The 72,089-nt window shown below is 36.2% G+C and overlaps 2 protein-coding genes and 1 long non-coding RNA gene across 8 annotated transcripts; 1 reads left to right on the forward strand and 2 right to left on the reverse strand.

Moving 5' to 3' along the window:
* Positions 1–1,840: 1,840 nt before the first annotated feature.
* Positions 1,841–15,987, reverse strand: LOC104886804 (ABC transporter G family member 24). 3 transcript variants are annotated; one of them, XM_010671324.4, is made up of 15 exons: positions 15,019–15,984; positions 12,873–12,946; positions 10,969–11,223; positions 9,963–10,026; positions 9,681–9,824; positions 9,516–9,550; positions 9,261–9,334; positions 8,533–8,704; positions 7,800–8,412; positions 6,340–6,636; positions 5,404–5,883; positions 4,765–4,913; positions 4,148–4,437; positions 3,928–4,061; positions 1,841–2,522 (listed from the first exon to the last, which is right to left on the reverse strand). In XM_010671324.4, the coding sequence occupies exons 1-15, from the start codon at positions 15,246–15,248 to the stop codon at positions 2,366–2,368; spliced, it is 3,168 nt and encodes a 1,055-aa protein (XP_010669626.1). In that variant the 5' UTR covers positions 15,249–15,984; the 3' UTR covers positions 1,841–2,365. The 3 variants fall into 3 exon arrangements, with proteins under 3 accessions (XP_010669626.1, XP_010669625.1, XP_048494941.1); XM_010671323.4 differs by having other exon boundaries at positions 7,800–8,704; positions 15,019–15,987; XM_048638984.2 differs by having other exon boundaries at positions 7,800–8,704; positions 12,868–12,946; positions 15,019–15,036.
* A 6,406-nt stretch (positions 15,988–22,393) lies between these two features.
* Positions 22,394–39,331, forward strand: LOC104886802 (uncharacterized). Of its 4 annotated transcripts, none has more exons than XM_010671322.4 (15): positions 22,394–22,540; positions 24,273–24,794; positions 24,940–25,038; positions 25,196–25,248; positions 26,746–26,803; positions 27,997–28,079; positions 28,736–28,813; positions 31,572–31,651; positions 32,111–32,298; positions 33,241–33,315; positions 34,714–34,754; positions 35,840–35,945; positions 36,979–37,061; positions 38,762–38,835; positions 38,995–39,331. In XM_010671322.4, exons 1-15 carry the CDS (start codon positions 22,427–22,429, stop codon positions 39,105–39,107), a joined length of 1,767 nt encoding a protein of 588 aa, XP_010669624.1. In that variant the 5' UTR covers positions 22,394–22,426; the 3' UTR covers positions 39,108–39,331. The 4 variants fall into 4 exon arrangements, with proteins under 4 accessions (XP_010669624.1, XP_048494943.1, XP_048494942.1 ...); XM_010671321.4 differs by having other exon boundaries at positions 22,447–22,829; XM_048638986.2 differs by lacking the exons at positions 35,840–35,945; positions 36,979–37,061; positions 38,762–38,835; positions 38,995–39,331 and adding exons at positions 35,362–35,395; positions 35,485–35,817 and having other exon boundaries at positions 22,437–22,829.
* Positions 39,332–65,708: 26,377 nt separating this feature from the next.
* On the reverse strand, positions 65,709–67,180 carry LOC125495196 (uncharacterized). Its single transcript, XR_007271886.2, has 3 exons — positions 66,717–67,180; positions 66,449–66,625; positions 65,709–66,021 (listed from the first exon to the last, which is right to left on the reverse strand). It is a non-coding gene; the product is annotated as an uncharacterized LOC125495196 (long non-coding RNA).
* Between the last annotated feature and the right edge of the window lie 4,909 nt (positions 67,181–72,089).

Raw genomic sequence — 72,089 nt, forward strand, 5'->3', positions numbered from 1 at the left:
AGAAGATAAGGGATGTGTGTGGTGAAAATGGGGATGGGTAATCCGTTTTTATAGAGAGTTATCGCTAACTGTGCAGTTCATCTACAGTTTAAAATATACATTGTAATAAATTTTAAGAACTCTCAATTGACAAATGTATATTAGATCAATTTATAGGTACTAAACCAGTATTTTGGCCCGGGTGATGCCTCGGATCAGTTACAATCATCAAATATATTATTATCCATAACTTTCATGATTAATTTTATTAGTTATTCGTAAATTTCTACCTAGTGGAAAATTGGATAAGGGACGTTATATAAATTGTTTTTTAAAAGAACTTCTAAGGAAGTGGAAGATAAAAACAACAATTTCAATGTAATTTTAATACTTTATTATGTTTTATTTTGAAACATTAAACATTGATTTTGTAGTGGATTGATAGTTAAACTCTCACATTCCATTTCAAAGGTCATGAGTTTGATTCCTAGTAGGTACCATGTGGCACATATGTTGAAGAGTGTCATGTGGCACCGTTCCTTTGATAGAAACGCTAATTAATATATTTGTATAGATTGGTTCTACTATTGTACATGTCAGTGAAATGGTTAGAGACAGTAATATATAATAGTGCTATGTATGCTTGTTTCCTACATACATATAACATTATTGCACATATAAGAGATAATAATTTTATAACTTCACTAGACTGTCATGTCCATATAGGCGGTTCAAGAGTAAAAAAAAATGTAAAATCAAATGTCATTGCTCTCCATGAAGGTGGCAGTATTATCAAATTATATATTTTCTAGGTTAGTGGCATGCTGATATTTGCTACTAGTTCCTTCATGTTCATCCCTATTTCTTTTATTACTTTGTGGAAGTTGATCTTCAGTTGGTTGTATATGAGGGTTATTATTGGTGTTGGGAACAAGGGTTTGTGGGTTTTCTCCGGTATGAGCATTTGTATTTTCATTGAGGTTACTAGGTTGGGGCTGTTTTACAGTTCCCCTCGATGAGTTGTAGTGAATGAAACGTTGTTTCGCTCTATCCAAAAATAAATATCCGAGACAGAGACATTGTGTAAAACAATGTTGATCCAATTACTTTGTTTGATCTATATTAGGATAGTAAAGTGTTGGGATTGAAGAGAAAAAATAGAATTTGAGACAAAATAGATGAAAACATTTAAAAGTACCTTTAGTTTTTTTTTTTTTCGATAGCAAACTCGTGCTAATAACGTGTTGTGAGAAATATATAATAGAGAGAAAACACTTACGGAAATATATTAGTAGAATGTATTCTACTTGAATGCACCAAATCACTTATTACAATGACAGTATATATAAGCAAAAAATTTACTATTTACATTTGCACAAATTCAACAAATAAGATGAATGGAAGAAATTTTCCCAACATACATTAAATACAAGGTGAAAGTCAATGCGATGGACTTCACTATTATCTCAACCCTAAAGATATTTTTTTAGAAAAACCATGCAAAGCATTTGGTTGAATTAATTGACCAGAGAATTTATATTACAAATTCTCATTTCAGATAATTATCATGAGCACACGTACACGGTACACATATTTTGAGCCGATTTCCTTTTATTTAAAAATGGTTTGCCAAGTTGGCCACGTTTGGTGTCTTTGTATGACTAAGAGTGCTCTTTAAAAGCTTTCCAATCAAGGCTGGTGGTAGGACAAAAACATTCCAATAGCCATGATTGGCCTCATATCTTAATCGATATACTTGCTCTTCATTGCTAAAGATTTTACTTCTATGAGATAATAACAAACATACCCTACAATTTTGAGTTTCTTGTAACTTTGATATCTATAAACTATAAAGAATACATTATACAAATATAATTTATATATACATATCACAAACTAATCGAAACAACTTACCTTACATGTACAAAAAATTTGTATAATTTGAATATGATACAAGTAACCTAAGATAAAGAGCAGCAGGTGATAACCTAGTGGTATTGGCATCACCTCCGATTCCAGAGGTCAAGGGATCGAGTCTCATCCCTTGCAAGGAGGGATTCCCAATTTCCCCCCTTTCTTACAAGGGACTTTATCTTACCTTAAAAAAAAAAATAATAATAACCTAAGGTAAAAAAGAATCAAAAAAGAAAGAATTGTAATCCAAAGAGCCAGGATCAGCAAGCAAGTCCACTTCAACTCTAACCTGTAGGCGACATCTGACATGCTGTGCAGAACCAATTGAATGGTCATGAAGATCAATGTAGCCGGCTAATATTAAGAGGAATGATCAAAATTAAAGGGACAGAAATTTTTCTATATTTGCTCTTTTAGCAAATGATCTTAAGTAAGCACTGAAAGATGGTTCATCTTTACAGTGAAAACAGGATTACTTCTTTCTAATCATCAGCAGACTGATGAAAGCTATCACACGGCTAACCAAACCGAATGCAATGAGGATCAAAACACAATTTTTCCAAGCATGGAGATTATATCCCAGTTTGTCAAGAACGCCGCAACGATTTATTAACCATACTCCATAATACCTGTTAGGATATATAAGAAAAGAGACAGAAAAGGAACCCTTCAGTTTACAGATCTTACTACAGATAATGCCAAGTCTAAAATCAACAATAATTGTCCGACACTTGATTTTGAGTGGCTAGAACAAGATAAACACTTTACTAGGCTCATAACTCGCAAGAATTTAAATCAAAAGCTGGTGACAGAAAAGTCACTTGTGTTCCTAGAGGCTACAAGCAACATATGGAGTAAGCTTGCCATTAATCCCACCAAGGCATGCATCAAAGATATACAGGTCTTAAAATCTTCCATTGCCCTCAATGGAAGAATATTGCTATGCACTCTTTCCAAAAAAAAATGTTCTGCACAATAAAAGCCGTTATCTCTATAAGTAATGTTACAGTACAGGCTAGTTTGCACGATGGTGCTACTGCTGCTGCCGTTATTCTAGAACCACTAACCACTCTCGCGTTGGGTCAGGGGTATGGAGGTCACTAGAACACGACTTCACCTCAAATCAGCTTGATATTGGGAGGAAGGTCGCTGTTTTTAACTTAATAATCATAGATCAAGCAAACCATGCATTTAAAGGCACCACAAAAGCAAGCTGTTTAACTGTGTGTTGCATTGTTGTGCAGAAGTTCCTTTAAAGACAACACACATCAAAAGGGTAATGGTGGTATAGTATGACAACTAGTATTGTCAGTTACACTGCTGTTAGGCTGAAGTTGACCAAGAGGCATTGGTTCAACAGTATGGTACAGTATGACAGATAGTAGATTTCTTAATCTAGAACATCTGGGTTGTCTTGTAACATCAGGACAATAATGGTGCTATATTTTGAAAATTATGCTATAGGCATTAAGGATGCCCTAGACAAGAGGGAAACACTAAGTACTTAAGTTGGTAGGATCTAGAAAAGGTAGTGTCGGGTGCAAACATATGTTGTAGAAAAGTTATTATGTTGCAACATAACACGCAATAGCGTGACAAGAGACTACTGATCAGGAAGTTGAATGAGTGATCTAGGGAATATGCACAAGCTATTTTACTGGCAAGAGATGAGATACAGGTGCATTTTTTGTAGTTGAAAGTACCCTTGTTATTAAATTTGGTGTTGACACATTTTCTGCTCCTTTTCCTTGATACTATTAACACCTTTGATCTACCTCTTATTTGCTTCAATGCTCATGCTTATTCTAATTGTTCTTCGGAGAATATCTGATGAATCAGATATGATCAAGGGCAAGTTAGAATAACTGCAATACCTAGTTACATTTATTTTCCTCCAAAAGAGTTTTCCTGACCTAGTAAACAACTCTGCACCCGGAAGAAACGCCACATATATTGGTGTTGACACCTTTATCTTGTCCCCTTGACATAACAAAAAATCTTAAAAACCTTGCGAACACCACATATTTTTCATACCTCTTCGCGTTTGCAATCACTAATGCTTCCATAGCCCACTTTGGGTAGCATACGTTAGCTATGCCTTTTAATCCATCATTTCTCAATGACTGGCTCGCAATCAGGGTCATACAAACAGGGAGAAGCACTGAAAACTGCAGGAAAAAAATCCAACTTTAGCAGGAAGGTAAAGGACAAACAAGAATATCACAAATAATATCCATATGACTGAGTTACTTACCAGTTGGGCAGGACCAGGGTTCAGGAAGATGGCAAAGGCATAACCCATTCCCGTCACACAATAGACAAGACCAATCAGCACAATATAATGGTCAAGGAAGGTAGATCTTGGATTCGTGAAGAAGTAAAACATAGAAAGAAACACAACAGGCTTGATCAATGTATTAAAATGGTCCACGGTATCCTTTGCAAGGAAATGTGCCAAGCTGCTAATGCCAGAAGCACTCTCTCGCAAGTATTGTAACTTGTCCAGAGAAAAGGTTCTCAGTGCAGCAATTTGACATAAGAGAGCTGAAACAATGACGAAATTGTTAGACCATTATAAGAGATAGATCAACCATGAGAGAGGGGGGGGGGGGACAGAAAGTATGTACATCTAAGGTGCATTACTGCATTCAGATTGCACAATATGCTTGTACCCCACTGCTTCATTTCATAGGGTGCAATGCGAGTCATGGAAGTGTAAGCTGACAAGCAAATCTGCTGCCGCTTTTCTAAAATTTGGCATCATAAAAGTGATGCTATACTTGCTATTACCCCGAAGGCCTCTACCAAATAGAGAGCTACAGTGACATGTGATACCTATATTATTTACTCAGGAGTTGCATTTTTACTTACATATAGCAATGATGGTGTATGTGTATCCAGTTGCCCCGAAATCTGTGTCACTGATTTTGGTAATAGCACCTAGGCAAGCTCCAGCAAGTAACAGTATAAGATAATCTGTTGCCTGTAATTTGGCTTCTCGAAGTCGCTGTTTGGTTATTCTGCAAGAATTACCATATATTTTAACAAATCATATATGGTTGGAAAAGTGTTAGCTGAATCCTGGATAATCGAATTGAACAATATCCAACATGGATATCTAAAGAAAGCAAAACAAATTAGGAGACAAGCATAAGTAACTGGAACAATTTTAGTAATTGATAAATTCTTCATCAAGAATAGATAAAGTGCATGGATTCAGAAATATATCTGAAGTGCAGAATAACAGGACTTTGGTGAATTCCTGTATCATACAGTTTCAGTTATTACAGGTGTTCTTACAGCATTTATAAATGGGTATTAGGTATTAGAGGCAGTTTAATAAAACATTAGACCTAGTCATAACCGGTTTCAGCGCTGGTTCTTAGAATTTCGGACCTATCACCCACTGGTTTCCCACAGGACTCAAACCGGTTCCGGAAAAAAAATTGAACTCTTAGCCAGGTCTCGCTAACCACAGTTATAACAAGTTAACAGAAGATTAAACTTCACCTGCCAAGGAAGTACTTATACTGGAGGATTATGCCTGGGGTTCTTCGATTAGCCAAATCCTTCTGCTTGAAGAAATAGTGGTGTATATGGTCACGCCGTCTCTCTACAGTACCCCTTACATCCTGCCACATTTCTGCTGTAAAAGATTGGAGTTCGCTACCAGAACCAGTAGATTCACCTCCAGTTCCCTGAGGATTTCCAAGTTCAGCAGCTCTGGATTGCATATCCTCTGGTATCGAATACCCTTTATGAAGCATCCATCTTAGAGGAAGATCTTTATAGTTAATGCTGCAACTCTGGCTTGGCTCCACCAAGCCCTCCAGAATATCAATATAATAATCTGGAGGGTTCACTCGTTCTGGGACATTAATTCCAAGCCCTCCAAAGTACTCCTCTACGTGTCTTACTGATCCATGATAAACCATCAGACCTCCTTTTGCAAGAAGTATCAAATCATCAAACATCTTGAACAGTGCATAGCTGAAAAGAAAACATGTAGTAATGAGTGCAATGTCTTATTAACAGAGCTCAGATCAACAAACGTCTTGATTAACATGCAGATGAAATACTAAACATATGACAAGGGTACAGGTTATGGAAAGGAATTGTTGACAGCATTATAGTAAAATGTGTTTCAGCTAGAAATTTGAGGTAACCATTGACATTTTAAGAGTAAAGAAGTAAAAGAACCCATCTCGTTCCAAGAGCAAGCAAACAAGATTTAGCGTCTAAAGTCCTATTCAATGCCTCCACTTACCACTACCACTTCTATGCATGCTGATTTCAGCAGTGCTTGTCTTCATAATCAGAAGAATGACAGATATATGGTACGCCTTTAAATATTTATTAAATTTTGAACATCATGTAGCTTATATTAGGTCCAAACAGTATAAACTTCAACTCTCTTCAAGAAAGACTCCTATCAGGAAAGCTTACCTGGGCTGATGAACTACCATGCAAATGTTCACTCCTGCAAGGGCCTCATGTTTAAGTGCTTTTAGGAGTAATCGTGATGATGAACTGTCCAAACCAGAGGTTGGTTCATCCAAAAACAAAAGAGAAGGCTCAATGACCATCTCCAGGCCCACATTTACACGCTTTCTCTGGCCTCCAGAAATTCCTCGCTTCTCAACAGTTCCTACCAAAGAATCCCGCACCTCCTGAAGCCCCAAGTTCATTAGAACCCTTTCAACAATTAGAACTTTCTCTGCTCTTGGCATTTTAGTGGAGAGTCTTCAATCAGAAAATGAAAAATAATCATCAATACAGAGAATAATACACCAACAAGAGTTGCACTAACAAAAAATTACAGAGATAGAATGTAGCTTTCCTGATATCTATCAGTAATAATATTACAAAATGAAACACACAGATCTCTGACAAGATAATATGAAAAACTCAATAAGGATAAAACTCACAAGCAAACTCATTTAAGTACATGATATTCACCAGTCAAGTTTACTTTTTTATAAATGCCTTCAAAAATATCCACCTCCAATGCTTTTTATAGTCTCCAATACTCTTTGGAAGGCTAAAGATAAAAAGATTTTTCTTCGGACAGTTTCTCTATATATAATCAACAGAAATGATAACTTGCATATCTAAAGGCCTTATATGGCTATCTTTCCTACTGTCCCCATGACATGTTTTAAGGGAGAGGAGATGGAGAGACATTAATTTTTATGATGTGAAATTGCATCTTACTGGAGATGTACAAAATTTTGTATTGGATGAATAAATATATACAATAACATTGCTGATGTGGTGGTGTGGTACTTTTCAAATATCAACCAACAGAATTGATCATTATGGAGGTGCTAAGAACATAATTCTAGAATATAAAGCTCCCTCTATAGTGCATTATAAGCTTATATTCTACCCCCATCACGAATTTATCATCTATTCTTTTTTTTTTCCGTGTACTGATCATTTTCGGAGGAATGAAGCTGACAGATAAGTTACAATAAACTTTGTTAGAGCCAAAATTCTTAGTAACTGGTAATGTAAAGAGGAAAACCCCACACATGGAAGAAGAAGGAGATGGGAACAAAGTGTATCATACTCTTCTCTAACGTGAACTCGAGTGTAGGCCCTTGGAATGGCCCTAAAGTTTCTCGAGCAAAGAATCCATACTTGAATGACTCCGTATGCAAACTAAAAGTGTGTTAATTTTAGTATCACACAACTTTTTTCTGTTCTTATCTCTAGCAAGCAATCTTAGGAATGAGCTTACAAGAATTAGGTTATCATTTCTTTCCTTTTCAACGTGAAGGGTTTAGATTCTGTTATTATATGCGTTCACATCACTGACAGTAATGGAATAAAACATACCGACAACAAGCTTAGCACCATGCCATTATACTTAATAGTCTCTGAGGGAACAAAATGTGACATACCTGCACCATGCACTGAATCGAAGGTTCTCCTCTACTGTCAAGTTTCCATGTACAACATCATCTTGTGGCACAAAACCAACTATCTTCTTGTATGAGTGGACTGACTCAGGCTTGCCATTTATAAGAACTAAACCACTCTTCCTGCAACCAGTTTCTTTTCCCGCTAAAGCGGTCATAAATGTTGTTTTCCCAGCACCTGATGGACCCATGACGGCGGTTATACGGCCAGGCATGATTTTGCCAGTAAGACATTGTAAAAGACATCTTTTCTGGCCTTTCAATGTCAAAGTTAGATCTTTAAAACCAACCTCGATGAAAGGTCTTCTGTTCATTTCATCTCCGGTAGCCATTGAGACCACCCCAGAAAAAGTAAGATTCTCATAGTGCCTTTCTTGAGATTTTTCTTTCTCAATTTGAGCATATGCATACTTAAAAATCTGACTGTCTGTGCGGATATGTTTTTCTTTAAGTACTTTTTCCTTTGAGTTTTTACCTTCAATCTCAAGACCCAATTTACCAATATGTTGAGGTCCATCTTCAGATACATGTGGTCTTGCTGGATCTTTTGAACCCTCTGAACCCATGAGTGATGACTGCACCTCACTTGAGTTACCTGCATAATTAGTTGACAGTGGAGAAGTATCTTCTTGGATGTCAAGGTCATGCAAAATCTTGAAATTTTCTGAGTGATTTCTCTGTGAAAATCTTCGTGATAGAGTAGCATGTAACTTGCCTGCTTGTTTTGTGGCAACATCTTTGGCAAGTTTCCATCTCGCTCGCACACGTTCCGTCTGTTGCACACTTCTAGCAGCTCTTTCTCTGTTTCTCGCTCGTCTTCTTTCCCGTATGGAAAGAACTTGATCAGAGAAGTTGTAAATGATGAGTAGAAGAGCAATTAAAGCAATCTGCATCAGCAATTGGAACATTTCAGTTCTCATCATTAGTTCTTGAACATGTAGCATAGACACAGGAGATGTACACAGTTCTGTGAATTGCTGCCAAGAACTTACAGGATTTGTCATTTATTATTATTCTAATTCAGGTATTGTTGGGAAATTAGTTTCATTCACTAATCATTAGTGCTTTGTAAAGATGGATTTGTAAGTGGAGAGTAGTGGAGGTCTTCACAATAGATATTTGGGTATTACGAATGCATTAATGTTGGTTTCACAAAAGAGAAAACCCTTAATGCCACTCATGGGCAGAGGCATGTCATTAATAATCAATGCTAATTTTGATAATCTAGCAAAGATGAGATTTTTCAAAAAAAAAAAAAAAAGTTGATTGAATATGATGGAGTTACTTGTTTCACCCCTTAAAATTTAGTCATAGAATGAAGAGACTTATAGGACTATTCAGGTAATGTCTTTATGTAGGAAGTGGATAAGGGAACAAACCAAAACAATGGTATGTATACACCAATTATCAAACTTTCCTCAAGTTGGAAGTAAGGAAACGTACTATGAGCATTATTCCATAAGTGTGGATGTTCTGTTCCGCTGCATTTCCCTTGCATGAGATCAACTTGGAGCATCCTGCATATATCATCAGAGTCAGATTTCTCTATAACCTGAAGGCATAAACTTTGATTACAAGCCGGAATGCCCCAAAAGGGAAAAATTCTTTCAAGGCATGCATTATGAAGTGTGCCATTCATTTTCTCTCGAAACTACATAAATTACAATAGGCATCAGCTAAGCTTAATAAGAAACTCACGCGTTTGTGATGTGGAGCCTGTCATGCAGTAATGCCTGAAATTTCATGAGATAAGCATTAACATATTGAAACATGTGTCTACTATTAGGAAAGACCGATATTCTGTGACTTGTATCATCAACAAGACATAAAAACCCCTTTTAAGCATTGGATATAGGAGAGTACCCATTATCACATGGCAATCTTTCAGTGGTTGTGGGACAGTATGATCCCGCAGGGCAGAAAACCTGTCTACTGCTCTGGATATCAGCCCATATATTTGCTCCACCACATGTATGGTTTCGTCCAGGGGGGAGTTCATAATTGTATCTGTCAAATGTGAAATCCCCATCACGAACTGTAAGTACAAGGGCGGCAAAGAAGAATAAAGAAAGGAACATTAAGGCAGATAAATGGAGGGAGAAGACAGAAATATATAGAGAGAATTCAAACAAGAACTTGACTTACGGTTCACACAAGGCAGTTGTTCTATTAAATGTTGCCAGCGGACAGTATGAACCCAAAGGGCAAGCTTCAAGATAGAAAAACACAAGTAAAGGTGAAGGAAAGCCAACTAAACTTGATACTAACTCATGAAAGATAGTAAGTAAATACTTATGTTAAATTGCTTATTTATGTATACCTTAGTTGTGTAAATATTCCTCGTGTATTCCTTATGTACACTGTCTAAGTGTCTATATGATGTGCAATACAACATTGCTAAGTTTTGAAATAAAAGGAGTAAGGATACTCTTATTTAAGCTATTCATTCTTAATCACATAATTGAGCTACTCATGCCTGATGTAGAGCAAAGGGAACAGATGGTGGCAAGTCGAATCAATTTGACCAAGAACAACCACATTTTCTGCAAGAGATGGAAATGATGACACGTTGAGAAAGGATCCAGAGAAATAATGTATCAGGGTTACCAAATGACAATGCTTCTCTGGTTCGTTTTTTGGTAAAGAAGCAAACTAATACCTAGCATCTTCAGTATCAAGACTTGGCAGTGGTGAAAGACCTCAAGCAAGTTTGACGAGAAACACAACTAGACCCCGCCAAAAAAAAGAATCATCTAAAAGTTTGCCTGGGGGATAGAAAGGATCATAATTGAAAGAACTGTAGAAAGACTTCAAGGCGCACTCTCCCCTTCGAACAATGACAACATATTCTACATATTGAGAATCTTTGAAGCCAACTACCACACTGATACTAGTTCTATACAAATTAATTAATATTTCTCACTCTGTGGAGGTTAATATCTGCCTTGGGAGGAATACTAAACGCTAAGCACACTTGGTTTGTATGCTATTATGTGCTCTCCTTTTTGGAATTTTATTGTCTAGTTGATATGCAGTATCAAAGTTAAGATATAAGAAAGATTGTATAGGATAAATAGGTAAATAGCAAGCAAATTTTAGTTCTAGCATGAGCAATGTAAGAAAACATAATTGATGAAGTTGAGACACCTACGCATCATACAGGTAAGACCTTGTGGGCAAAAGAAACCCTCACAACAAGTTTTACACTCGGAGGTTCTTGCAGGTATCCCCTGAGTATTCTCCATGTCAAATCCTTCACCACCAGCACTGCACGCCCATCCAGGCTCACATCCAGCAATCCATGAAGTTAAATTGCAGTTTCTGTTGGCTTGAAGGCCAACTCCATTTGAGAGGCTACTCAAGTAGAACTCTACCTCTGCTTCCGTACACAAGCGAGATGCAGCATCTGTAAAACCAATATAGAGCTTTAAGATTACAACTCTAGAAGCAGATTGGCAAAGATTAACATAATCTCTAAAATGATATAAGATAACAGGTAGTACTTTAGATGCACCCCTGACAAATCACTTTCATCACAAGCAACATTCTAAAAGCCTACTTGCAGTTTAGGCTGTTTAGCACAAGTATATGAGAAGAGGAATAATGTTGTATGTCAGAGCAATTAAGGTCTGATGTGCAACTATACATATACTGATATACATTACCCCCCCCCCCCTTTCTACACCAAACAGTGTCCTCAACATCAAGGAAATACATCTTCATATTTGAGAACTCGAGAAGCTATCTAATACATTTATACATCTGTATCATTGTATCAGCATGGACATTGTGAAGTGTGACTTGCGCGAGAGAAGAATGGCTCGGCACGAGTGGTGCGCCCGCACCGTGTCAGGTGCGCCCGCACCAAGATGTGGTGCTCTCGCACGTCACTACGACAAATTTCAAGAGTGAGGCAGAACACTTTGGTGCTCCCGCACTCGAGGCATGTGCGCCCGCACATCAGGCTGGTGCGCCCGCACCAGATGATGGTGCTCCCGCACCTATCGGGGGGATGCGAAATTTTCGGGTGTTTTTTTTATCTTACGACTTAGGGCTTGTATCTTAGACTTCATATAAATATGTTTTGTCATATTTAGGGCTTTTAACCACAAAAGTTAGAGAGAGAGAGATTAGAGAAAACACAATAGAGAAGATTAGAGAGAGTCTTTGAGATTCAATTGAATTGAATCTTGCCTATTGTATTTGTAATCGTCTCGTTCATAGTGAAACGATCTTTTTCCCTGCCTTGAGGACGTAGCTATCACGTTGATAGTGAACCTCGTTAAATTTGTGTGTCCTTTATTCGCTTTCTTGTTTTCTTGTGTGTGTGCTTGGTTGTTGTGAATTCTTGTTGGTTTAATTAAACGCTTCCGCATAACAGACATCATTATTTCAGTAAACGACCTAGGCCATGAATCATGATGCTACATTAGCTAATATCAAATAGTCAACATGAAATTGTAACATGTGCACATAACTTTCTAAAATTGAGTAGACAAACTATGAGCTCTACTTGAGCATGAAACTTAAGGCCACATTTCAAGTAAATAACTTCAAAATCATAAGTTCTCTTTACCAAAAGTACATTTCTAGCTTCCAATCTGACTCCATCTCAACGTAAACACACAAATGAATGAACAACTGATAAACAAGTAAAAGACATTTCCTAATTCTTGCACTTTTTCTGCTGCATTGCATGTTTCTCTAGCACATAATTTAGCCGTGATGTTGCTATACAAGAGGCTTACTCTTAATACATTTCTGAAATGCCAAAGTCAACCAAGTTCATCTCCATCAACTAGCAATGTGCAGTCCATCAAATTTCCTCATTGATTTTCATAAATATCTTTCTTTTCTATATGTAGGTTTAATCGACCTATGTGTGACATTTTCTATTCATTTCAACCTAGGATAGTTTTTGTTGTGACGCCTAGTCCTTGAAACCTTATGTCAGCCAACCTTGTGCATAGCTTCTCACATTTTGTTCCGGACTTCCAGCTAAACAGAACGAACAAAAGACTTACTACTATAATGTAAGAAGAATTTTCACCTTACCTTCAGTGTTTGTCACACATGTAGACAAAAAGTCCAGATTTGAATAATTAAAAGCTCTGTTCCAGTCGGTCTTCCTGATACATGATATTACATAGAATTACAGTTATTGGAAAGACAATAAAGATGGGAAATGTTGCACAAGCAATCATAAGGTTTAGATACTATTAGTCTATCATTAAGCCCAACATCCAACTTTTAAACTAATACTTTTTTCATTGCAAAATGTGGAAGAATAAATATCTTCAATAATATGTGATGTTATATGCTAAAATAGAGCTTGATACATTGGAGAGGGATAAGAGATATAATTCTAACATAATTCTTTTGATAATATAGACATTTCAAATTTTAAAATAAAAAGAAGCAAATATAATTTCAATCCATCAAGCTTTCTAGTTTTGGTGACCTTTTCATTCATTTGCTATCATTTGCTTATTTATCATTATCATACTTCCCAAAGACAATTATGCAAACACATTTCAAACCTTACTCTTAACTAAGGTCTTAGCATTTAAGGTAAACTAGCATATTGTAGTTCACCTAAGCAAAAGCCATGATTCTCCCTTGAGAGAAGAATGTCCTAATTTTCCTCGTGTACCAAAAAAATAAGTGAAAGCCATGATTTTCCTACCATAAACCTTTTCAATGTATTTGTCTATAATAGAAAGGGGGTATTATAGGAATGTTGTCATATAATTGGCCAAATCCCTTGATAAATCTACATTGGACATTAGAATAAAGTCAATTATGCTAAGAATTAGTAGTTTTCATAGACTAAGTGACTAATATCTAAAATTGATAGATCATTTGCGTAGAACACTAGAACCTAGTACTCCCTCTACTTCAAATTTTAGGGTATTCAAGTCTTGATTTATATTATGGGAACTAGATTTAGAGAAGGGAAATTGACTATCACGAGTTGAAGAAGGTCTAAATTGTGCAACCATCCATTGATGTATTAAATGACTTAGCGTGCGTTCTCTTGACCTTATATAAAAATTTTCAATTCACATAAGCTTAAATAAGTTCCAATAAGGCAATAATAACTAACCTATTACAAACTTACTTCATATAGAGTAGTATATTCTTTATGTAACAGCAATATAAACTTATATTGGTAATACCATCTAAAACACCCTAGTAAATCTAAAGCACAATTTTGGCCAAATAACCAGATTGGTAATAAAAACATAGGGGCCATAGAACTCAGCCAATTTAGTATTAACAAAAAAAATTGTGTTAATTGAGTATAAAAACAATAAGATGTTCAAATACACATATATTATCATTATTTAGGTTGAAATGAAGCTATAACATCCAGTTTTTTGCAATGAAAGCATTCTAATGTCAACTATTCTGAAACCATTCACTCTCATATTCTAATTCACCAGGCCATTATCACCCCTCAACATGATATGTTGAGTTCATCTAAAAACAGAGCAAAAATAACTAGCAATCAATCATACATTCATATTCCGGGATAAATTAATAAAAGTTCTGAAATTTTAAGAAAAGTTCAGAAACATTAATGAATGTTCAGAAAAATTAATACAAGTTCTAAAAAAATACGTTGAATATAACAGAACATACCCTAAATTTCATAGTGAGGCAGTATAAGTTGGGTGTACATATTTAACTCTCATGACTCCATTTCCTGACTTAGAAATGAAATTACAGTTGTATTTCACAATCATAATTTTTTTCCATACTCGATTGTAGTAAAATAAATTCTATTTATACCAAATTGGCAATAACTCCCTTTTTTTTTTTTAAGGAATAACCCCTATTTTTTTAATTCCCAATTGATTATCTGACTAGTGATTATACAATAAAAAAAAGTTACTCTAAATTTTAATTGTTTTTATGAATCAAAATTAGTTAAGTTTGCTTTTTCAGACGCAATATTTGCCTTTTTGAGATAAGATTATAAATAACCAAATGTCGCATCTAAAATAATAGAGGTAGTATTACCGATCAAAATCGTAGAACAAAATAAAATATCATCTAGCTTAATAGGTAAAGCCTGACAGATACTCAACACATAAGATTGAATCTCGTTAACATCACTACATGACCAAATGAGGGAAAAAAAAACCGTAGAAAGAAGTAACAGACAAAAAAAAAAAGAGTTACTCTTAGTTCTTACTCATCAATAATGCAGAAGCCAGCACGATGTTGCATCTCTAACGCAAGTCTATCAGTTACATTCGCAACAGCACTTCGCAAAGCTGCAGTTCCACCATCCACTCTCTCTGTCATATTAACACCATTCACTTGAGGTTGAGCTTGTATAGCCGCCATTAAAGCTAAGCTTAATAGCAACAGCAGCAGCATCAACCGTTGTTGATACTGCTGTTGCGAAACCATTACCACCATTAATGAACTCGCGGTGTAGCTTTCGCCACACCTACAATAGTTTGGATTGATCAAATGATATTATGAAGTTCAAATGAGTCAAAAGATAAGAATTTATTAGAAAGAGATGCGTTTTTTAGCAGGTGGCTAGTAAAATAACGGTAATCATCATTCATGATGGCTTCGTTTTATTTATGTAGTAAAATAAAGGGGAGTTTCTGAAATGTTGACTAGATCAAATCATGGTCCCCTTTAAATGTTTAAGAAGTATATTTCAAGTTGAACAATCTACGATCTAATTGGTAATTATGAGTAACACGCAAATCAAGTTGAAGAAAAGTATTCAAACTTGTACTATTTGTTTTTTTTTATGATGATGAGAAACTATGTTTAACACTCTTTTTTTGTTTTTTGTTTTTTTGGATTTTGACGGGAACAATGTTCAAACTGCGACTTTATTTTCACATTTTTTTTTGGAAGGGGTTGGTTTGTTGACTTGATCCGGTTCTTGTTTCTGATTTTCTTTGATGGGGAGGGTTAAATATTGTATGAAGCTACTTGGGTGTCATTTTCTTGTCAAAACTTATACTCTATCCGTTTCATTTTAATTGTTACACTTTGACATTTCACACTATTTACGAATTGCACTTTGACCATCGTTTGTGATTTATACGTGAATAAAAATATAGTCATGTGGGGTCTTGTTTGATTTGTCTTAGTATGTATTTTTTTAATATGTACTTTTTATAATTTTTACAAATACAAAACTAGAGATATATCGTCAAAGTTTTGCATTTGAGTGTAACAATTAAAATAAAACGAATGGAGTATTGAATTTATTAGTCTCTCTATCCTAAAAACAATGTTTTTATCCATAGTTTTGGCATCCTTTAAAAAGTAAGAGACCTTACTAAATTCTTTTTAATTTACAAGAAACGATAAAGTTACCAACAATTATTGACTGCTCCTTATCCTCTTTCTTTGCCTTTTCGAGTACATAAATCTTTGCTTGATTTGTCGCAATTGATAATATTTAAAATCAAGTTTTTATAATTAATAATATGTAATTAAGAAAATATCGATGATACAAAATGTACATTAACAAATGTGAAAAGAATAGATATGAACTTCTTTTTGGGATGAAAGGAGTTCGTTGAATGTATATTGGGGTTTATTAGACTTTGATGCTCTTTTATGTTCAACTTATTTTAAATAATTGAAAATAAAGTCTTGGGTGAGACTGACTCAGTAACTGAGACGACTCAACCTGTAAACTGAGAACTTCTATATGTGTCATAATTTGAAAAAATATACATAACACTGACAAAAATAGGGTTTAACTAATAGAGTTATTTGGGTTAATTAGGATAATTCCTCCTTCATGACTAAAGGAGGTGACACAAACTTGACCGGTGTATAAAGTCATATATTTTTCAAAACTTCAAGGTTAACTTGTGCATTTTTTAAATTGTGTGGGCGCCCTTGCACTTTGCAAAACTCAAGCGATACCGTGTGAAAATTTTGTAAAAAAAATTGTCTAAATAAGTTAGCATTGTTTCGATAAGTTTCAATAAATTCTAACGGTTCCTTATAAATTATGATTCAATAAGTTCATAAAAGTTTAAATATAAGTTTGAATAAGCTAAAATAAGTTGAAAAGAATCCACCCTGTAACTTATAGGAACTTTTCTTAACTTGTTGAAACCTATTTTATAGGGTATTAGAATATAAAACTTAGAGAATCATCAAAATACCGGCCTTGACGATTCTCTATTTTCCAAAATACCTTTTAAATATAAAACTTAAAGAATCATCAAAGCTTTATCGCCCATGTGATAAAGTACCAGCTTATTCAAAATTTTGTAGCGGAAAACATAATAAATAAAACTTAGTCAACCCAAAAGTCATTTCAAAATTCAAACCAGCAAAGTTAAAATCAATGACATTTGTCAAAACCAAATACAATAATTAAAGTTAATAATAAAAAGTAAAAGTCAACTATGATAATTATTCTACACAACTCTCCAAGTCCCGAACCCATGATGCATCATCTTCCAACCTATAGATGGACAATGCACCATTGATCCCTAGAGACTGCTCACCAAAATGGATCATCACAGGATCAATAAGGCATAGCCATGATCAACATACACATAGAAGTACGTAATCAGCAAAGCTAAGTACTACATAATAAATAAATAAATAATCTTAAAATGATACTAATACATAATAAGCAGGAATAAATAATAATATAATAACGTTGCATATAACTCTTACTGAACTAAACTTCACAACCAATATTTTATTTACTTTAAATGGAATAGTCAATGGAACGAGTTGTTTGACTAAAAACAAACCTTCTCTTTGGAAAACGAAATATGGGCGCGACTATGTATTCCCATGACCTACGATATCGAGGAAACTTTTAAATAAAAATAGGACACAATGATCAATCTGATCCTAGGAAAAGCAACGGGCTACCACCGTGTACTCCAACTCTCTACTTGTCTAACACTTCAGACGTGCACAAGTCTAAAGCTATTGATATCCACGTTTCACTTTACATGATTAACCATTTATTACTTGTTATGGCTCACAAGCAATACAAATAATTAAACCATCATAACTTACATTTTTATCTTAGGATTAGATAATTGATCAAACAACTTAACAACCCAAGATTAATTCCAACTTTAATCCAATCATCCTTATTTGTCGAACCTAGCCAACAACCAACCAACATTTCAAAGGTATAAAATATCAACTTACCAAATAAGGTCTGCAGTCCTTAAAAAGTAGTGAAATAATAAAAAGGGAATAACATATGAATTAATACAATAAAGTTCCCAAATTCTATATGTCTGCATCAATCTTCCATACAAACATAATATAAATCTCATAATCAACATGTTTCACACAACAGTATAAAACATGCAAATCTAATGTAATATGAATCATATATGAACTCAAAGTAGTTCCTATACATGATGCTACATAATTCTCATCCTTAGAATCATGATACTGATTCAATCAACACATATAGGTATGTACGTACCTTTGTATACAAATTGAGTGGCCACTTTCACAACCTTAAAAGTCGCCAAAAGATAATTCTTTGCCTAAAACAACCAATATAAATCCACAATCAATTCTTTATCAATTTACAGCAATAATAAAATACTTTAAACCCTTCTTAAAAGTGTTTGAAAACCTTTCTTATATCATTAAAACTTAAATATTAAAGCACCCTAGTATAGTACTACTATACTAGTTGTCAAAAACTCTCAAAACTCGTGTTTTAAAATCATAAATCTCCATCAACAATACTCCTTTCAAATTTTCAGCAACATATTATATATTAAAACTTTTTTTAAAACATATTTAAAATCATAAGAACAATCAATCTCATAAACTATAACATACTACTATGATTTTTCCACTGTTTAAAACCCTAAAAATCCATGCTTTGATAATTAAAAACCCAATTCCAACATAATAAGTAAATGTGAATTTTTATTTCTTCAATACACAAATTATATAATCCTAGATTCGTAATTAAATATTCAAACCATGACTTTTTAACCATAAACATATTAAAACAAATCTTAAAAACATAAACATTGCATTGAAGATAACTTGAGGAGGAAGAAACTAAACAAACTAAGAAAAGAAGATAGAAGACGTCGGCTGGGGAAAGGCGGCGGCCGTCGTATGGGAAGGTGGTCGGCAGACGGTGACGGTGGCAGCAACCGTCTAAGGGAGAAAGTTGAAGGAGAGGAAGAAGGAATAGAGAAAAGGAAGAAGAGGAGAGAGAGAACTGAATGCTATGGGAGAAAGGAGAGAGAAAATAATTTGTGTGGGGAAAAAGTGAGATTTATGGGGTTTTTTTTTTATAGTTTTCCCTCGTGGGCTTAGAGAAAGGTGATTAGGCTCAAATAGAGTTTAATGATTAATAAAATTAGTGTTTGGGTTTCCCATACCAAATTAGGAGTCTTTTTCCTAATCCAAAAAGTGTTTGGGTTCCTCATACCCACTTAGAAATCATTTTTCAAATTCAAAAAGCGTTTTAAACTTTTCAAATATTTTTCAAAGCATGCCTAGAAAAAATATTTTAACCTCCTTAATTCATTAAAATAATTCCTTTGACTTTCAAATAGTCAATCTTCGAAGAAATAAATCATTTAAATACTAAGATATATTTAAATATGAAAAACTATACATTTAATATATTTATATAATTTATAAATTTACGGGGAATTACACTTCATCTATGTTGTGGAGGGGAAAATAGGGGGTTTTGGGGTTGTTGGCGAGTGTGTTAGGTGGTGGTAGGGGCTAGTGCATGACCAAATTAAAGGATGGAGAGAGAAAAGCGGGAGTTATAAGTTCCGGAGGTGAGAGAGGACAGAAAATAGAGGACATATACTTAAGTTAATATGAGCCGTTGATTAAAATAGATGACTTATTATTATTATTTTTGACGAGGTAAGTCATCGATTTAAATGTATGGCTTAGATGGAAGAAACTCTACAAGTTTTTATTGAACATTAGAGGATCTCAACATTATTGTACCACCTTTGTTTTTTTAGATGCAACATTTGCCTTTTTAACTAATGAATTAAAATGAAAAAGCTCAAAGGGTGGAAAGAAGATTTTCTTTCTCAAGCGGGGCGTGAAGTTTTGATAAAGGCAATTGCACAAGCCATTCCCACTTATACAATATAATGTTTTAACATCCGGGTGAGTAAATTGAAGGATATGGAAAAGGTGTGTAGAAGTTTATTTTGGGGAAAAAATAAAGAGGATAGGAAAATGGCATGGGTTGCGTGGGGCAAGGCTTATGGAGCGAAGAGGGAAAGTGGTTTGGGGATGCGGAATTTGGTGGTCTTCAGTCTTCAACAAGACAATGCTCGCTAAACAAGCATGACATGTGATGAAACATCCAAATTCGTTGATGGCAAAAGTTCTGAAGAATAAATACTTCCCAAATTCATCTTTCATGGAATTGAAAGTGAGTCCTATTGCAAGCTATACATGGAAATCCGTCCTATCTGCAAGAAGCTTACTAGCGAATGAAGTTCGAAAGTGGTGGGAAAGGGGAGTAACATTGACATATGGACTGACTCATCGGTGCCTACACTTCCAAACTTTCGGGTGCTGCCAGGTGTGAAAGAAAGTGAAGTACCCAGGTACATGCATGAGCTTATAACCAACACAAATTCGAATGTAGAGAAACTGGAGGAGTGGTTCTCGGAGTGGGAATGTGAGGTTATTCTTAAAATCCCAATTCCAATGAATCAATGTGAAAGTAAATGGTGCTGGCATTTTTCAAAAAATGGTGATTTTTCGGTACGTAGTGCATACTACATGGAGCTCACGTGCCAAAAAAGTGAGCTTGCTTCGATATCAACTGAACAAAGTTCGAAGGTGTGGAAAATTTTGTGGCATGCGCAAGTTCCTACAAAAAATCGTCATTTTGGATGGAGGACTCTCTATCATGGTCTCCCTTTGCATGAAATGTTGTATAGAAAGGGTATCACAGCTAGACACGTCGTCCAAATCGCGATTGAAGCAAGCCTTCAATGCCTTGTGCTAGAGTGTGACTAATTAAAAGCTTATTACTTACCTCAAGAAGCGCTTCGAAGAAAACATTAGTTTTGAGACACATTGTCGCAGACATAGTAGAGCTTGGTAGTTTTTGTAGTAGTTTTTCTATTAATCATATTCGTAGAGAATGTAATAAAATAGCTCATAAACTAGCTCGCCTTAGCATGGAGTTTAGTGAAATGAGAGTGTGGATTGAAGAGGTTCATAAGGAAACCTTTACTTTTATTTTTTGTGAAAGTATTGGGTCAGACCGTCTGACGTATTGTTTACTGTCAGACGGGCTGAGCCCAATACATCTTCTCTCTGCTTCACTTTTTAGGTCACATTCTCTCTCCTCTTTCTTCTTCTTCTTCTCTGTAGATAAAGGAGGAGTGGTTCTTATCTTCACCAAAGCTATTAGTTCCCTCTTCCAATTTGATTTAGCACTGTTAAAATTAGGATATACAAAAATGAAATCAGATTCTAACACTCAATCACACTAAATGAAGAGAAAAACTCTAACTAAATCTCGTAAAGATTATTAACCGGAATCTGTGATTTAGATTCCATCACAACAATCTTTCATATCCATCTCAGCCGTAATAGCTACACAGAAAAGTATTACTTAAGACAGTGCACATGGGATTGACATTTAATAATGATGCATACAGTGCAGAAAGTGGTGTTAGTACTGATGGTGGAGATGACGGCGGAGGAAGCTGTAGTGGGGGATCCTGTGGAGGATCATGTGTGGTGGTTGTGGAGGATGAATAACTTGAGGCACTTGAAGGAATATGGCAGATATGATTGATAGTTCAACATTGTAACTTTGAGTACATTTCTGTACACAAAAAATGATAGTATAACTACACTTTGTATCTCTGAAGCACCTTGCGAGTAATACCTATGAAATTCTTAATCTCAGTCTCCATTCTTTATTGATCTAACAAAGAAGAAAAAAATCAGCTAAGAGGAATGAAGAAGAAGGAGAAAGTGAGAGAAAGCAGAGGTTAGTGTTTTGTTTTTCAGTTGGACTTTGTTTTCTTTCAGTTGGACTTTGTTTTCTTTCAGTTGGACTTTGTTTTCTTTCAGTTGGACTTTGTTTTCTTTCAGTTGGACTTTATGTTTCTTTCAGTTGGACTTTGTTTTGTTTCAGTTGGACTTTGTTTTTTTTTCAGTTGGACTACCTGAAAAAAAAACGAAGACTACCTGAAAAAGAATGAAGACTACCTGAAAAAAAAATAAAGACTACCTGAAAAAGAATAAAGACCAACTGAAACCCAAAGTAAGTCTAACTGAAGTACAAAAACCAACTGAAAAAAAAGAAGACTAACTGAAAACAAAATGAAGACTACCTGAAAAAAAAAGAAGACTACCTGAAAAAAAATTAAGACTAACTGAAAAAAAATTGGAACCACCTTAAAGTCGTCCGACCAAAGATTATGGTCGGACGAGTCCGACACAATACGTTCTCTTATTTTTTATGATTTAACGAGCATGAATGAACCGACTCTACTTTTTAGTAAAAAAAAAACTAATGAATTAAAATACTCAAATTACAAAACGAAGGGGTAGAAAATAACTTTGTTTAATTTTGTTTTCTTTTTCCAAAAATGGACATAGTTCCCAATAAATTATGGTTCGAATCCATATGCGATTTTGTACTTGTTAAAAAGCTTATTCCAGATACCAACGTCAGTTCACTGGTGAAGACGGAACCGTTTACGGTATATACCTCTCCTACTTTTGTTTGTTTTCCATGTGCGCGCAAATTACTGAATCAGAGAGAGAATGATAAAAATATACAACTGAAAAGAGTTTGATTAAACTCTGTTGTAGAAGATGGGTTTTGTTGCATCACAAACAATGACAATTATGAGTCCTTGTTCCAGTTTATTACACACTTGCATACTAAACCCAAAACTACCCACAACTTTATTTTATCATTCAACCAAGAAAAATCACACCTTTTCCATCAATTCCCCATTCTCTTGCAACAACTGTCTTCCATTTCAGGTAGACATTCATAATTTAGTTTAAAATTGGTGTTGTCATATGGTATAATCTCTTATTTTTGTGTTTTAATGAGTATTTTTGTGGGTAATATTTATGTTCTGTAAATATTTGATATTTTATAGTAGTAGTTGATAGGTATTGTGGTTTGGGAGTTAAGAGTTTACGAATTGTTTGTTGGTGTGGTGAAATGCCCATTAAAGTTTATAAATTTATGATGATGATTATGAGATGTTGGAGTTATTTGACATTGTGGTTTTGCTGGTATCTTACTATCTTAGGATTGATAATGGTGATAGCCTAATCTAATAGCTTAAGAAGAGGGTTTAATGTAGTATTTTGTTCAACTTATTTGGACTTTTTAAGAAAAATATTAAGTTCGGGTAAGAATTAAGTTACTATAACTTCAGAAAATTGAAGGTGAGTTTGGGTAAGTCAAAATCTGTTGTATAGACCACGCGATAGGACAAAGGAAAGGAAAAGAAAGGAAGGGTTGAGAAAGAACCTAAGAGAGAAGGCGTGAAAGAATTTTTATTTGTAATGTTTGCTTTAGGCTCCGTTTGGTAGGGCGTAAAACGTTTTTACAGTTTTCCTCTATTTTCAATTTTACATTGTTAAGTTGGCAAAAGAGTGTAAAGCCATTTTCCCTTTCATCATCTCTCTTTTACACTCCTCTCACTACCTCCTTACTTTCCCTTTTCTTTTCTTTCTCATTTATTCTTACATGAAACCAAACAACGGAAAACTAATTTTGGAATTGTATTTTCTATTGTAAATTGTTTTTCATGAAAATGATTTTACACTGAAAATGTTTTACGCCCTACCAAATGGAGCCTTAATGGTTGGAGCGGAAGGAAACTCTTTTAGGCTTGTTAGTTAAAAGGAAATGAGAAGGAAATACAAGGATTACGTAAGTATTAGATGTATTTTGATCCAAATTCATGGTGCATTACTTTTACAACGGAATCTTTTTCTATCAACTCTTAGATTAGGGACCTCAAATTTCCATTTTTTCCTTTCCTGTCAATTTTTTTAGTTGAACAAGTAGTTAATGATTTTGGAGATTTTATGCAAAAGGGAAGAGGAAGAGGGTAGAGAAAGAGAAATTTTGGCTGTACTGTAGAGGATGATAGAATTATAACTAAATTTGAGTGTATATAACCAAAGAATTTTTGGCGGTCTAAATATTATGTGAAATTATGATAATATATATTAAAGGCATGAGGAAGAAGAAATTGAAAGAATCAATGATGCACATACATGTTGGTTGGGCTGGACAAGACTTGGGGTAAAATTTGGCTACCTGATACCTACTCGGAAGCTACCGAGGAAATGAGAAATGAGGTGTTTTCAGCCTATGATTTATGAAGACTGTCTGATTCTTGAGGCTCTTAAATTGCACATGTTTTTGCATTTGATGCCTCATATGGCTCTTTCCATTGTCAGGTGGGTACCCAGAGAGTGGCAAAGTCACCTGGCTTAATAAGAGAAAATATTAAATGGCCTTCGCCCGATGATGAAATTCCTTTTTGGGAAAAGAGTGTTACTTCATCTGATGTGACTGCTGAACTATCTTTCAATGTAAACAAGGATTCAGATCTGATGCACATAGTTCACGTTACGGCTGAAATGGCGCCAGTAGCTAAGGTGGGTGGTCTTGGAGACGTGGTAACTGGACTTGCTCGTGCATGCTTGTCACGTGGTCAGACTGTGGATGTTATGCTTCCTTATTACGAGTGTCTCCCAATGCGGCAAATAACTGAATTGAACTTAATCTGCACATATAAATCGTACCATGATGGCAACTGGGTTCTGACAAATGCATATCGTGCTGTAGCTTCAGGTATCCCTGTCATCTTAATTGAACCAACCAATAATTTCTTTAAAGGCCCGAGAATATATGGAGGTTCATACGATGAGCTGGAGGCATATTTGTTTTTCAGTCGAGCTTGCCTTGAATACATGCAGGTCTGTCTAATAATCACTTGACTCATTGATTTGCTTGTTCTTAAGTAAAATTGTTTTGAGTTTTTTGAGGTTGTCTGTCTTGAGGATATCATGTATAATCATTTATAAGATCTAGATTCACATGGTATGTTCATATTTCTGACAGGTTACTGGTACTCAACCAGATATAATTCATGTTCATGAATGGCAGACTAGTGCACTACCCTTGCTTTATTGGGACATGTACCATAACCTTTCACTTAAGGCAAGGACTTAATAAAATTCACTCTATGTTACTTTCTTTTTTTCTATTCTTTTAGTGTTATTGCTACTTTTTCTTTTTACATCTTTAATTTTTTCAGGGAGGGTTTCCTTTCAGTTCATCTCATATATATTTGTAATTGATTTGTTGTATCTTCCAGAAACCGAGAATAGTATTGACAATCCACAACATGGAGCATTATGGAGAGTGTCGGTATGTTATAATACCTTTATGATGTGTCCCCTGTGTACAATCACTTTGGCTATCCTGGATAAATATATTATTAACATATATCCTGTCATCTAAAAATTATGTATTTTAAATTCAATGCAAAAGGAAAACAATTAAAATGAAGCAAAGATCAAGCAAAAATGTTATGGAAGTGAGTGTCAACTGTTTCTTAGACTGTAAAAGCTGGAAACTGTTGTGTAATGCTACCATAATATTGTTTCTTCGCTGTTCAATACCAATCAATTCGTGTGCTATAAAGACCATTTGTTAGGGAGACAATGGGATCACCTATGCTTATTTCAAAACTCTAGTGGTGTAATTTTTTCTAAGTGCTCCCGCTCATAATTTTATTCTGTAGCGACACTGTAATTGCAGATTTGATGTTCTTGCACATGTTGAATGGAACTTTGAACATGCTGGAGGAGAACTTATGTCATATGCCAGAATATAGGGAGAATTCAATGATAATATTTGTTTGACCTATAGACTAACAGTGTACTTGCACATATAACTTGTGATCTGCTGCTTCCTCTAACTACCCAGAGTTAATTTTCTCAGTATGTCATCTAACACAACTTCCACCGAATACTGTTATTGGTTTCCTATTTGGGATGTTTTATTATAGGGTAATGGTGTTAATCTCAATCACATATATACTCTTGAGGAACATCTTTATAAACCTAGCATCTTTTGTAGAATCACTGATTCACATCTCTCTCAAATTTCATCTTAAGCGCTGGGACAGTGTTCTTTCATGAACTTTCAGGGAAAATTACGTTAAGTTACATAAGTTAAGGTTAGTTCAATTAAGTTCATGTTAGGACCAGGGAATTAAAACTCTCTCGTTCCGTTACAGAACGGCCGTTCTGTAACGGATTTTGAATTTGCCATTTTGCGAAATTCCGTTACGGAACGCCATAATAAAATTCACATACTTCTCGCCGCGTTGTCCGTTCCGTAATGCAAACTCGCCACGTTAGAACGCTTTTATCCCCGTTACATCCGTTCTTTTCAAACATTGGCCAAATTCTTTTTATGATTTAATTATATACTTGATGAAACATGATATTCTATTAGATTTGATTATATTTTGTTGTAATAGTACTTCATAAACTAAAAAAATGCAAATAAGGTTGAAACATATTTATGTGATTTTTTTAAAAAAATTCACGCCGCTAGACGTTATATTTCCCCGTTACAAGCTGATCGTGCGACAACGTGACAGTTCCCGCGACCGCTTTTTTTCCCCTGGTTAGGACTGCCAAATTTATGTTAAAAGTAAAACTAAGTTCAGATTGGTGGACAAGGTAGATAAGGTCAAATAAGTCTGGCTTTTTGGCTGAAAGTTTCTAAGATATAGTTTGTTGGCCCTTGGTTTATGTGGATGGTAACTCATGCAGACTTTTATTGCATGTAATGTAGCTTCTACTCATCATTCTGAGGTCTAATTATGTTTATTTTTGTTGTATATTTTGGCAGAAAAGAACAATTTGGCAAGTGCGGTCTTGACGGAGATGCTTATGCTACCATGGATAAGGTGAGCGAGTATTATGTTACAGTGATTGAGGTACCCATAATGAAATTATATTTTGTATCACAAATCAATATCCTATTAAAAAAGAGGTCGATCATTGCAGGAGAGGAACAATTAAATGGATAATATTTAAACAAAAGGTAGAGATTGTGTGGAAGAAAGATATGTGTCATTAGGGGGTAGTTGTTTTTCTTCTACTGGTTATAGATTATGACCGAGATTCTTAGTTATGATAATTGCCATCATCTAATTTAAAAAATCTTTTGGTTAAAAAAGATTAGATCAAGTCACCAGATGTTATCAGATTATAATATTTAGAATTCAGATTAGATCGCAGAAGATCAGAAACCTGATTATATCATCAAATTTAGGTGACCTGAACATTGCCTTAGTAATCAACCTCAATGCAAGATTTGGTAGTACTCTGCGTGTGAAGATGATGCAAAGGATACCACCAGGCCCCTTATCCTATTTACTTATGCTAGAAGGTGTCCAAGGGTGTGGAAGTAATTTTCAGGGGAGTTAATTTTGTAAGTTGCTTATGAAGTCAGTAGTTAGTTAACCAGTGTCAGGATCTTTTTGTCAAGGGGAGGGAGTTTGTAAGTAGTGGAATTCATAGCAAGTAAGCAGTAGTGGGACTGGGACTGGGACTGGGACTGTGGGAGTATAAATAAGAGCAAAGAATGTATAGAAGGTATCCAGAAAATATTAGGAACAGAAACTGGAGAGAAGCACACCTCTCAAAAGTAAGCTAGCTTGTATTGGCTGTGAATCATCCTTCTTTTATTAATGTTAAGTCTCCTCCCCCCCCCCTATCTACCCTATTGCTGGGATCAATCTGCTGAGCTCGGAAAGTGAAGATTTTTCTGTGTTAATTACTACTCAATTCAGTTGGCTCTTACCAGATGGACCCCAAATCTATCATCTGCGGAAGTAGAACTTTTTTTGGGGTAGATGTTTTTAGTTAGATCTCTCCATGGCAAGTAAAACAGATGCGTATATTTACTTTGCAAAGATGACTTCTTGTTGGAGGCGAGATTTATATATTGCCATACTTGGTTTCACTGTTATAAGTACTTAACACAGTAGTGTTGAATTTTCACCTTGTAGTTTTTCACTATTGTTTTTCCAAGCCTGTGTGATGCACATGTTATCCAATTTTAACAACTTGGAACTCTTTCCCCTTATTCTTGCAGGCAGTGGATGATAGAACTATTGGGCATAATCCAGAGAGATTGAGTTTACTCAAAGGGGGTATTGTATACAGCAATGCAGTTGTGTAAGTAGCATCCCTTGTAAGGCAAACATTTTTTATGGGATCTCAATCCAGAGATCTTACAAGTTATAAATTCTATTAGATCAGCTATATCAAAATAGCTTCCACATTGTGGGGGTCACAACTCGTAGTCACTGCTTTTATGTCCTTTCAATTTGAAGCTGTAATGCCACTTATGTCATAGGAGTCGCTCTTTCTATTATAACTATTTATATAAAAATGTAAACTGTAGCTTTTACTTTTTAATAGTATATCAATTCACTATAAAGAGCAAAATAAGGCGGTAATGATGGCATGTTACATCAAGCTAAACCTAATTACACATTGTTATAAGTTATAATTTCTACATTATGGGCTCCTTTGCTCTCATGGAGCTAAATTTGCATGGTTGATGAAATTTTTGTCAATTTGTTTTTTAATATTCCAGACGCAAGGACCTAGTAATAGGAGCTTCACTGTTTTGGCCTGGATCGTCAAAAGGGCTTTTAAGACTATTAGTTGACAGACTCTTAGGCATGGATCTTGACACAAATGATTGATGTTGGAAGAGTTTCTGTGTATTGCTAGTAAATATTCATGTAAGGAGAATTCCATTGCAAATTCTGCTTAGAGCTATTATGCTAATAAAGTACTTGATTTTTGCTTCCCCTTTTTTTCAGTACAGTCTCACCATCCTATTTAAAGGAAACTCTGGGCTCCGGCTGGCTTTCGAGTACTCTAATCAAATGCCGTGAAAAGTAAGTTTTCCAGTGAAACACTTGTTTCTATACTCTTTAGTTATCTTTTTGCTCTGGCAGTTCATTCATGTGTGCATCAAGTGCTTCTCCATCTTGTTCCTTGTTTTATTTCTTAGTCTTACTATTACTTTTTCCCTATTTATATACATGCTACATTGAGAAAGGGCACAGAGTTTGATAAAGGTAGAGATAGGAAGAAGGGGATCACAAGATGTGAGGTCAATCCCCACTCTAAACCCTAAAATCTGGTACCCACAACATACTTAAATATTAGGCATAATTACATACACTTCATGCTCTACAGACCATAAATTTTATTTTTACGCTGTTGAGGTTGTGAGTGCTTCAAATTCTAGGACTAAACTTTTTGAGAAATAAACTAAACTTATGCATATTGGACTTTTCACTCCAAAGGGTTAGATCATAATTCAACTCAAAAGTCCCAAATATTAAGATTTAAGTCCAAATTTAATTTGAACATTGAAAACTCCATTTCAAATTGGTAAATGCTAAGGGGTCCCCCAGTGCCCCGGGGCACCAGCAGGATTGTTTCAAATTTGCTTATATGAATCATGGATTTTTTCTGCATATTCCCTCCACATTTGTTGGAGGTTAACACACAGTTTAAGGATTCGATGGGCATTGCATTGGGATTATAAAGTGACCAACAATATTGCATTTATATAGTATTATAGTTTCTAAAGTAATATGTACCATTTTAGAAGATATTGAAGGTTATATAAACCAGGAATATAATATATGAATAATCTTATAGTATTAGGGACTGTTGGGGAGTCTAAATTGGACTTTTTGGCATAGGAATTCTTAGTTGTGAATTTGGTAATTTGGTTTGCGATAAGAGATGAGATTTCGGTGTTTTTGTCTTCATATAAGCATGTAATCCTCGAATTGCATGGTATGTCTTGGACTCTTGTGAATTGAGATACATGAAGTTGCTGCAAATCGATTCTTCCTTTTGGGTACTTTGATGTGTAAGTTTCTATTATTTGTCATGAGCAGTGATTTTCCATTGTCCATCTGAATCCGGGGAAGATATTGGAGTTGAAGTTCCTTAATTGATGGGCTCCTTACCCCCAATTTACTTGAAGAGTGATTACTGGACTTGATTGGATATATTAATTTTTTCCAATATGAGGAGTTTATATTCGTTCCAGTCGTGATTGCATCTTCTAAATGTTGCAATTATTGGTGGAAAGATGTAAATATCAGATGGCACAGAGAAGGGGGAGCATAAATTGTTAAGAGTCTACTGAAGGATGAGTTTGAGAAGAAACTCTTGCCTACACAAGTAGTTACGTCAGAAATTAATAGCATGGGAAGCTATCTGGCTAAGATGTGATTCACAGTTGAATTTTGAGAGCTTCTCTTGAGAAAGAGAAACCGCAACCAAGAGGTAGATCCGTACATCCTTTCCTGACAAAGGTTTTTCTTTGTTCAAAAGGAAGTTGGCTTTAAAGTCAAAATGATTATATCTCTACAAATAAGGAGTTGGAAACCAAAAAGTACGCTGAAACACAATTTTTTTTTAAAAGGTGAACAATGAGTATATGTGAAAGGTTTTGATACTATTTTTTGAAGAATCCCCAATAGTTCTCCTACTTCCTAGCAAGTTTTCTTGCTCCAAAATGTATTCCAGATTTGTTTCCCATCAACCAGAATTTTTTTCTTGTATTTGTGCGACTATGGGAGCAAAAGAGAAAACCAAATTCTTATGCATTTGGTTTGGATATGAAATCGAACTTCATCAGAACTTTTTTTTGGTGTTGGCGCTTGTTTTTTTGTTGGAGTTTATGCATTAACATAATCTGAGGACTATTTGACTCCTTGATATGACACTGTTGAAGTCTCATTTGATTGGAGAACTAATCTCTTCAAGAGGAAGGGATTAACGTGGATCCCCACATCACTGGAGTCCAAACTGCGAGCATAAATTATTGGGATGCTGTTATCTTTATTGATTTGTTGGGAACCCATGTGCTTTTTACTTAACTGGTAAAGCATGGATTCTTACATATTGGATTTATTTTAGGTTTTTTGGGCCTTCATTAGGTTCCAAGTTCTAACTTTTTTTTTAAAATGAATGTGTTCCAAGTTGTAGAAGTTTTGGACTAATTTAGTTCATTATAATTCTGTATGGTTTGTCGGGCCTTTTATTATTTTCTATTTTCTTTTGTTTCCATTTTTCATGCTGGAGTAGGAACCAAGCAATTTCTGCTACAAAAGTAGACCTAGGGTGGTTGCACATTTGAAGAGACGTGATTTGATGATTTTTTAGTTAAGTTTTCTTAGTTCTTTTATTTTCGAGATTCAAGAGTGGATTCAGAGTCTATCTGCGTTTCACAGAGTGACATTACTCCATTTCCATTGAAAAATTGCCTGAAACTCTTTTCATCCTATAAACAGTGTTAGGGTTCTCAATTCAAAACCTTGATTCATATCTAAACACATAAGGCCTTATTTCTATTGTTGATTTTACTTGAATCATCTAGAGCTGACAATAAATCTTAACTTTTGGGCTTGGTCGGGAAGCTCTTCATCTTGTTAAGTTGCTCCACAGTGTGGCTCTCTCTTCCTATCAAGCAGTCAAATCTTTTATCTGGTGAGGTGGTAGTAGAGTTAATCATGAGGCTCATGATTTTGTGCAGCGAGACAATTATAATTTACTCACACCTTCAGTACATCAGCAATTACATAAATTGAAGTCAACATGCATCTCAATATATTTATCCTTCTGCAGGTACAATGGTGTTTTAAATGGCATAGATACTGCCTTGTGGAATCCCGCTTCTGATTCGTCCCTGCCAGCTAAGTTTGATGGTAAAATGAAAAATCATTAGTAGTGTTTTTCTTTCTGATTTGTTGATACATTCAGAATCATGTTTCCATCTGATGATTTCAGTGAAGACATTCTACGTTTTAGAAAGAGAAAACAGTACAGGAACCTAGGTGTGAGTTTAGACTTTTCACTTAACTGCTGCTGCAATGATAAGAAAAGTCTCTCCTGCAGTTATCTTATTTATCTTCAAATATGTTGGCATTACCAAAGGGAGGAGGGGGGATTGAATGCGTTATGAAATCTGTGTCACCTGCATAAGGAACTATTTGTCAGTATATAGTCAATACACTAGCTATGAAAAGCAGAAAGATATTTTTTTTTGTTTATTTCCTAGTCATTCGTCCAAGCTCATTGCTTAGTTTCAGCCTTTACGGCTTTATATGGTGTGCACTTTCTCCTTATACTTTTCGTTTTTATTGCATGCATATATTTTTTGGCAGCACAACTACTTGATGGAAAGGCCATATGCAAAGAGTACATTCAAAAAGGCCTTGGGTTGCCCACGAAGTCTGTTGGAGCTGGTACCCATTTGAAAGACAGGATACCTTTAGTTGTTTGCATCACACGGTTGGTTGCACAGAAAGGTCTACATTTGATCCGGCATGCAATCAAAAATGTTGAGGAACTAGTAAGTTGTCATTCACTACCTCATTGCTATTTTCTTTTTGTAATACATTCACTAGCTATTGCGTAGTTATCGTCCAAGTTTCCAATCATTCACTTTTATGTAGCCTCTCTTCTAAGGTACTCTCCCAGTGTGCATAATTGATTTGAGCTTGTAAAGCAGCTTATAGAAAAGCTCAACGGCAACTCTTGCTAGCAGTTGCATCTTCTTCGAAAACCATTTAGTTGTTCGTTTTGAGCCTATGACTATTAGATTTTGTGTATCTTGCTCTTTATTCAAGTCACTTTGTGGATAACTTTATGTTTGATCTTTGAATTCGTGGTGATGTTTTATATATACCAGAACATTATTGCTGCGAAGGTAAAATTTTCCGCATAACTTCTGTATGTTGTGGTTGAATTTGTCTTCCAGAACATTTGCCTCTCTGCTGTTCTGACTTTTGTTCATGTAGATGTAACTTTTTCTTGGTTGCCAACTAAAATTTTTGGATGTAGTGTCAGGCTCTACAGAGAATGTGCTGGGAAGCATGCAACTCTTGTTGCTATCTGGGCTCTTATTTCTTTTTCTTTAAGAGGAGGGGGGAGGGGTTGTGTGGGGTCGGGAAAGTGGAGTGTGTGTGCACCAAAATTCTTTATTTGTTCGGTTGTTTATTCAGTGTTTATAGCTCTTCAGTATTGGCTTTGGCTGTATCTTTGCAACTGATGATTGTTTTGTTGTTATTAGTGAACACATTGGTATTTATAGTTTGTATACTGTTCAAATTTTGAGAAAAATTCATAGTATATCTTTCTACTCGAGCATTTACTTGGAAGAAATTTGCAACACTATTTTTGGTCAAGTACAAGTTTACTACTGTCTCTTTAATATACTCTTAGATAACCCATAAGATGCCTTGCACGATATTAAATATGATTCTTGATCGAGACTCGTTTTCTTATTTTATAGGGTGGACAGATGGTTGTACTGGGAATTGCTTCAAATAGCCATGTAGAAAGAGAATTTGAAGGCCTTGCGACTTTGGTAATGACTACAATCACTTGAAAGTTATACTCAGGACTCTATGAATGCTGAAAATTATTGTGGAGTTCCAAAATAGTCTACGCAGTATAGTATATTTTTGTTCTGTGTGACCGAAGAATAACATCTTCTACCTAAATGTTTCAGTGACAGGCAATTTAGTGATTTCTACCCTTTTTGGCATTATTATGGGCTATGGCACAGCTTTACAAATAGATGAAAATTAGGGTATCTTAGTGTGGTCAACTCAACTTAATTACGGGTATCTCATTATAAAGTTCTCTTATTTCTTTTCCTGTAGTTACATATTTTACGCGGTTTTCATCAAGAGTGGCTGTTTATTATTTTCTTTCTCTTTTTATTGTTCATTGATGTTTCTCTGCATGTAACTGCTGCTAAGTTTGTGTATTTGAAGTTTTGAAGTTTGAACTAGCCTCTTTCGTTTTGCACGCCTCAGTTTGAATTTGTAGTTTTCTCGTTTTCTTTTTCAAAATTGTGAATAACTGAGAATCTGGCAAACAAAAGTTGGGGAAGAAGATGAGGATGAATACAAAAGAGAATTGGGTGACATTGATACTTTATTGTATTGGTAATGCAATTGAATCATACACTTTCAAAGATACGATCCCAGACTTTCGAGTGGCTGGACACGCCCAAGACTAAACATCTAAAATTTAAAAATAACTCCATATTTTCTGAATATTTTCCTCTAACTGATGATATAAACTATATATAGTCCTTCTTCACTTCTTCCCTCTCTCATCTCTAAATAACTAGCTGCTTCCCTCCCAAGCTAAACATAATAACTACTCCCTCCGGTCTTTATTAGTTTACCCGTTTCTTTTGCACAGAGTTTTAGAAGATATAATGTTATGGGACATAGAAAGAAAGAGAAACTATTATTTTATATTAAAGTTGAATGTATGTGTGATGGAAAGTCGATGAAAAGTTAGTGGTCCCATTCCAAAAATAGACACAAAAGAAATGGATAAACTAATGAGGGACATCCAAAAAAGGAATACGAGTAAACTAATAAAGACCGGAGGGAGTAATTTGTATCACCAAAAGGACCCTTTCCCCTTAGGCTAGTTTATTACACAAATGTGCATTATATTTATTTAATTTATATTCTGAACAGGATTTGTGTATATTATATGCATTTCTTGAGTCTGTGTCACCACTTTGTCTTTAAGTGAAAAGGTCTATAATGGGCTCAAATCCCAACATTTAAAGTAAGTACAGAGATGATGACGTAATATATGTGTTCTCTAACTCATAAATGCATCATTCTTAGAGTCCATTGGTTAGTCTTCTGTCCGCTTCCTATATATTATTAGAAGTGATATCTAAGTTTGGGATACAAGTAAAAGAAGCTAACTAGTATTATCTTTTCCTTTGCAGCATAACCAAGGTCCCAGCATTCGGATCCTTTTGATTTATAGGTAATCTTGCAGTGATGGTGAAAATTAAATTTGTGTTTCTTTTTCATAGGTGAGGATGATGGAAGAGGGCACCTGTAGTGAAGAGGTTTGATTAGATCATTCTAAGGCATTGCAAGAGAAAAGATAGAGAGTATAGACCCAAGATGATTTCTTGTTAAAGTGATGACATCCCTTAATAGAAATTAGGAATTAGGAATTGAACCGAGTTAGGTAGAATTTAGGTTGTTGATCGTAAGTAGAGAATAGCCCTACTGTGGTGTTTCCACCTTTTGCCATTTCATAAACTATATGCATTTTCTTTTCACAAATAGTGCTTTTTTTCTTTCTCAATTTGTTTTCTAGAAAAATATACTTGTACATAACTCTCTTTTATAAATTTTTCCTAGAACTTTTTGTGTTTATCTTTTTTATATAACCTCTTTACAATTTTGACTTTCAGAGGTAAGGTTGAGTACATTTATTCCTCGACATACCTCATTCAATATACTGGTTTTATTTTGATCTTCATTAATTTTATTACCATCTTGAAAAGCCAAATGGACCAAAGCTGCTTGTTATTCGAATATTTTCAAAAAGCTTGACGCCCTGGGAATATCTTGTTCACCAGGGGATGTTATGGAGCAAGGTCTGAGGACAAGGCTGTATCCTTTTCAAAAATATTATTATTCGTCATCTTCTTGATGTCTATCGTTCTGATGTGTTCCTTTTCCTTGATGAGAGTGACTTATAGGATGCCAGACACAGAATATATCTGCCAGTGTCCAAAAGCCTTGCTTACCCGAGGAGTAACTGTTACTTTTTCCTTATATTGTGGATGAATAGGAACTCTCCTGCTTTTTCACAGGGAACGCTCAGCCCTTTTCGCCTTTTCCTTATATCGTGAAAATTGTTCGTTAAATATATGCTGTCCAGTCAGCCTTTTTGCTTTTTCTACCAGTACCTTGCCTATCACAGCACGAATGATCAGATTGTCTTAATACTTACATTGTTTCTGTGGTTGCACAGGATCATATTTACTGCATGAATGTGTCTGTTTCCGTGACTTTTAGGTGCTCACAGTTTTTTTGGTTTTGTCTTTCTTGCAGTGAGGAGTTGTCACACATGCTTTATGCTGCCGCAGATATGGTCTTAGTTCCTTCCATATATGAGCCATGTGGACTTGCTCAGATGATTGGTATGCGGTATGGAGCGGTATGTTCTTAATTCTTATGACTATAGGAGTCATTTTTATCATTTCTTAGATACAGAGTTTTGTCCCTAATTACGTTTACCATCAGTATTTTCCATACCTGAGGAGCTGTGAGAATCTGATGTACCTTGCTTAATTCAAATTTTTGCTGAGTATAGTTATAAATTTCATTTGCTTCTAGCCATTTCCTGAAAAACTGTAACATCTGACTCAACTTTGACATCCTCGCTTTCTTGTTTCTTCTTTACCCCAAAAAAGGAGGAAAAATCTCTCTTCTTATATACTCTTGGGATTCTGGTAGTTTGCAGTGCCTTAGTTCTAGATATATTATGTTAGTATAGGTTGTTATTTGCAGGATTCTAAATTGGGTTTCACGTGCATTATTATGGAAGAAAGGAAATACAATAGAAACAGGGTAAAAAACATCAGAAAAATAGGGGGGCTTGACCAAGGGTAAGAAAACATGTTATGCTTGTGGTAACATATCTAGGTCTTATGTAGGATATATTTGACCCAGCTAGATCTCCCAGTAATTCTTTTACTTTCTCTACAAAAACTTGTTAAGATCCAACTCCAAATACTCGTCATGGAAAGTCTGAGCCCCAAAAAAGGATAGAAATGTCTTCTTGGCTGAGAGTTTGGATTCTTTGGTACTGACAACAGATGCAGCTGTGACGTTCAGTAGTGCTCTCTCATCTGATGCTTGTGTTTGTGTCATAGTTAAGTAAATGTGGGCATAAATTTTTATAAGCTAATATAGATTGTAGTTTATTCAGCGAGCTGTTAGTCTTGTAGCATCTGCAGACTAAATGCGTTGGTTTTGGAAGTGGAGAAGCAAGGTTCTTGGATGTTGAGTTTTTGGATCTCTTGTTGCTATTGTGAAAGGAGATGATGATTTTTGGGGGAAGTCTACCTATTATGTTTTCCTATAGGATGTTTTTATGGGTCTTTGTGACTTCTGGTCCTATAAGCTGCACTTGACACATCTTTTCATTAATCAAAACTCTTGATATTACCCTTGAAAATAATATCCAGGTACCCATTGTGAGGAGGACAGGCGGTCTTGCGGATACAGTTTTTGATATGGACGATCAATCTAGCAATGAAATGTCAAATGGGTAACATATTTTGATTAGTTTTATTTTGAACTTCTTGTATCTCATAGCTGATTTCCACAAGATCATGAATAAAGTATCTTGCAATTCATAGATTCACATGTAAAAATTTATTATATGCACTGTTATCACATTCTGATTGCCAATTGAGGGTTCAGAATAAGGTTTAGCAACCCCCCAAAACAAAGAAGTTCACAACCCATTTAGATCTCTGTGGCATGATATGTGAAGCATCAATCAGTGTAAATAATATATTTACGACCAATGTAGTCGAGGGTAATAAATGATGGCAATGGTAACGTATTATGGATTAATTTGTGAAGGAAGGCTCGTCCCAATGCCGTGTAATGTTTGTTCATCCACAATTACCTCCTTTTCTGCATACTCAAGAAACTTCTTGCTTTTGGGTCCTCTTTCATTTACTTGCTCATATACCTATAGTCACGTATCTTCTGATTTTTCCCCCTTTTTCTGCTATTCTATAGTTTTATTCATATTTTTTAATGTACACTTTTCTAATTTCCCCTGGTTATAGAAAAACACAAGACACTGAAAGTTGAAGCATCTTGAAAGACATAAAGGGTTTATAACAAGTTGAAGCATTGGTTTTTGCTTCTATACGTTAAAACCTCGTGCTTTGTATGTAGATTGCACATTAAGAAGAAATAGCTCCATTAGGATTGTGCTTGAACTTGTGTTTTCTTTTTCATTTAATGTCACATGTTTGGTACAAACTCTGGATGTTTTGGGCTGTTGCTTCAACTTTTAGTTTCACTAATTGAGTGATCCTGTCTGATTGACAAAAGTCATATCATCACTGGTAAAAATGCTTTTTTTTTTTAGAAAACTTATCTATTTTGCACATAGATCTCCAAACCTTCTTTGAAGTAAATTGTAAACTGTTGAACCCCATGTTTGTTGTGCACATGTGAGTTTTCCCACATTGGAGAAAGAGGAGAGAAAATAATATAAGCTTCGGGAGCTACTCCTATTATTGCCAATTGGTTTTAGTATGGAACCTCCTTTGGGCTTGTATGTGGACCGAATTCTCCTTCTCCTCGGGTTGCCCAGATCCATTTTCAGTTACCAAATTTATCATAAACTCTTTCTTTATCTTAGTTCATATTTCGTTATCATTTCAAAATCACAATTCGTGCACAGTCCAGAAGACTAGTTTTGTCTAAAGATAAGAGGCTGTGAAAAGAAGCAAGTCTTTCATGAATGCAAGGAAGTAAATACCATACTACCTTCAACTATCAACATAACCAGAAAGTATCTAGGGAAGGCGTATCTGGCAATGAATCACCAAGACTGATCCTTTGCTCTGAATCAAAATGGCCGGAGTTGTTTCATTCATGAGCATTATAGAATGTTTTGCACCAATCAACCACTTGAGATAATAGCAAAAGCCAATTTTGCTGCAGAATTTCCCTAAATCTCACCCCACAAACTTTGAGAGCAAAAGACCCTCTAGATTTGGGTATTTCATTAGAAGACCTCAAATGCTTGTTTTGACTATTTGAAGAGAAGAAGGAAGTCATATTTGTTGAAGCACAGATATAGAGCATCTTAAGACTAAACTTTTAATCAATGTTGTTCTTTTCTATACAGTGTAAAATCTTCATTACCTTCTGTGGTAATTATAAATGCATAGTATTCAATCGAAATGGCTGATTATTCTTCTTTTTTTGCCTTTGTGTTAGGTTTGTTTTTGAAGGTATTGATGAAGGCTCATTGAGTTCGGCTATGGATCGTGCATTTAAATTCTATTTTGACAGTAAGCTCATCAGCTAACTCGTTCATGCATTTTGCAGTGGACAAGGATTCAATATATTCAATTTTTTCTCTGTTTTCTTGTATCAATTACTTGAATATACTTTGATCAGAAAGTAGTCCTTATATTCATATTGCCTCAACTTGTTTTGTTTTTGTGCAGAACCAGACGAATGGCAAATGCTTGTAAAGAAGATTATGCAAATCGACAATAGTTGGAATAATGCAGCTGCCAAATACTTATCTATCTACAACTCAGTGAGGACACTTTGTTGATAATATCAGTAATAACTTCACCCGAGTTTTATGGCCAGTGATATTCAAATAAGGGATGATTACTCCTCTTTTTTCTGCCCTTCTTTTTCCAAATGTAAGCAGCTCTAGTTTGATGCAGGCCCAACTTTTAGGAAACTACGTTCTACACTTGTATCTGCCTAGAAACAATGAAATATGTAGGATGTAATGCAGCTACTTAGTAATAGAAGTGATCAATTAATTAATGGGAGCCAATCTCAAACGGATATACATTAGTCTCATGCATGTTAGGCCCAGGGGAATATCAGTCAATCTCAAACGGATTTCCAAATTGCTCGTCTTAGGATCACTATAGAGGGCCTTCCTTTACTTTACAATAAACCCCATGCAGCAAATAGAGTTCTGGAAAGGGTCGCTCAATTTTTTTTATGATCATGAGTTTCTAAGAGAATGTGTCAATACAAACAAAAGTCCAAATTCAGATCAACACCCTCCTCATTTCGGTCTTCGACTTTGAAGATGGTGAATCAACCTGGGTTCACACTCGTTTTTGTTTCGTTAAGGGGGAGAAATGGTTCGCCTGCGATAAGTGCAAGAGTAAAGCGAAGAGATTATGTGCGGAGGCATAAACAACGAACGAAGATTTTGCTCCTGATTGTAACTATGAAAATCGAAGATTTTTGCTCCTATTTGTAACTTTTTGGAATGGGTGCCTCGCATCCGACGCAAATCGTACTAGTGAATCCCCCAAGTTTTTTCTCTCTCCTCCTCTTCTACTCTTCCTGCGTCCTTTTTCTTTCCTCTTCCCCTGATTGTTTCATCAACCCACAGCAGCGCCGCACGAGGGCTAGTTGGAGGTTGCGACGCACGAAGGTCAGTCGGGTTCGCTTCTGATGGTTTGAGTGTGGAGGTTCGTGTGGGCTCGTCGAGGTGCATGTGTCGGGCGGCGGTGCTGCACGTCAATTTGCGGGTCGAGCTTCATGTGGTTGTGTCGTGGTCGTGCGCAAAGCGGTGGTTACTGTCGAAGTTTTGGTCGCACGGGGTGGTGGTCTTCGCCAGAGCAAAAGTCCAGTATATTATAAAAAAAATTCTTTTTCTTTCCTACTTAATTTAACTATAAATTCTGACTTCATTATCTATACAAATATATTAAAAGGCGTGCGTAACAACGTCGATGCGCCACGTGACACCCTACTCTCGTCACCAGAATTTTGCCACGTGTCAGTTAATTAACAAAGTCAAGTGGTCATTATTTAAAAAATAAATATGCTAAAGCCTGGGCTCGAACCCTTGACCTTATGTAAAGGTTTTCAAAGAATCATAATCTAATCTAAGATCTCTTAGTGATCTATGTTTCCACAAAATTACAAATATGTGTTGTAATTAGTTAATGTTATTAAACATATCCCTTGCATCCTTAAAAATAAATAAATTTATATGTTCATCAAAATTAGGTTTTTTTTGTCATAAACTACCTATTAATTACAACTTTTTGAAAACAACTACCTAATATGTCTAACTTTTAAAACAACTACCTTTTATCATGTTTTTTTTTGTAGCACTACCAATACACAGTAAACGTTAGTAATTCCGTTTGGTGGGCCCCACTTGACATTTCCCTCCATTTTACTGTTGTGGGTTGTCTTCTTCCCCCTTCATTGAATTAGAACCACCAACCTCATACTCCAATATTCAATGTCAACCAAAAAAAATTCTCTCTCCTTCTTTTTACTTGGTGAATTGCAAATTCCCCCATCATCTTTGATTCTTCATTGAGCATCAACATCAGTAAAAGGCATGGTAAAAAGCAAGCAAGCATCTTTGGTGGGATGCCACAGTCGCACTTGTTGGGTAATATCTGAGTTGATTGGTAAGTGTTGCTTAACATCCTTCCAAAAATAAATTAAAGGATGTTTAAATCATGAAGGTTTGTCAAAAAAATCCTTAAATAAAACCACAATTTGGTGAATTTGATAAATTTCACAGCCCCAATTTGAAAACCTAATTTCTTGCAAATTGGAAAATTCATAACTATTAACAGTAAATCAAAATTTGTAGAGAGAAGGAACCATTTACCTGATTTTCAGATGCAAGATGAAAAATGTGAATCTTGTTGGTCTTCTTGAAATGATTTGAATGGTGGAAGAGGTGAGAGAGAATGGTGTGATGTGAAGAGATGAGATGAGATGAGAGAGAATGGTGTTTGAAGGAAATGAAGAAGAGGTGTGTCGAATGAATTTGAGTAGTTAAGGGAAATGTCAAGTGGGGCCCACCAAACGGAATTACTAACGTTTACTGTGTATTGGTAGTGCTACCAAAAAAAAAAATGATAAAAGGTAGTTGTTTTAAAAGTTAGACATAATAAGTAGTTGTTTTCAAAAAGTTGTAATTAATAGGTAGTTTTTGACAAAAAAATCCTTAAAATTAATTATGTAAGCATGATACCATTTGAAGAGTAGTATTGACCACTACAGTACTACCCTTATATTTAAAGTAATACTATAAACAAAATTTGATCGTAAGTCTGTATTAAATATGGGCTAAGTCGCATCCACGTGACCACGTCTAATATATTGAGAAGCATTCCTTAGAATGTCTGTGTCACCATCCCTTATTGAGTAACATTCTATCCACGTCTTTCTCATATAGTAAAAAAAAAAGAAGCATTCGTGACATTCGAACCCACAACCTCTAGTATGAAAGAAAGAGATATAACCATCACTCCACTATACTATTATTGCTTATTTAATCAAAATTAATGATGATGTATGAAAAGACAACTTTCGAAATCCATATAATGAATGACATAACCCTCCTTCTGCCGCAACCCCACCCCTCCCCCGCCGCATCCCCCAAACCCTCCCCCTCTCTCCGTCGTAACTCCCACCCCCTCCCTCTACCGCAACCCCACCCCTCCCCCCGCCGCAGCCCCAATCCCCCCTCCCTCCGTCACAACTCCCACCCCTCCCCTCCCTTTGCCGCAACCCCCACCCCCTTCCCCTCCCTCCCGCAGCCCCGCAAAGCTCACAACGCACTCCCCTCTAAAACTCCCGAAGACCAGTGGCAGCAGCCTGGAGACGGATGATCAGCGGTAGCAGCCTGGAGCAACCTGGCGACGACATGACCAAAACAGGAGTAGCAATCCGGTAGCGCGGCGATGGCTAAAACAACAGTAGCAATCAGGTGGCGCCGAATTTAGCTACCGTTAATGTGGTTTCACCTTTGGGAACCCTAAAATCGACGGGGAAGGGGTGAGGGGAGGTCGACGATGAACGGATGCGCAGGGGGTGGGGAGGCCGGCACGCGCAGCGATGAGGGGTAGAAGCTGGGAAATCGATGGGTAAGGGGTGAGGGGAGGCCGATGGTGGGACGCGTAGGGGGTGGGGGAGGCCGGCGGTTGGGGAGGGGGAGGGGGAGGGTGGGGTGGAGGGGGGCTGCCAAAGAGTTAGAGTTAGGGTAAGGGGAAGGGTTTAGGGGTAGGATTAGAGGAAGGGTTAGGGTTAGATTTGGGTTAGGGTTAGGTTAGATTAGCGTTAGGGTTTAATGATGGCAAAATCGTAAATAAAGCTAACGGTGAGTTAACGACATTTAAAAAAGGGTATTTGGTGCACAAAAATGAAAAGTCATGGGTATATGGTGAATTGTTGAAATATTGAGGGTATATTGCGAATTTGTTGATTTGTCGGGGGTATTTGGTGCAAAAACCGTTTTAAAAATATCAAGGACTTGGCACTGCTATACGTTATTATTCGATTAGGTTCCGATTTCATAAGCGGAACGTTTTAAGTAGTCAGCGAAGATTCTCCATTACAAGGTACGTACGCGTACTAGTTCAATTAGAAACGTTAGTATCATGTTGAGTTATGAATTGTTTTATTGGAACCTAGAATCATGATAGGGAACTATTGTTGATTAAATATTGATGAGATTGTTTGGTAACATGAAATCAATTGAAAATCAGTATGTATATCCTTGTTGTATGACTTGTGAGTTGGAATGAATTATTATCGATATGCGTAATTCTATCATATCACAAGCATGAAATGAGAATTGGATTGGAATCGTATGATTTATTGTTGTAGCAAGGATGTTACAGGAGGTTGCATAAACTAAAGAATTAAGCAATGTACCTAAGAAGGAAAATTAAATGATTAGATGCTTAATTCTTTATGTGAATGAATGTCACTAAGAAGGATATTTGGTGATAAACTTGTAGTTAAATTGGAATCCCTACAAGTAGTGAACAATGGGAGGAGTGTGAGACTTGTTCAACACTCGTACGCGGGCCTACTGTGACAACAGTAGTGTGCTTATAAATTTTGTTAGCTCAAGTAGGTGGAAGGTTCCGTACGATCTTGGGGGTATGCATGCTAAGGTGATGAGTGTGAAGCGGAATAAAACCGCATTTGTATTCCATCTAATAGACCAAGTTGTCTATTAAAGATTAAGTAGCCCGTATGATTCTGGAAAGATGATGGTGCTCGTTCTTTGCCAATTAAATTATATATAAAAGTAATAAAATGTAATGCTCTCGTAGTATCATGTCTAGGAATGATTCTTATTTTTTTAATTATGCTTAGTATATTATTTTACTGTTTATGTACGTACTCAACATTGCTGATTGTTTGTTATTTGTGTTTGTTTGTTGACATGTGATGAAAAATTGATATTCAATGGGGAGCAGATTAGGTATGCTGATGATGCTGCATGAGTTCGGGCATACTATGTATACGGGGGATACTCTCTGTTTCATAAACTTTTTAAGTATTTTGTTTGAACCTCCTAGAGTTTGTTTATGGTTTACTTAGTTAATGGTTTTAAATAAAGAAGTCAATAGTGATTCTCGAGTTGTAGATTATATTTTATTTCCGCTACAATTTATTTTCATAATAAGGAGTAAGTTAATGTTTTAATTTCAATAAGCCTTGTGTCGGCGGTAACACTCCCAAAGTCGATGCAACGTAGTTTAGATGTATATGAATTCTGGGGGTGTTAAAAACTGATTGTCAGAGCCAAAAGTTCCTATTTTCAAAGATATTTCAAAAGTATTTAAAAATTGGTATGGGATAGGAGCATATAGCTTACTTTAATGTGCATTAAATCATAAGAATGATTTTATCTGTAATTCCTTTTCTTGCCTTACATGTCTGATATGTTTATAGAAGTATGCAAATACTGCAGAATGAATCAAATCTTCGAAGTATGAATAGATTAAGAGGATGTACAACGATAGGTACATAGATAGTGGTTAGGAACACTAAGTTAACTTCAAATTGGTACGTATAAAAGATGTCTCAAAAGAGGTTGAACTATAACCTTATTTTGAATATTTTAGAACCGAATGATTTAATTGTTGAAAACATTTTGAACATGCTTAAGGAGTTCTAAAATTTAACATAATCGTTTTATATCTTATATATGTCCCTAGCATAGAACCCTACTTTTTTTGTACATCGTAGATATGGGGAAAAGATAAAGATTTTAACAGGGACAAACATACTTACTGGAACCAATACCTTCCTACTATAGGGCATTTTATTACTAACCTTAAATACTGCGAAAATGAGTGGAGAATTCGTGAGAAAAGAAGGTGTGAACCCTCTACCTCATCACCTCCAGTTAGAGGAACCTATCATGTGAGGGGAAAGCTCGAGAACTAAGGTTGTACATGTGAATTCTGAAAATCCTAGAGTTAAGCCTGAGCCACAAACGCTATCTAGAGCTGTAAAAAGAGTAAGGTACCAAACGTTGGAGGATGAATTAATACCCGAGGACTACCACATAGCGTCAAACCTTAAAACTATTACCTACATTTACGATGATGAAGGGAATAATAGGACATTTATCCCTGTGAGCGAGGAAAATCATGTTGCACCTATAATTGACGTAGAAAATGAGGAAGAGGGAGATCCTAATGAAAATGAGCTTGCTGAAGGGGATTCGATTGAGGAAGAACCTATAGAAGAAGAAGAAGAAGAGCACATAGAGGAAGAAGAAGAACCCATAGAAGAGGAAGAAACACTGGAGGAAGATGAACCTATAGAGGATGACGAGCCTTTTGAGGATGAAGCTGGCATGGAAGAAGGAATAGAAAATCCTAACTCAGATGATGAAACTCGCCATTATAGTCCCTAGTTTCTATTGAAAATATAAGTAGGATTAGAATATTCTTTTAGTTGTTTATTTCTGTTTTAATAATAAGGCTTGCATGACAAGTAGCATATTAGCATTTGTATTGCTTTATTTATTTATTTATATTAGGAATTCTTTGGAAAAAATAAAATTTTCCCTTTTTAATAATAATACAATATTTTCATTCTTTTATTATTTGATGTACGTTTTATTTGAGATGTTTATATTGCAAGTCAATAGAGACTTAATGATTGTTCGCAATAAAAACTTGTTTTATGAACACGGGACTGTGTAATAGTTAAGTGAATAAACGACTATGTGTATGTCACTGAAACAGCCATTGTGTCATTTCTTTTCAGCGCAGAATGGTTCATCAAGCTGGCACGCCTGAAACCCCTTTAAATGTCGATCGAGCAATCGATTCTTGACCTAGTGCAAATTACAGCTAACCTAGCCTAAGAACATAACCGGGATGGGGACTTGTCTAAAAAGGTTACCCGTAGAAACCCACCAATACTGAATGGCAAAAGGGGGCCAGAAAAAATGGAAAACTGAGTTGGGGAGTTTGCTAAGCTTTTCTTTACCCTCATTTGTCGAGATGACAAGACTATACCCTTAGCAAGTTATTACCTACAGGGGGATGCCCACTTTTTATGGACTCAAGCTAAGGAAAACCTCCTAAAACAGCCTGACTTTGGGTGGAAAACTTTCAAGAAAGCTATGAGGGATAAGTATTACCCATCATACCTCAAAAAGCAGAAAGCCCAAGAGTTTATTATGCTAGAACAAGAGAACATGTCTGTTGATGAATATTACCGCAAATTCATTGAGTTGGTTAGATTTGCTCCTGAAATTACCCCCACGCTTTGAATTAGGGCTCACCCTTGACCTGTAAGGGAGACTGGGGGAGATACTTTCACCTCGCTGGACCACGTTTTTGGCAAAGCTTCCCACTTATGTGCAATTAGGAAACGAGAGGAAGGAGGTAAATAAGGTGAGAAACGAAAAGAGAATCCAAACCCCAAGATTCAAAGATTTGAAAAGAAACACCATGGGAACCACACCAATCAAACCTCCCGAAGAAACTTCGGTAAAGGAAACAACAACAACACTCACCACAATAACAATAACACCAACAACCGCAAACCTGAGCGTGTAAAAGGTGCCCAAACAACCATACTGGGAGGGATTGCGAGGGTAATAAGGTGGAGTGTCGTGTGGGAAAATGGGGCATAGAGCGTATGAGTGCTAACTCAAAGAATAAGGCTAACTCCAACAGTCAGAAGAAAGGAAATTATGGGAACAAACCTAAGAATAGGAATGGGAATGGTGGAAATACATTTAATGGGTCAGGCAACCCTAATTACTCCAAAGCACTAACTAATGCAAATAACCAGGCACCAAATGGGAATCATGTGACCAACAACAATGATAATAAGGGCAAAGGGTGGTTGTATATGATGACAGCTAGCAAAAACGAAGCTCGTCGGGATGTTGTCATATGTACTTTCTCTATCAACTCAATTCCTATTAAAGTATTGTTCGATTCTGGAGCATCTTTTTCTTTTATTGCCCATACAATTGTTAGAACTCTAGAACTGGTCGAGTCCGAGTCAATTTTTGTAGCCTATAGTTATTCCGTCTGGGTATACTGTTAATTGCTCTAAGAAATTCCTAAATGTCTCGCTGAAAATAGGGAAGGGCTTCTTTCCTTCCGATCTAATAGAGTTTAGCCTATCGAACCTATACTTTATTTTGGGAATGGATTGGCTTGGCAAGTACAAGGCTTAGATAGACTATAATGCACAGAAGGTGGAACTGAGAGATCCTTCTGGAAAACGGGTGTCATATAGGAGAATACCTCGAGAAAAAGGGATTAAAGTAATTAATGCCTTGCAACTTAAGAGTTACATAGGAAAAGGGTGGCCTCTATTTATGTGTTCCATAAGAAGGATTGAGGATGATCCATTGAGACTTAAGGATGTGCCTATAGTTAGAGAGTTCCAAGATGTTTTTGCTAAAAAAAAATACCTGGTATGCCTCCAAGGAGAGATGTAGAGTTTACTGTTGACCTAGTACATGGACCTATCTCAAAGCCCCATACCGAATGGCTCCAGCAGAAATGAACGAGTTGAAAAACCAGTTAGAAGAACTACTAAAAAAGGGGTACATTAGACCTAGTATGTCACCATGGGGAGCCCCGCCCTGTCTTATTTGTGAAGAAGAAGGATGATATTTTAAGGCTGTGTATAGAGTATACAATGAGTTGAACAATGTCACTGAAAAAAAACCCATTACCTAGGATAGATGACTTGTTTGACCAACTTCAAGGTCCAGGGATGTTCTCCAAAATAGATTTAAGGTATGACTACCATCAATTGAGGTTTGCTGATCAAGATATACCTAAGTCTGCCTTCAGGACTAGGTATGGACACTATGAGTTTACCGTCATTTCTTCTAGGCTAACCATTGCACCTGCTGTTGTCATGGACCTCATGGATAGAATTTTTCTATCCTACCTCGATAAATTTGTATTTGTGTTCCTAGACGATATATTGATCTATTCAAAGAGCAAGGAAGAACATGAGGGACATTTGAGGATTATTTTACAGACACTTAGGGAGAACCAAATATATGCAAAGTTTTGTATGAATTTTGGTTAGAAAGAGTTCATTTTTGAGTCATTTCGTCTCTAAGGAGGGTGTGTTAGTAGATCCTGCAAAGATAAAAGCTGTGAGTGAATGCCTACACCAAAGAACGTCATAGATAAGACTTTCTTGGGTTTAGTCAGTTACTATGTGAGATATATTAAAGACTTTTCGAAAATAGCAAATCGCATGACTAACTTAATGAAGAAAGATTGTAAGTTTAACTGGAGAGAGGATAGTGAGAAAGCCTTTCAAACGCTCAAAGAGAGATTAACTTCAGCGCCTTTCCTAACCTTGCCTACTGGGAATGAGGGATATGATGTCTATAATGATGCGTCAAAGATAGGTTGGGTTGTGTTCTTATGCAAAATGGGAAGGTCATAGCTTACGTCAACTGATACCATATGAAGTTAATTACCAAACACATGACCTAGAGTTGGCTGCAATTGTATTCGCCTTAAAAATCTGGAGACATTACCTTTACAAGGTGACTTGTCATATTTTCACATATCACAAAAGCCTCAAAAACATATTCACCCAGAAGGACCTTAATATGAGACAGCGCAGGTGGTTAGAACTCATTAAGGACTATGACTTAGGCATACAATACCATGAGGGTAAAGTAAACGTTGTTGATGGTGCATTGAGTCGCAAATCTAGCCATAGCCTGAACACCTTGGTAGTTGCCGACAAATTTGTGAGGAATTTCTAGACTCTAGATAGAAGTGGTTCATGAAGAGGAAGTGAAAAAGTTACTGAGTGCCCTAACCATCCATCCCAACTTCCTAGATGAAATAAGAGAGGTTCAGCCTGGGGATATGAAACTTGAGCGAGTTAAAGCGAAACTTAAGGAGGGAAAAGCAAAAGGGTTTGAAATCCATGAAAATGGGAGTATACGCTACAAGGGCCGGTGGTATGTACTGTAAAAATGTAAGGAGTTGAAGTAAAAGATAATGAGGAAAGGTCACAATACGAACTACTTCATCCACCCAGGTGGGATAAGTTATATAAGTACGTAAAAAAGATGTTATGATGACATGCAATGATGAGGACAGTAGCCGAGTTTGTTTCTAAATGCCTGACGTGTCAGAAGGTTAAGAGTGAGCACAAGAGACCTCAAGGGAAAATCCAACCTCTAGACATTCCAACATGAGAGTGGGATTCGATATCAATGGACTTCGTCATAGCTTTACCTAGGAGTCGGGGAGGCAATAACCCAACATGGGTGATAGTGGACAGATTAACCAAGACTATGAGGTTCAATTGCATGGAGTACCCACGAGTATAGTGTCTGATAGGGATTCGCGATTCCTTTCGAATTTTTGGAAAAAGGTCCAAGAAGTATTTGGTAGGTGTTAGTCGAGTAACACTAGATCAACTACAAGAGGGGATGAATTGTAGTTGGGGAGATTTTCAATCTTTTTGCGGAAATAAAATAAACTTTAACTAAGAAAGAGACAAGTACATAAACTTGAAAGAGATAAGCACACGAGATTTTTACAAGGAAAACTTCCTAGGCCCAATAGGAAGAAAAACCTTGACCACGTGGGATTTTAACTCAAATTCTCTTTAATATACTAGGCCAAAAGTGTAACACCCCGATAATTCTCTCTTTCTAGAAAATACTTTTATAACAAATCTAGAGAATTACCCAGGCATTATCGCCCGTGTGATAACGTTTCGGCTTACTCAGAATTTTGCAGCGGAAAACTTACTAAAACAAAACCAACTTTATTAAACTTATGAAATAAGAGTCAAACAATGTTTGAACTGAAACACACTAACTTAAAGCTAAAGTCTGAAAATATAAATTCCTAGAAACAACTTAAATACTATTAATGTCACAAAAGCCTCTCCATTCCAGATTCCCCAATGGTATGCATCTTCGAACCTGTAATGTCAATGCTTTCTTGACTCTGCTCCCCGAAGGATCACCACAGGATCAATAGGCAAAGCCATGATCACAAACACAGACAAGCACGTAATCAGCAAAGCTGAGTACTACATATCAGACAAAAATAATCCTAAACATGATACTACAACACAACTTGTAGAATAAAATAATAATAACATAACAACTGCAGATGACTCTTACTGAACTAGACTCTAACCTTTATTTCTTCTTAAATGGAATAGTTATGGGACGAGTTGTCTATACTGAAATAGGAAATACGGTCATGACTCCGTAAACCAGAATGACCTGCGATATCGAGGAACCTTTGAACTAAAGAGGAATGGTGATCAATCCAACCTCGAAGATACATATCACGGCAGACTATGCACCCAACCCTTAGTGTCCAACTCTAGACGTGCACCAGTCTAAAGTCTATAACCTATTCTCGTTACACTTTACGTTGAATTCATTTTATACTTGTGTTGACACCAACCAAGCACACAATACTCACAACTAATAATCACATAACATCACAAACTCCTTTTTTAATCTTAGAATCAATAAGTGTTCACAACTTAGCATCCAAGACCTTTTAACTTCTTTTATTCTTTACTAACTTGCCTGTTGAACCTAGCCAACAGTAAACTGTACCTTATATAGGTATAACTAAATTACCAAATAAGATCCTCGGTTCTTATAAGATAAATAGATAATCTAAAGAATCCATGATTCCAATTTACTTCCATTAATTCACTTACGAATTAATACCAAACTAAACTTAGTTGCTTGCATCAAACTTCCATACAAACAATCTTACTTACACATATTCTTAGTTTACATGTAGCATACAAGCAAATAATCATGTAAAGCACTCAGTAAATCATATTATAACTACAAGGTCCTATACATGATACTACAAATTAAAAACATCCCTAGAGCATGTTTCTAACCATTTAGCACGTAGACTATGTACGTACCTTGTGTAAACGAAACGGTAGGCCACTTTAAGCACTAAAAGTCCCCTACAGTGAATTCTCCGCCTACAACAATAAAATAATCAAGTAAATACTTGAACTAAAAAAAATACAGCAACTTTAAAACGTCCCAAACCCTTTTAAACTTCTTTAAAAATCGTTTTTATAATTCAAACTCTCATTATTTTTAATCCCTAGTATAGATCAACTATTCTAGTGATTAAAAACCATTAAAAACCTTAAAATATTAACTTTCTGAATTTACAGCATCTATAAAATTTTCTAAACCTTCTGAAAATATTTTAAATGAATATAAAAATCGTATTCCAATCAAAATTCATATTCATACTTTAAATATACGATTTCTAGTGATTTAAAACCCTAAAAATCACATCTTTCATGATTAAAACTAAAAATAATAAATCTGAAATTTTTCTTTTATACATATGATCCGAAAATACATATTTCATAATAAAAATAATAACTCAAATCTAATCATGCAAATATATAAAAAAATAATAAAAATTAGAACTTTAATGGAATCTTAAAGGAGAAGTAAAGAAAACAACCAAAGTAAGAGGAGGAAAGAGGCGCCGGACTGAGACAGCAGCAAGGACGGCGGCGCAGCAATTTCGGCTTCAAGAAAGGTTTGTGACGTTTCTTGTTCAACAAGAAACGTTACTTAGCGAAGAAGAAACGATTTTTGAGAGAAAATATGAACTCACGCTCAAGAGGAAGAGGAGAGAGAAAATGTCGAGTGAGAGAGAAGGCTCGAAGTCACGTGCAAGGGAGGAGAGAGAAAATAAAGTGTAGGGCAAAAATATTTGGGTTTTAGGATATTTAAATAGGCTAATCCTATTGGGCTTAGGAAAAGGAATTCAATAATTAAAACTTTGATGACTAACAAGATGGGCTTGTTAGGACTTTAGTCATCAAATTATCCTTTCCCTTTTTATTTCTTTTGGGCTTTCGATTCCATTAAGTTTCTTTTCAAACATGCTTTTAATAATTAAACTCTTATTTAAAACACGCTTAATTAAAATATTACAAACTTTATTAAGCTAAGAAAATATTTTTAGTTGACTTTTAAAATAGTCAACCCTTTTTAAAAGTCAAATCTTTTCCAAACCATTTGGATTTAAATATAATTACATAAATAACTTAATATATTTATGAAAATCCTTTAAAAATGTGGGGGATTACAGTCTCCCCCTTAAAAGAAGTTTCGTCCCGAAACTTAACACAAAAACCCTCGTACTTTCAAAAGTTTAAACCAAACATTTCGAAACTTTTTGGGGAAAAGGTAGTGCCTCTCGTGCGCTTTCCCATTTTTAAACACTTGTGTTACGAACACTTTTCTTATGCGGAGACTCTACTTCTTTTGCACTAACATGTGCAAATTGCCCAACATAGGCATACATATACATGAAAATGTCATAAAAATAGACAAAAAGCGCGAAATTTATCGCATTCTACCCCCTTAAAGAAAACGAGTTACGCCCTCGTAACTCACCTCAAGGAATAGGTCTGGATACTTTTTCTTCATATCCTCTTCGGCTTCCCACGTTGCCTCTTCTGACTCGTGGTTAGACCAAAGAACTTTGACAATATGAACATCCTTGTTACGCGTACTACGCACTTTCCTGTCGAGAATCTTGACAGGTCTTTCCTCATAAGTGAGGCTACTATCTATCTGCACTCGTTCAGGCTCTAACACATGGCGCTCATCAGGGATATAGCGCTTCAATTGGGATATATGAAATACATCATGCATCTTTTCAAACTCCATTGGCAATGCCAATCTATAAGCTACTTTCCCAATGCGCTCCAAAATCTCATGGGCCTACATATTTAGCACTCAGCTTGCCCTTTTTCCCAAATCTCATAACGCCTTTGGTGGGTGATACTTTCAGGAATACTTTATCACCTACAGCGAACTCATCTTCGCGCCGTTTTAAGTCTGCATAACTCTTCTGCCTATCTTGCGCAGCTTGAATTCTAGCCTGAATCAATCTAACGTTCTTGACGGTCTCCTCAATGAATTCTGTCCCCAAAACTACATTCTCACTATAGTCATTCCAGCAAATGGGACTTCTACACTTCCGTCCATATAACGCCTCAAAAGGTGCCATCTTGATACTCGCATGGTAACTATTATTGTAAGAGAACTCAATCAAATCTAATTGGTCCTCCCAACTTCCTTGAAAATCTATAGCACAAGCTCGCAACATTCTTCCATAGTTTGGTTAGTCCCTCAGTCTGACCATCGGTCGCAGGGTGAAAGGCGGTACTCATCTTTAATGTTGTCCCAAGGTTTGACTTGACCTTCTTCCAAAACTTGATAGAAATCTAGAGTCACGGTCTGAAATAATGTCCTTTGGGACTCCGTGCAATCTCACTACATGCTTGATATAGGTTGTAGCGAGTTGCTTCTTCTTCCATGTCTCCTTAATAGGTATGAAAATAGCGGACTTGGTCAGTCTATCCACTATAACCCAAATGGTATCATTTCCACTCCTCGACTTGGGTAAGGCAGTCACAAAGTCCATAGAAATCGAATCCCACTTCCATCCAGGAACCTCTAGTGGTTGGACTTTCCCCATGGGCCTCTTATGGTCTATCTTCACTTTCTGACAGGTTAGACACTTAGACACATACTCGGCTACCTCTCGTTTCATGTTCGGCCACCAATATATCACCTTAAGATCCTTATACAACTTGTCACCCCCAGGGTGCACAGAATACGGAGTATTATCCCTCATCCATAAGACGTCTTTTTAGTCGTCACACTTCTGTGGTACACACCACCGTCCCTTAAACCTTAGACTCCCATCTCATGAATCTTGAAGTCTATTCCTTACCTTGCTTCATTTTCTCTTTATCTTATCTAGATGCTCATCCCCAACTTGACCCTCAATAATCTCATCGAAAATTGACACTCCCAAAGAAAGATTACTGAGTCTAGCCTCACTTTCCCCAGGATTTAAAATTTCTAGGTTCAACCTTTGCATATCTCTACACAACTCCTCAGGGACTATCAAAGTACTAGCTATGACTCGATTTCCTACTCAAGCGTCAGCCACCACATTGGCTTTCCCTTCATGATACTGGATGTCTAGATCGTAATCCTTAATCAACTCTAGCCATCTCCTTTGTCTCATATTCAAGTCTTTTTGGGTAAATATGTATTTCAAGCTCTTATGGTCTGTGAATATCTTGCAGTTGCCCCATAAAGATAATGTCTCCAAATCTTCAATGCAAATACTATGGCAGCTAACTCTAGATCATGGGTAGGGTAATTAGCCTCATAAGGTTTCAGTTGACGCGATGCATAAGCTATTACCTTCCATTCTGTTGCAACAACAACCCAAACCATTCTTCGAAGCATCACTATAGACCTCAAATCCCTCATTCCCATCAGGTAGGGTTAAGACAGGTGCAGTGGTTAAACGATCTTTCAAGATCTGGAAGGCTTCCTCACACTTCTCATTCCACTCAAACTTGGTCTCCTTTTTCATTAAATTCGTCATAGGTCTCGCTATCTTCGAGAAATCCTCACAAATCTCCTATAATAGCCAGCTAAACCCAAGAAACTTCTAATGTCGTCACACTCTTTGGAGTTGGCCACTCACTCACAGCTTGAATCTTAGCAGGATCTACAGATCTCCTTCCTTAGACACAAAATGACCCAAGAATGCTACTTTCTCCAAACGAAACTCACACTTAGAGAACTTGGCATATAATTGGTTCTTCCTCAAGGTTTCTAAGATAATCCTCAAATGTTCATCGTGTTCGGTTTCATTCCTCGAATAAATCAAAATGTCATCGATGAAAACCACTACGAACTTATCTAAAAACTCATGAAAGATTCTATTCATCAAATCCATAAATATAGCAGGAGCATTGGTTAACCCAAATGGCATTACAGTGAACTCGTAGTGACCATAACGCGTTCTAAAGGCAGTCTTAGGTACATCCTTATCAGCTACCCTCAATTGTGATATCCTGAACGTAAGTCAATCTTCGAGAACACATCGCTCCATTAGTTGATCGAATAGGTCATCTATTCTAGGCAAAGGGTACTTTTTTGATGGTAACATTATTCAACTCCCTATAGTTATACATAATCTCATACTCCCATCCTTTTTCTTCACGAACAAAACAGGAGCTCCCCAAGGCGATGCACTAGGTCTGATATAACCCTTATCCAAAAGTTCTTGCAATTGTGTCTTTAACTCACTCATCTCAGGAGGTGCCATTCTATAAGGTGCCTTAGATATAGGTGCAGTTCCAGGAACTAAGTCTATGGTAAACTCACAGCTCTTGCAGGCGGCATCCTGAAATTTCACTCGGAAATACGTCCATAAACTCATTCACTATTGGAACATCCTCAAGTTTTAACTCAGCTTCTTTACTCACATCTTGCACACTACAGAAAAACAGCTCACACCCCTTTCTCATCAACTTCTGCACTTGTAGAGCAGAGATCACTCCAAAGTTTTTAGGTTTCCCAAATCGTCTATATGAGGTAAATTTTCCCGAAGGGTTTCTCAACACTACTTTCTGGACTTCACAATCGATCCTGGCCTTGTAATGACTCAACCAGTTCATCCCAAGAATCACATCTAAATCTCCTAAGTTAAACTCGATCAAATCGGATGGAAAACACTCCCTCCTATCTTCAAAGGTAAGTTCTTAAATAACTTAGTACACTTAACGACTTCCCCAGTAGGAATACTAACAGACAAGTCAATTGACTCATACTCCACCAATCCCAGACTCTTTAAAACAGAAGGCGAAATAAAAGAATAAGTAGCCCCCGAATCGAATAACGTTTTAACGAAAACTGAGTTGATAGAGAAATTACCAGTTACCACATCCGCAGATCTCTCTGCCTCGTTATGACTCATCACGAACACTTTTCCTGCAGGTTTGTTCTGGGTAGATTATCATTAGCAGCAGGCCTACTATGGTTCCTTGGTTATTTGACCTCCAGGCTTAGGACCCTGGTTCCCTATTTGATTAGACCCTGGTCTAGCCTGATTACCGTTTCCCTGAATTCTCAAACCTTTTCCGTGCTTAGCGTAGCACTCATCTCTCTGTGACCCTTCTTCTGGCAGTAATGACAGGTCACTGGCTCTCCTTACAGTCTTCCCAGGATGGTTTTTGTCACAGAACTTACAATGTGAACCCTCTCAGGTCTACCCTGACTACGATTATCCTGGTTGTTCCTTCCTTGAAAGTTCCCATTCCCATTCCGGTTTTTCTTAAAGTTACTTGGTTTCCTCCAGTACTAACCTCCTTTCTCTTCTCACAACTATTCCAGCCTTCTTATCTCTTCTCGATTGCAACCCATAAATATGAGAAGCTCTCCCATACACTACATCTAAGGATGTAAAGGTCTACCCCCTAATCCCAGCTGGATCTCATCAGTCAACCCCTGTTCGAACCTCTGAGCCTTAAGCTCCTCAGTAGCTACAACCTCAGGTGCAAACCTGACAAGGCTATGAACTTACTATAGTATTCAGAAATGGTCATACTACCCATTCTAAGGTTGATGAACTCTTGGGCTTTCTGCTTCCTCATGAAGGCAGGGTAAAACTTTCCTCTCAGCACAATCACAAAGGCTTCCCAATTGAATCCCTCAGCAGCACTCAATCTAGCCCCATTTTCTCTCCACCACAAGTCAGCCTCATCTTTAGGTATAAAACAGCTTGTCCTACTCTCATGTCAGCAGGGCAATTCACTACCTCAAACAACTTTTCAAATTCCCTAATCCAGTTTTCTAGGAAAGTAGGGTCAGCTTGTCCCTTAAAGTAAGGTGGTTTCACTTTGGACAGTCTTTCAAACATTTCTCCAGCAGTCTCTGGACGTTCAACCTTGTCCTGGTTCAGTTTCTCCGCCAAGAGGCGAATAGCGTCAGCTAGTTCAGTGTTGTTAGCCATTCTACTTCGGGACCTGAAAGTAATATAACTCTACTCAGGCTCCAGAAAACTAGTATAGACATCTAAGCAAGACAATACTTGATTTGATCACTAAAGATCGCATCACATACAATTTCACTAAGTTTCAACATGGAATGTTCACTAATATTCATACAGTTGTTCACGTAAGTAAATTCATAGTCACATGAATTTAGGCAAGAAAATTGTAATCACATATGAAATAATAAAAAAAAATATTCCCCATTACGTGTCCAAAATAAATTCTTACTCCTTGAATAAACAAACTAAATTTATTCTTCCATAGAAGGGAAAAGAAAAATGTGAAATAAAATAACACACTAGTATATATATTATTTCCTAAAATGCTAATCCTATAAAACACCTTTGTTGTTGGCATAACCCAACTTATTCTTTTAACTAAAACCTTATGTACTTATATATATAAAAAAAATATCTATAGTATTATAATTATGGCACTACACTGCCATCCTCCTTATCTTCCTTATATTGTTGAGGTACAAAGTCTTCATCACTAACTTCGTCCTCTTCGTCAGTCTCATAGTAGTCAACGAATTTCTCTTGATCTTAGACTGCCTAGTAGGTATGGTGTCCAAGTCTTCCTCAGGTTCAGATTCCACCCTCATACATGCATCATATATGTCTTCCCTGGTAGTTCCTCTAGCATGATCCATTTCTATGATGACTTCATCATCCCTAGCATAGTGTCTTCTCAAGATGCGACGCATTATCCAATGCAGTTCTTCATATATCCTATGGTCAATGGGTGGATGATGGTCGTCGTCTTCATCGTCAGTCAGGACGATAGGGTTAAAGTAGTTTCCTAAATTTGCAGCCATAATAGTAGAGCTACATCACAATAACCCAAAAGGTTTAGCACTCTTCCTTAACGTATTCCCACCAAGAATCAAAGGTAAGAAAACAAAGGCATGTAAAATATAACACTTAATAGGCAAGAAGGTATAACAATTAGCAGGAAAGAAAACATTCATGCATCGTTAGTAGGGAAGAAAAATAATAATGCACTTATTTGCAGGGAAGAAAATTTATAATGATGCTGAACTAAATTTTCAATGCAGGCATATAATATTTTATCCTATATGCCCTTCCTATACTACCCATTCTCACAATGCATCTGTAAACCTTAAAGGCATTGAAAATAATGCAGACACTTTTTATAAATACGTTACTTTTGTGCCTAAAAAATATTTATAAAACTTTCGGTCCTAAGACATTCGAAAAAAAATTTACTCGACAAATTTTTTTTTTTTTTTATTCGGCTCTAAAATTTCCGAAAAAACGAAAACGAAAACGAAAATTTCGAACCCTCAATTTCGGAAAACGAATTTTCGAATCTTCATCGAAAATTTCGGTTTTAAAAAAAAAATTTTGATCCTCAAAATTTTTGTGTCTCATTTTCGAAATGAAACGTAGGAGCAATACTAGGGTTTCCTTCAAATAACAATAACTAGGTAACTTAAGAAGCTAAAGTCACTTAATAAGCTAGTTAGTTAGGCGCCTATAAGTCTTAAACTAACCTAAAGCTCCCAGATACCACTTTGTAACACCCCGATAATTCTCTCTTTCTAGAAAATACTTTTATAACAAATCTAGAGAATTACCCAGGCATTATCGCCCGTGTGATAACGTTTCGGCTTACTCAGAATTTTGCAGCGGAAAACTTACTAAAACAAAACCAACTTTATTAAACTTATGAAATAAGAGTCAAACAATGTTTGAACTGAAACACACCAACTTAAAGCTAAAGTCTGAAAATATAAATTCCTAGAAACAACTTAAATACTATAATGTCACAAAAGCCTCTCCATTCCAGATTCCCCAATGGTATGCATCTTCGAACCTGTAATGTCAATGCTTTCTTGACTCTGCTCCCCCGAAGGATCACCACAGGATCAATAGGCAAAGCCATGATCACAAACACAGACAAGCACGTAATCAGCAAAGCTGAGTACTACATATCAGACAAAATAATCCTAAACATGATACTACAACACAACTTGTAGAATAAATAATAATAACATAAACTGCAGATGACTCTTACTGAACTAGACTCTAACTTTTATTTCTTCTTTAAATGGAATAGTTATGGGACGAGTTGTCTATACTGAAATAGGAAATACGGTCATGACTCCGTAAACCAGAATGACCTGCGATATCGAGGAACCTTTGAACTAAAGAGGAATGGTGATCAATCCAACCCTCGAAGATACATATCACGGCGGACTATGCACCCAACCCTTAGTGTCCAACTCTAGACGTGCACCAGTCTAAAGTCTATAACCTATTCTCGTTTCACTTTACGTTGAATTCATTTTATACTTGTGTTGACACCAACCAAGCACAAATACACAACTAATAATCACATAACATCACAAACTCCTTTTTTTATCTTAGAATCAATAAGTTTCACAACTTAGATCCAAGACTCTTTTAACTTCTTTATTCTTTACTAACTTGCCTGTTGAACCTAGCCAACAGTAAACTGTACCTTTATATAGGTATAATAAATTACCAAATAAGATCCTCGGTTCTTATAAGATAAATAGATAAATCTAAAGAATCCATGATTCCAATTACTTCATTAATTCACTTACGAATTAATACCAAACTAAACTTATTGCTTGCATCAAACTTCCATACAAACAATTACTTACACAATATTCTTAGTTTACATGTAGCATACAAGCAAATAATCATGTAAAGCCATCTCAGTAAATCATATATATGAACAACAAGGTCCTATACATGATACTACAAATTAAAAACATCCCTAGAGCATGTTTCTAACCATTTAGCACGTAGACTATGTACGTACCTTGTATAAACACAACGGTAGGCCACTTTTAAGCACTAAAAGTCCCCTACAGTGAATTCTCCGCCTAAAACAACCAAATAATCAAGTAAATACTTGAACTAAAAAAAATACAGCAACTTTAAAACGTCCCAAACCCTTTTAAACTTCTTTAAAAATCGTTTTTATAATTTAAACTCTCATTATTTTTAATCCCTAGTATAGATCAACTATTCTAGTGATTAAAAACCATTAAAAACCTTAAAATATTAACTTTCTGAATTTCCAGCATCTATAAAATTTTCTAAACCTTCTGAAAATATTTTAAATGAATATAAAATCGTATTCCAATCAAAATTCATATTCATACTTTAAATATACGATTTCTAGTGATTTAAAACCCTAAAAATCACATCTTTCATGATTAAAACTAAAAATAATAAATCTGAAATTTTTCTTTTATACATATGATCCGAAAAATACATATTTCATAATAAAAATAATAACTCAAATCGTAATCATGCAAATAATAATAAAAAAATAATAAAAATTAGAACTTTAATGGAATCTTAAAGGAGAAGTAAAGAAAACAACCAAAGTAAGAGGAGGAAAGAGGGCGCCGGACTGAGGACAGCAGCAAGGAACCGGCGGCCAGCAAATTTCGGCTTCAAGAAAAGGTTTGTGACGTTTCTTGTTCAACAAGAAACGTTACTTAGCGAAGAAGAAACGATTTTTGAGAGAAATATGAACTCACGCTCAAGAGGAAGAGGAGAGAGAAAATGTCGAGTGAGAGAGAAGGCTCGAAGTCACGTGCAAGGGAGGAGAGAGAAAATAAAGTGTAGGGCAAAATATTTGGGTTTTAGGATATTTAAATAGGCTAATCCTATTGGGCTTAGGAAAAGGAATTCAATAATTAAAACTTTTGATGACTAACAAGATGGGCTTGTTAGGACTTTAGTCATCAAATTATCCTTTCCCTTTTTTTTCTTTTGGGCTTTTGATTCCATTAAGTTTTCTTTTCAAATATGCTTTTAATAATTGAACTCTTATTTAAAACACGCTTAATCAAAATATTACAAACTTTATTAAGCTAAGAAAATATTTTTAGTTGACTTTTAAAATAGTCAACCCTTTTTAAAAGTCAAATCATTTTCCAAACCCATTTGGATTTAAATATAATTACATAAATAACTTAATATATTTATGAAAATCCTTTAAAAATGTGGGGGATTACAAAAAAACTCTCTTTTGTACAACCTAATATTGGAACTTCTCAGTTCCTCTAGGAACTTGTTTCCAGTCACCTTGTTGCCCCTGAACAAGTGACTCTCTCTCTTGACTTCGCTGGAAGTCTTCTCTTTCTCTCTTCTCTTTCTCTTTTTCTCTCAAATGATTACAGATTTTTGTTTCTCTCAACCCAATCTCTATTACAATGAATAACAATGAAAGAAGAGTAGAAAACGAATACACTTTCTTTCAATAATATTACATGAAAAGCTGAAAGCATATATTCTTAAGTTCGTTAAATCATAACTATATGTAGACAGTTGATTGCCCCATTATCTTCTTCACCATAGTGGGAGCTAAAATTTAGCTGCACTTCATCCACTATGTAGCCGTTAGAAGTTGCGCTTAACCACTTCCACATCTTCAGCCACGATCTCGCGCACCAAGATAGGTAGGTTGTTGTGGTTCCTAAAATCTAGGAACTACTTCAACAACTGATAGGCTAAAGTCGTATCACCTAATCAAAAATAACCTAAGGTCCACTAACTAGTAGTCAGGGAAGTCAGGATCGAATCCACAGGGAGAAGTTATACTATCGTATCTGAAGTCTAATATTATACTAACGAAATCAGATGAATGGTTGTGTTACTAAGCTAAACAGATAGCAGAATTAAATATGAAGGTGTAAATATATTGATAAAGTACTAAAATCATGGATCACTATGCATACAATTCGGGAAATCAGAGATAAATAATAACCACCTAGTAAGTCAACTGTTTAGGGCACATGTAATTTCTCTCGAACATTACCTCCCTCAAAGATCACCCAGCCGCTCTCGCATAGTCAAGGGTCACTTTGCCTAATAATTGAAAGCCTATATGGTATCTCTCCTCTCGAAGTAGATTCAGTATTGCAACAGTAGAAATATAAATCAGGCCTAACTTATATCCTAGCATGAAGAATCAATCAAAGGAAACAGTTGAAATACAAGATAATCAAACTAATCTATCAATCCCTCATTGCATACATAGATCTCCACAATTCTAGATATAGAACTACTCACTCATAATCATGAAAACAATAACAAGAATCATATAAAAACTCATACTTTGAAACATGGCAAATAACTAAGAAACAATATAATTAACAATGGAAGAAATAACAAAGAAATAAAGAAGAAAGATTACCGAATTATATTGAACTATGAATACGCAAAAGGTTTGATCTTGAATTGAAATCACAAAGTACTAAATTAAGGTTCTTGAAACACTCTCTAGAGAAAACTAATAATAAAAACTAGATAGGAGCTAATAATTCTGATTTTTCTATTTATACAAGCCCTAAAACAATAGAAGAAAATCTCGAAAGAAGGGCCCGTAATCATTAAAAAACCCGCGTCTTGTCAGCCGCCCGATCGGGCCAAAGTCGCCCGATGACATCGGGCTCCAAAGCGAAGGAGAACTCAAAAAAGTCATACGCCCGATGAGATCGGGCTGACCCGCCCGATGCCATCGGGCGGCCTGATGACTTGGTAGGCAGAAGTAGATGGCAGGGCGCCCGACGTCGGGCCAGGTCGCCCGATCGGGCGAAACACCGAAATACGACTGGGCTTCTAACGCCCGATCGGGCCCGCAACAGAAACTTGAACACGCTTCTTCGCCCGATCGGGCTGGGCCGCCCGATGCTATCGGGCCGATCTGTTTTATCTCGTTTCTTGTTCTTCTTTGCTCAAAGTCATCCTCGGGAGCTAGAAACTCGGCATCCAACCTCTCTTATCCACTGTGCAATCATGTAAAGTAGGTAATAGCTTCCAAAACCTACAATTCAATACAAAATAGCAAACCGCAACTAGATGGAGAGAGTTAGTACCAAATGGCTCCTAAGAGCACCATAATCACAACTTTTAGCACATAATTAGGGGAGAAAAACTCTATATAAAACCATAATATCAACAACCCTCCTTTATAGCGCTGGAAGTTAGCCGTTTGCTTCAAATCAGATTGTGTTACTTGCTTCTCCTGCGCATACATAACTAACTTCCAATAATATTATGGATTCTATTTTTTCACTAATTAAAGTCCATAATATAATCATGTACATATCAGTCAAAACACAATTAAGTTAAATAACTTAATTTTTTATTAAGCTCATAACCAATTCTCCATAAGTTATTTAAACAAGCTATTTGTGAGATAAAATAATAAACCTAAATTACACTATATGAATAAACGTAAATAATTAAATCTAATAAAACGAACTAAACAAAAGAAACCAAATTAAACGAAGATAAATATTTGTCATCTGCAAAATAGTGAATACAATATTTCTCCTTTTTTAATGATGGCAAGTAATTGGTTAAAATTTATTTTTTTTCATTTTTATAATTTTTATCATAAAAAAATAAAGATAGCTAAACACACAACCTAAGTAACTAGACTCAACTATGACTGGGAACAGGGACTATGAGTGAGCAAAACAAGCATAGGAACTAAGATGAAAAAAAATATTATTTGACTATACTAATAACATCTCTTCCCCTTTTTGTCATTATCAAAACTAAGGCTATGGACCTGCAGCACTAGATAGTCAACAGTCTAGGCAGCAAGCAACTAGCTCAAACAAATATCTTATAATATTAGCCATCCTAGCACACCAAAAGTACGAAAGAGAGAAAGCAACAAGATGGACAGCATTCAATGAGCAAAATGCACAACACAAGAGTAAAGAGAAGGGAGTAGATATGAAAGTACTTCATGTGTCTCAGAAGGACACAGGAAGAGAAGGCAAAAAGTAAAGTGTTCCACAAATATTACAGCCAAAAAAAAAAAAAACTTGTCCAGTTAAGCATAGCTTGAAAGAGAGAAGTTTGGGCTTGGGGCGTTTGAAGAGAGTGGTGACCACGGAATTAATCTTGGAGACTGCACCATCAACTTTGTTCCTGATCCCAGTATCAGCCTACTTGATAGCTGCCAGGTATTGCTGCTGCTGAGAGTCCAAAGTGAAGACAGTTGCCTCAATGATGCTGATCCTAGAATGCAGGAGAGTCAGAGATTCTTGAATATCCCGTAGCATCCTGTGAAGTCCAGTGGTTGAAAGTAGAGGAAAATCAACAGCTGTAGAAGGAACTGGATCCGAGTCCAAGTGAATTAGCACTGCATCACCCTGATCCTGCTCCTTCAGAGACTTGGACAAGTCTTTGGCTCTTTCTCACAGAACCAGCAGGAACTCCTTCTTCACCCAATTTTCTCTTAACGCCCACCTCCACCTTAACAGGTGTCTCCTCCCTCTCAAAATCCAGTTTTCCATTGACCACCCGTAAACTGAGTCTTGACAAGGTGTCTTTGGTTAAGTAGTTTTCAGGTTCAAGACTAAAAGAGGGACTGACAGGGAGTTTTACTTTGCTTTGTTTGAAAATGGTGGTGACAAGATTGCCATAACCAACAATGGTATTGTGAGAAATGCAGTATGACAGATGAGAAATTATTAACGAAGGAAAGTTAATCTTGATGTTCTTGGTAAGGCAGTACATAATGGAGAGGTCCATTAAATTTGCCTGGGTTCTTTTGGAGGATCTGGGTAATACAAAACGCCACACAAATTGAAATAGAAGTTTATGAAAAGGGGAAAGTTCTTTTTGATCAAGGGACAAGGTATTTGGATTTCCGTTAAAAAAAGTGAGAACTTTGTCATTAGAAGCTCCATTTATATTCAATTTTGCTCTTCCCTTAACATATTCTTTGTACCCCTCAGATGGTACTTCAAACCAATCACTCAACTTTTTCTCGGTTAGGGTTACAACACTCCCATTTACAACACTGACACAAACACCTTCAGTAATATTAAAACTAGAACAAAAATCACGTATTTCTTTTTCAAACAATCCATCATCCAAACTAACAACTTTCATTTATTTTTGAAATCTTAGAATGTTCAACAATTCCGTCCATTTTGATTTTTTGCACCATGCAAGATCAATACAAAAACCCACAAGAAATTGAGATGATTTTGATTTCTTACCCCTCTTTGTAGGAATGTTAATTTCCTTTTCTTGTTCGCTTTCAACTTCATTTTCTCCTTCTTCATATTTTGGAGAAAGAGATTCATGGGCAGAGTATTCGGCTTTCGAACCAGTTGAGTCTTCTTTGGATTTTGACGATTCTTGATCACTAAGGTCTTCTAGTGATAGAGTTTTCTCCATCGGAAATCGCTCCTAGTCACCGGAATTTTTGCTGTGGGAAGACATGGTGAAAAGTTTTTGGAGAGAGGTTGAAGAAGAGAGTTGTGAAAGTAAAGAGATGAAGTGAAGGGACAGTGATGTGATGGGTTGGGGTTATAAAGTAATGATGAAGCCGTGTGAAAGTAAATAAAAGGGTGAGAGGTTTAGTGAAACAGTTTATGGGGTTTTGAGAGAATTTAATGAAATTTATCTTTATAACTTAGATTAACTGAATTTGTATTTTGGGCTATAATACATGTTAACGCATTGAAGCATTGAATTTAAAAGGGATTAAGGGAAAAGATAATTAAAGAATTTTGGAAAAGGAAAATAAGAAAAGAAAAAATCACTCTTGCATGTGATAAACTTTGTCCAAAATGTAAAATCCACTTACGTATCAAATTTTTTTGCAAGGACACTAAGGGTAATATTCAAAGACAGATGTGAGTCCTTATACTTGACCCTAGGTGTATGAAATTTATTCATCACACTTAGTGAGAAATGACTCTTAGGTAGAGATGGCAATGGGCCGGGTCTGGGTCGGGTCCAGCCAGACCCAGACCCAGACCCGTTTATTTTTTTAAGATCCAGACCCGACCCAGACCCATTGGGTCCAGAATTTTCAGACCCAGACCCAGACCCGCTGGGTCTAGCGGGTCCATGGGTCCTAAATGGGTCCTAAATGGGTCCTTGTTAGTTTCTTATTTTAAAACTATTACACTTATTTTTTTTTATTTTTTTTTTTTACGGGACTATTACACTTATTTTAGTAGTGCATGTTGCTATGAATATGATCACTATATTGTTTCAAGAATATATTTGGTGAAGCATTACCAATTTACCATACAAATTATATCATACACATTACAAAGTTTCAATTTTCAAATGGAGTCACAACTCACAAAACTTCACAATATTACAAAGACACATGTTCCAAACTCACAAAGTTTCAAAACAAGCTAAAATAACAATATAACATCAAGAGTTCAAGTCTCAAATACATAAATTTCCACTTCCATATCGCTAGTTCTCTTCCATTTCATCATCAATGTCATCGTCATCAAGATCCTACAAATACATAAATAACACAAAATAATCATAAATTATCAACACAAGTAGATATTAATCATAAATAACACAATAGTGGCAAAGTGCGTGGCAACTAATTACCATTTCAATGACTATAAGTCTATAACAAATTAACAATAGATACTAGGAGGCACTAGATTTACAGTAGCTAATTTACAAATTAACAATAGGTACTAGGTAGGCAACTAATTAGTAATTACCATTTCAATTTGAACCAAACTAATTTATAGTAGCTAGATTCAAACCAAACTAATTAACAAAACTAATTATTCAACAGTGTAACACTATAACAGTAGCTTATAATTCAACCCTAAACCAAACTAATTACAGAAACAAAAAAAAAAATGCGACTTCAGGTAAAATAAAGAAAGGGGATGTTGCAGACTTGCAGAATACAGATTCATACCTTGCGAGTTGATGCGAGTTGCGATTGCGAAGTGACGAATGCGAGTTGCGAGTTGCGAAGTGGACGAATGCGACTTGCGAGTTGTGAGAAGGGTGGCTGGTCGTCGACGAATGGAGAGCAGGAGCCAGGAGGTCGCCGGATTGTATGGTTAACGGCTTAACGCGCAATCAAATTCAACTACAAATTAACGAAATGCGTGATGATAATTACAGAAAAAAAAAAAAAAAAAAAATGCGTGATGATAATGAAGAAAAGTATGAGAACAAACCAGTTAGAGAGTAGAAACAAGGAAGGATCCAAGGATTGTTACTTGTTAGAGCCATGGAGATGGAGTTGGAGAAAGAAAGAAACGGCTGTAGCTTTTTTTTTTGAAGAATGTTACTGTTAGAGACTCCTATAGTTGTATTAGGGTTTTAGTTTTTTTAGAATTTTTTATTTTTTTAATATATTATTATATATGGGTCTGTGGGTCGGGTCTGGGCCGGGTCTGGGTCTGACATTTTTGGACCCGGACCCAGACCCGACCCATGCTCTCCAGGACCCAGACCCGACCCAGACCCATTGGGTCTAAAAAAATGGACCCAGACCCTTATAAATGGGTCGGGTCCAGGCGGGTCTGGGTCGGGTCCAGGACCCATTGCCATCCCTACTCTTAGGGAATTAATATCATTGGTACATTCAAACAATTCTAATCATACCTAGTTCCAAGCGAATCTTTTCAAACCTGGCCCTGGAGAGTGGTTTAGTCAAAGTCAGCTATTTGATTTTCAGTGGACAAAAATCAACTTTGACTAACCCTTTTTCTACATTGTCTTTAAGAAATGATGACGAATGTGAATATGCTTGACCTAGAGTGATGAATGGATCCTTGGAAATGCATATGGCACTAGTATTATCACAGAGTATAGGAACACACTTAAATTTTATGCCAAAGTCCGTACCTGTTTTTGATCCATAATACCTGAGACAACATGCAGCTCTGCTACATACTCAGCTTCGCTGTTGAAAGAGCAACAGTGTTTTGCTTCTTTGAACTCCAAGAAACTAAGCTTGATCCTAGGAACTGGGCAATGCCAAGTGCTTTTCGATTACCAAGTCTCCAGCATAGTCAGCATCAGAGTAGCTAACTAGATCAAAGATGTCACTTCGAGGATAGAATAAACAAGATCATCACTTCCTTTCAAATACTAAGGATCCTTTTGACTGCTGTCAAATGGATTCCTTAGGATTTGATTGGAATCTAGCACATAAACCAACACTAAAGGAAATATCAGGCCTACTAGCAGTTAGATAAAGTAAGGATCCAATCATACCTCTGTAGAGTTTCTGATCTATGGACTTACCACTTGGATCCTCATCTAACCTTGTTCCTGTTCCTATTGGAGTATGGTTGGTTTTTGCTTGATCCAGCCCATATTTTTTCATAACTCCTTCACATATTTTTGCTGATGGATCATTGTTCCTCTTTCAGTTTGCTTGATTTGCAAGCCGAGAAAGAATTTAATTCTCCCATCATGCTCATTTCAAATTCACTACCATTAACTCAGCAAATTCCTTACAAAGAGATTCGTTAGTTGCACCAAAGATTATATCATCTCACATAAATCTGAACTACTAGAATGTTGTTCCTTTAGATCAAGGAACAGGTTCTATCAACTTTACCTCTTCAAAATCATTGAAAGTAAGAATTTTGAGAGTCTTTCATACCATGATCTAGGAGCTTGCTTCAAGCCCATAAAGAGCTTTATCTAGCTTATAATGGTTGGAAGATCAGGGTTTTTGAATCCAGGAGGTTGTTCCACATAGACGTCTTCTATTAAATACCCATTTAAAAAGGCACATTAACGTCCATTTGGTACAACCTAAAACCCATGAATGCAGCAAAGGCAATCAAAATTCTTATTGCTTCTATTCTAGCTACAGGAGCAAAGGTTTCATCGAAATCAATACCTTCTTGTTGATTGTACCCTTTAGCTACGAGTCTGGCTTTGTTCCTTATGACTGTTCCATGCTCATCCAGCTTGTTTTGAAGACCCATTTCAGCCCAATTACCTTTTGGTTTTTAGGCTTGGTCTCAAGATGCCAGACCTTGTTCCTCTGGAACTCATTCAGTTCCTCTTGCATGGCATTTATCCAGTCAGACTCCGTAGGGCATCATTGTGATCTCGAGTTCTGTCTATGGACAAAAAGGCTTGGAAAGCACAAAATTTTTAGTTGGGATCTCGTCTGAGTTCCCTTTTCGATATCACTTACGATTAAATCCAAGGGATGGGATTTCGGTGTTTCCAGGTCTTGGTTCATATCTCCTTGTTTCTTCTCCTTCATCTTGAGGTTCTTTAGTTGCTTCATTTTCTGGATGAATTTCTTCCGCCTGTGCTCTTTCAATTGCATGTTCCTCCTGAGTGACAGGATCAGGAACAATTATCTCTTTTAGGAATATGCTTTTTCAGTACCTGCAGGTGTTAGTTCCTCATCAAATCACTGACTCTTCAGAACGAGTCAGTCCAATTTCAAATCATTTCATGACTTGTTCCTGCATGGAGTTAGTTTCATCAAAATAATATGGACATTTCCTCAACACACATTGTTCTTTTGTTGTAAACTCTATATGCTTTACTATTTAAAGCATATCCTATAAAAACGCCTCATCACTTCTAGCATCAAATTTCCTAAATTTCTTTACCATTTATGTGTACAAAACATTTACAACCAAAGATTCTAAAGTATGAGATATTGGGTTTTCTTCCTTTGAGATTCGTAGGGGTCTTCAAGAATGGTCTCAGCATGACTCTATTAATGATATAGCATGTCGTGTTCACTACTTCAGCCCAGAAATTCTTCGGAAGAGTGCTGGCTATTATCATTGTCCTTGCCATGTCCTCCAGAGTACGATTCTTCCTCTCCACCACGGCAGTTTGTTGTGGGTCCTAGGAGCTGAGAAGTTGTGGTCTATCCTTCATTACTGCAAAACTCATCAAACTTGGAGTTTTCAAACTCCTTACCATGATCAGAACGCAAATGTTAATTTTAAAACCACTTATCTTTGTATTCTTTTAGCAAAGTTTACAAATTCATCAAAGTTTCATCTTTGCTATGAAGAAAAATAACCCAAGTGTATCTTGAAAAATCATCAACTATAACAAGTACATATCTCTTACCAGATCTGCTTTGGATTCGAACAGGGCCACATAAGTCCATATGAATCAATTCAAGAGGACTTTGTGTACTTACCATCTTCTTTGATTTGAACGAGGATCTAACTTGTTTTTCTTTTGGACATGGTCCACAACTTCATGATTTAGATTTGATTGTTGGTAGACCAACAACTAATCCTTACCACTTAGCTTTGGAGAAGGTCATACTTGCATGACCACATCTTTTATGCCAAGAAGTGGTTCATTGTCGAGCACTTAAACAAGTTAGATTGTTCCTAGGAACCAGGTTTAGGTCAACAACATAAGTGTTTCCCTTCCTAGTTCCTTCCAGAATCTTGGTACCTGTTCCTGTATTACTTACTACACAACACTCATCAGTAAACTTCACATTGTTCCCTTATCACAAAATTGAGAAATGCTAAGTAGATTGTGTTTTAAACCCTCGACCAAAAATACATTATCTATGGAATGTGACTTAGACTTTCCACCTTACCTACAGCTACAATATTACCTGTAAGATTGTCTCCAAATGTCACAGTTCCTCCATCATAGGCTGAAAGCGAGAGAAATTATTTTTTTCTCCTAGTCATGTGTTTAGAACAACCGCTATCGAGGTACCACAGGTTGTTCCCCCTCACTTTAGCCTGTATCCAAAAATTAGTCAGTGGTAGGAACCCAGTCTGACTTGGGTTCCTCTGTCGGGCTTGTTTTCTCTTAACTTTCCACACTTGCTTAATAAGCGAGTGTTCATCTCAATATGTTCTTCTCTGGAGGAACAGTCAGACACTAAGTGACCATTGTTCCCACAGTAGGAGCATACTCGGCTGCTTGGTAGATCAACATATTTTTTCATTTTTTTTTTTCTTGTGATTGAAACCTAATCCATTCCTTCCTTCATTTTTATACTTTTGTATCCAACTTACTGGATCAGGAAGTTTTGTTCTTGAAGATTCCAATTTCCCTTTAAGTACCAGATTTATTTAAAACTTATCATGTTCAAATTTTAATTTTCGAAATCGATCTGGTATTTATAGGGAACTGGTTCCTTCAGGACAAATAGTTTCAATTCAGCCATCTCCATATTCAAGAAATAATTTTCATTTTTAACTTTTCAAAACTTCTGAATACGTCGGTTTTCATCAAAAACTTCAAAGAATCTTTCCTCAATATTTGCATTTATGTTTTAAACCAATTTGAATGTTCTTTGGTTACTTCCAAGGCATTCTCTATATTTTCTTCTCTAATGCAGATTGCCTTGTAGTCATCCAAAGTTTCCAAAAGAAGTTTTATAAGTTGATTCTTTGAAAGTTCTTTTAACTCTTTTTCATACATTAATGTGTACCTTATTGCTTGGCAAGTCTTCTTCATCATCTGTCTTTGCCATGAGACATAAATGAGTTGTTTCCTCTTCAGGTTGTTCCTGCTCCTCGTCAAAGTCTGATTCTCCCAGGCAGCAACCAGGGCCCTTCTCATTTCGAACTTTTGATAAAGGTTTATGTTGTTCCTTTCCTTTCTCCTTGTATTTTTGTTTACCCTTGTCATTATCCCAAAGTGGACATTCCATTATAAAGTGGTCAGGATTTCCACACTTATGACAGCTTAGCTTTGCAGGCTTTTTCGTGTTTTTCCCTTTATAATTCTTGTTAAAGAATTTCTTAAACTTTTTCACGATTAATGCTGCTTCCTCATCATCAGTTTCTGAATCATCTTTCTTTCCGATTTGAGAGCCAAAGCTTTAGGTTTACTAGGATCAGCCTCATGAGTTCCCAGATGTAGCTCTGAGTCAACAAGGAACCTGCAAGTTGTTCATATTGAAGGTGGTGAAATCTTTGGTTTCTTGCAGAGCTGTGACTTTCGCCATCCATTTGTCATCTTGCGGGAGACTCCTAAGTACTTTCCGTACTTGTTCCTCTGGAGTAATAGCCTTTCCTAGGGAGTCAAGCTCATTGATGATGTTGGAGAACCTAGTGAGCATATCATGAACTGACTCCTTAGGCTTCATTTGAAACAACTCATACCGGTGCATGAGCATATCTATCTTCGATCTTTTGACTTCGCTTGTTCCATCGTGCGTAACCTGCAGAAGTTCCCACATCTGCTTGGCCGTTTTGCATCCCATGATTCTATTGTGTTCATGGGGACCAAGACCACAGTGGAGAATTTTCTTGGCTAAGTTGTTCATCTCCATTTTGTCGAAGTCATCTTTGTCATATTTTGATAGTGGTTTGGGGATAGTCTCGCCTTTTTCATTTTTCTCTGTGACTTCAAAATCACCAATTTCTATCACTCTCCAAACTTGATAGTTTTCAGCCTTAATGAAGATTTCCATACGATTCTTCTAGTATGGATAGTGCTTGCCATTGAACATAGGTGGACGTTGAGTTGAGTAACCTTCATCCAGTCTTTCTCCCGTAGTGTTCATGATTACCAGGTACTAGCTCCTCAGTGTTAACTAATTCTTGGAGGAACCGGACTCTGATACCAAT

Source organism: Beta vulgaris, chromosome 2 (genome assembly GCF_026745355.1).
Source record: "Beta vulgaris subsp. vulgaris cultivar EL10 chromosome 2, EL10.2, whole genome shotgun sequence".
In the NCBI taxonomy this organism is placed as follows: domain Eukaryota; kingdom Viridiplantae; phylum Streptophyta; class Magnoliopsida; order Caryophyllales; family Amaranthaceae; genus Beta; species Beta vulgaris.

Coding starts and splice junctions, on each gene's coding strand:
- LOC104886804 (XM_010671323.4), bottom strand. CDS start 15,248: ATGGTGGTAATGGTTTCGCAACAGCAGTATCAACAACGGTTGATGCTG. Junction 9,335..9,515: donor AGGCTCCACATCACAAACGC/GTGAGTTTCTTA, acceptor TGATATATGCAG/GATGCTCCAAGTTGATCTCA. Junction 2,523..3,927: donor GTGATTGCAAACGCGAAGAG/GTATGAAAAATA, acceptor ATATCCTAACAG/GTATTATGGAGTATGGTTAA.
- LOC104886802 (XM_010671321.4), top strand. CDS start 22,656: ATGGGTTTTGTTGCATCACAAACAATGACAATTATGAGTCCTTGTTCC. Junction 28,080..28,735: donor GTATACAGCAATGCAGTTGT/GTAAGTAGCATC, acceptor CCTTTTTTTCAG/TACAGTCTCACCATCCTATT. Junction 35,946..36,978: donor TTGGTATGCGGTATGGAGCG/GTATGTTCTTAA, acceptor AATAATATCCAG/GTACCCATTGTGAGGAGGAC.